The sequence below is a fragment of the Glycine soja genome, chromosome 12, assembly GCF_004193775.1.
Source record: "Glycine soja cultivar W05 chromosome 12, ASM419377v2, whole genome shotgun sequence".
Taxonomy (NCBI): Eukaryota; Viridiplantae; Streptophyta; class Magnoliopsida; order Fabales; family Fabaceae; genus Glycine; species Glycine soja.
In genome coordinates, this window is record NC_041013.1 from 11,941,502 (window position 1) to 12,013,590 (window position 72,089).

A 72,089-nucleotide genomic window follows, 5' to 3' on the forward strand; every position below is an offset into this window, starting at 1 on the left:
CTGATTGGTCTGCAACTCTCGCTTAGCGGGCCATGGACCGGCTTAGCGAATTAAATGCTTCCTAATGCGGTAGTGGGGCTCGCTTAGCGAGATGGTCTCGCTTAGCACAATTCCAAACCCGAGAGATTTGGGCTTAGCGGGCTGACTCGTTGGACCCAATTCACATTAAGGTCCAATAGAGAGGAAATTGCGCTTAGCGCAACTGGGGCACTTAGCAAGATGAAGCTATGCGCTTAGCGAGATGACTCACTTAGCCCAATTCCAAAAGATGAAATTCCAGAGAGGTTTTTGGGCTTAGTGCACAGGACTCGCTCAGCGAGGCCCCATCAGCCAATGAATAGGGGTTGATGCGCTTAGCGCGAGAGATGACTTGCTTAGCGCATGCACAATGATTCGCTTAGCGCACAGGGCGCGCTGAGCGAGTGGATGACTAAAAAATTTTCTAAGTTATTTTTCCATCCACAGCTTCAGAAAAAGCTTAATCAACCCCAATCAAAATGCAAAACATGTTGATCATTCAAGCAATCACAAACAAGTAATCCTAACTATAGGCAGTGAACATGAAATTAAAAAGGGCTGGGTTGCCTCCCAGTAAGCGCTCGTTTAACGTCATTAGCTTGACGCATCTTACTTAATGTGTCTTGAAAATACATGAGAGTGGTCATCCTCTCAATATTCCCTCCATGATACTGCTTTAATCTCTGACCATTTACTATCCATGTTCTGTCTAGAGTTTTTGATTGAGGATCAAATAATTCCACAGCCTCGTAAGGCTTGACATCTTTGATGATTAAAGGTCCAGACCATTTGGATTTCAGCTTGCCTGGAAATAATTTCAATCTTGAATTGAATAGCAACACTTGCTGTCCTAGCTTGAACTCCTTTTTGAGCAGCTTCTTATCATGATAAGCCTTCACTTTTTCTTTGTACAATTTTGAAGACTCATAGGCATTCATCCTCATTTCTTCTAGCTCCAAGAGTTGCAACTTCCTCTTTTCTCCTACTAAGGACTCATTAAAATTAAGGAATTTCAGAGCCCAACATGCTTTGTGTTCAAGTTCCACAGGTAGGTGGCAAGATTTTCCATAAACCATTTGGAATGGTGATAAGCCTATGGGTGTTTTGAATGTAGTCTTGTAAGCCCATAATGCATCATCTAGCTTGCTTGACCAATCTTTTCTCGAGGAAGCTACAGTTTTCTCCAAGATTTTCTTCAATTCCCTGTTAGAGACTTCAGCTTGGCCATTTGTTTGTGGGTGATAAGGTGAGGCTACTTTGTGTGTGACATGATAGTGGCCTAACACCTTCTGCAGCTGGCTGTTACAAAAATGAGAGCCCTCATCACTTATTAGGACTCAAGGCACTCCAAAGCGAGCAAAAATATTCTTCTTCAGAAACTTCACCACAGTTTTAGCATCATTCTTCGGAGCTGCCACTGCTTCAACCCACTTGGAGACGTAATCCACAACTACAAGAATGTATTCATTTCCAAAAGATGGAGGAAGAGGGCGTACGAAATCAATTCCCCAACAATAAAAAATTTCCACTTCCATGATGTTCTGCAAGGGCATTTCATTTCTCCTAGAAATTCCTCCCATCCTTTGACATTGATCACAGTGAATGACATGTTCATGAACATCTTTGAAAAGTGTTGGCCAGAAGAATCCTAATTGTAGAACTTTAGTTGTTGTCTTGTCTCCACTATAATGCCCTCCACATCGTGAGTTATGACAATGCCATAGTATGTCCTTGGCTTCTTCCCTTGTTACACATCTTCTCAAAAGGTTGCCAGCGCCAATCTTAAACAAATGTGGATAATCCCAGATATAGAAGCGAGCATCATGTAAGAATTTCTTCCTCTATTGCCAAGTCAAATCCTTGGGAATGATTCCAGCTGCCTTGAAGTTAGCCAAATCTGTAAACCATGGTCTCTCATTCACCATAAACAGTGATTCATCAGGGAATTCATCTCTTATTTCTAGCTCCTTTAGGGTTACTTCTTCATTGACTAATCTTGATAAGTGGTCAGCTACCAAATTTTCAGATCCTTTCTTGTCTTTGATAACTAGATCAAATTCTTGGAGTAACAAAATCCATTTGATCAACCGAGGCTTGGAATCAGATTTATTCAACAAATACTTGATGGCTTCATGATAAATGTAAATTATTACTTTTGACCCCACCAAGTATGACCTGAACTTTTCCAATGCATAAACAATTGCTAGCATTTCCTTCTCTGTGGTAGCATAATTAACCTGAGCATCATTTAGAACCTTGTTGGCATAGTAAATTGCATGGAATACTTTGCCTTTTCTTTGGCCCAAGACAGCTCCTACAACATAATCACTTGCATCACACATTAGTTCAAACTCTTGACCCCAATTTGGAGCTATAATCTCAGGAGCAGACACTAGGATGGTCTTTAGGGCATTGAATGCTTGCAAAAAGTCTTCATCAAATAAAAACACTGCGTCCTTGTTAAGCAAATTACTGAGTGGTTTGGAAATCTTTGAAAAGCTTCTCACTCCTTTGACATTAACAGGAGGGGGTAACTTCTCAATCACATCAATCTTAGCTTTATCAACTTCAATTCCTCTCGCAGAGATCTTGTGGCCTAACACAATACCTTCTTGTACCATGAAATGGCATTTTTCCCAATTAAGCACCAAATTGGTCTCTTCACATTGTTGCAACACTCTCTCTAAATTTGATAGACAACAATCAAAGGATGAACCAAAGACGGAGAAGTCATCCATGAACACCTTAATACATTTCTCCACCATGTCAGCAAAAATCGCCATCATACATCTTTGGAAAGTTACAAGAGCATTACAAAGACCGAATGGCATTTGCCTATAGGAAAACACACCAAAGGGACAAGTAAATGCTGTCTTTTCTTGGTCATTTGGATCTACAACAATTTGATTGTAGCTAGAATATCCATCTAAAAAGCAATAGAATGATTGTCCAGCAAGTCTTTCAAGCATCTAATCCATAAAGGGAAGTGGATAATAATCTTTTCTGGTGGCTTCATTCAGCTTTCTATAATCAATACACATCCTCCAGCCAGTGACAGTTCTTGTGGGAATTAAATCATTCTTCTCATTCCTTATCATTGTCATGCATCCTTTCTTGGGAACCACCTGCACAAGACTAACCCAAGCACTATCCGAAGTTGGATAGATGAGGCCTGCCTCCAGCAGTTTAAGCACCTCTTTTCTCACTTCCTCTTTCATAACCGGATGCAATCTTCTTTGTGGCTGTCTCATAGGCTTATAGTCAGGTTCCATATTGATCTTATGCATACAATAAGAAGGGTTGATTCCTTTCAAATCATAAATGTGCCATCCAATGGCTGCCTAATGTTTCTTCAATACCTTCACCAGTTGATCCTCCTCTTCCTTCCTCAAAGAACTGCTAATGATCACCGGATTGGCTTCATTTTCCCCCAAAAATACATACTTTTGATGTTCAAGAAGGGTCTTCAATTCTACTTTAGCTTTTTCTGCTGGCCTATTATTTTCCAATCCTTCAAATACCACATGCCCAGCAGGTTTTTCCTCTACATCATCTAATTCTTCAAGACAAGTCTGCACTTCTTTTTCTTCTTCCATGGTCAAACATTCTACAGTGTTATTCAGTGCTTTTTCTGGTGGAGACTGCAGTACCATGGCTCTAGCTACCATATCTATCTCGTTTTCCATCTTTTCTACTTTAAAACAGGCCTTATGATCATTTGGGTGCTTCATTGCCTCAAATAAGTCAAATGTAACTTTCTGGCCATCCACGCTCAATTCCAATTTACCTTTCCCCATGTCTACCACACAACTGGCTGTTAGCATGAAGGGACGTCCCAGGATCAAGGGAATTTCAATGTCCTCTTCAATATCCATCACTACAAAATCAGCGGGGAAAGTAAAATGCTTCACTCTAACCATAACATCTTCAATTACGCCATAAGGCCTAGTAATGGAGCGATCTGCTAACTGCAGTGTCATCCTCGTTGGCATAATCTCCAACTCTCCAAGTCTACTGCACATGGAGAATGGCATCAAGTTTATATTGGCCCCCAAATCAATGAGAGCTTTTCCAACAGACACAGAACCAATAGAGCAGGAAATTGTGACACTCCCAGGATCCTTGTGCTTCGGTGGAAGGATTCTTTGAATAACTGCACTGAAATTTCCTTCCACAACAATATTATCACTATGAATGTACTTGCTCTTCTTGGTTAACAGATCTATCAAAAAATTTGAATAGAGTGGCATCTGCTGCAAGGCTTCTCCAAAGGGAATTGTTATCTCCAATTTCTTGAAGATGTTAAGGAACCAAGCTAATTGTCGCTCCTTGTCTTTCTTTGAGGGTACCAAAGGATATGGCACCTTTTTCCCTGTACATGGAGTATCCTTTTTCTTCTTCTCACGTGCTAGCTCACTCTTGGTCTTTCTTACTCCTTCTTTTTCCTTCTCTTTTTCATTTTTTTTTCATTTTTTTCTTCTTTTTCTTTTTCTTTTTCTTTTCCTTCTCCATTTATTTCTTTCTCATTCTCATTTATTGATTTCTCCTTCAACTGGTCTTCTTCATCTTTTTCTCCTTCTTCAATCACTAGCTCTTGGTCATCAACTGTTCTTCCCTCATCCTCAACAATGGTTGCCTTTCTGCCTCTGGTCATAACAACTTTGCATTCTTCTTTTGGATTATTTTCAGTGTTTGCTCCAAAAGGCTAGAAGAATTTTCTGCTAACTGTTTTGCCAACTAACCCACTTGGATTTCAAGGTTTTTGATGGCAGACTCTGTGCTCTTGTGGTTGGACATTGTGACCTGTATAAACTGACCTAGGGTCTCCTCCAGCTTAGTGGTTTTGTCATATAGGCTAGGACCTTGTTGCTGAGGCCTATTAGATGGTCCACCCTGGTCCTTGTTGAATTGATTTCCTAGATAGGACCTCCATTGCCCTTGTTGTTGGTTATAATTTGAACCATGATGAAAACCTGAATATCCGCCTGCATTAAAATTCGGTCTGGGTTGATTCCCCATGTAATTTACCTCTTGAGTTGTGTCATCTATGGGAATACAGCATCTGGACTCATTGGCTCCCCCACATATGCTACAACCTCCAACCTGCAAAACAGCTGAACGTGAAGGTTGATTAACATGAAATTGATTTAGCAACTTACTTAATGTTTCAGTTAATGTCTCAAGCTGCTTGGACAACAACTTGTTTTGTGCCAATAATGCATCCTGAGATGAGAGCTCTAGCAAACTTTGTTTTGTGGGAATGTGAGTCGGATCACATAGTATGGCATGATCACTTGCAGCCATATTTTCAATTAGTTCCATGGCTTCTTTTGGAGTCTTCAATTTAATCTTTCCCCTTGCAGAAGCATCAAGCAGCTGCTTGGACTACGGCCTTAACCCGTCAATAAATATATTCAGCTGAATTGGCTCTGAAAATCCATTAGTCGGAGTTTTCCGCAGCAAGTCACAGAATCTTTCTTGAGCTTCACTCAAGGATTCATCTGGGAATTACTGGAAGGAAGAGATGGCTGCCTTTCCTTCTGCAGTCTTAAACTCGGGGAAATACTTCTTCAGAAATTTTTCTACCACTTCATCCCAAGTCTTAAGACTGTTCCCTTTAAACAAATGTAACCATCTCTTCACTTCTCCAGACAATGAAAAGGAGAACAAACTCAGCCTTACAGCATCTTCCGGCACACTTGCAATCTTGACTGTATTGCAGATTTCAATGTAAGTCACTAGGTGTGCATACGGGTCTTCATTCGGTAGGCCATGAAATAAATTGCCCTGTATTAGCTGAATCAAAGAATGAGGATAAGTAATATTATGTGCTTGAACCTCTAGTCGCGCTATACTGGTGAAGAATTGCGGCACAATAGAACTGGAGTAATCTTCAAGGGTAACTCTTCTAGGTTGATCTTCAGCCATTATGTTAGCCTCAGATGCCCTTGTATCAAATTCCCTTGTCTGTGGAAAGATAGAAGACGACTTAGATGATTGAGGTTCCTCTAGAATTGTTGGTGTTGTCCTGCCCTGCAGTATTTTTCTTCTTCTTTCTACGTTGTTTCTTCTACAAGTGGCTTCAATTTCCAAATCCAATGCAACTAAATCACCTATAGAAGATTTACCTCGCATACAAAGCACTAGTAAGAGCAGCAGTTAACCAATTCAAGAGAAAATAAATTCTGAACTAACTAACTATTCACACAAAAATTAATAAAAGAATAAAGAATCAATGCCTACAAATTGAACTAAACTTTCCTAAATGTCTGGTCCATCCACTGCTCATTCACATGCCACTTTTTGTGTTCTGCGTTATTTGAAGCAAGCACCCGGATCAGGACTCTTCTTTCCAGCCAATAGCTCCCTCCAATTAAAAGCTTTTAGTGACTCAGATTGGGCAGGATGTCTTGATACTCGCCGCTCTATCACAGGGTTTTCCATTTATCTTGGTGATTCTCTTGTCTCATGGCGTTCTAAGAAATAACCCACTATTTCTCGTAATTCATCAGAAGCTGAATATCGTGCTCTCGCCACAACAACTTGTGAGCTTCAATGGCTCACTTATCTCCTCAATGATATGTATGTTTCTACTAAATAACCAGCTCTCCTATACTGCAATAATCAATCCGCTTTGCAAATCGCAGCCAATCAAGTATTCCATGAACGTACAAAGCACATAGATATTGATTGCCATATAGTTAGAGAGAAAGTTCAATCTGGTATGATTAAATTACTTCCTGTTGCTTCTCCACAACAGCTTGTCGACATCTTCACCAAGTCTCTCTCACCTTCAATGTTCACAATCTTATGTTCTAAGTTGAGAATGTTGAATCTCTATTCCCAGCTTAAAGGGGGATCTCACGAATAATAGTATGTTAGAATAATAGTTTGTTATAACTATTTTTTTGAGTATCTTTCACTTTCTGTTATAAGTTTTCTTCTCTCTCCACGTTGTAATATATATACATTGTTTTTGGCATTTTATTGAATAACGAGTGTGCATTATGCAGAGTATATTTTTCCTTGCCATTCTTATTTCATTTCTCGTCACTATAGCCTACTAGCATTCTAAGGTTTTGTTTTGTTTGAAATTTCTTTTTCTTAAGAATTCCAGCAAGATGTGATTTTTATTTTCTCTTTTTCTCTTCTATTGTGATCCAAAGATCTTTCCTTTCATTCCTTTTTCCATTTTTATTAAAAATATATTGATATTTGACTTATAAGAAGACCAACTCTTTTTTCTTCGGTCATAAGACCAATTTTGTTTCGTAGTACTTTCTATGTTTGATAAACAAAATATTTAAAAAAAAAATAGTCTTGGATGAAAAGGAATATACTGTTACGTTTTATAAGAATATTTTGAAGTTGTATTTTGTATTAATTATTTTTATCAAAATATTTTTTAATAAATGTTGTGAATAAAAAAATATAAATGCATTCCTTTATGTTTTATAATTCTCATTTTTTAAAAAGTAACTAGTTTGGTCCTCTGTTAATTTGAAACTAATACGGGTAATTTTTTTTAAAAAAATTATGACCATTAAAAATGGTATCTTTAATAATTATTTTAGTATTTTTTTTAAATTAGTATAATTTTGAACTTATGATTGTTACACATGACCTTTAGTAGTAATTTTCTATTTAACATCCAGTAAAAATGTTACTAAAAACTTTTGATGATATTTAAAAATATCATCAATCATAAATAAATGTTACTAATATATTTTCATGATATTTTATCAAATATTATGTATATCTCATTTTATTCAAATTTTAGTGTTATGAACTATTAAGAGTGGTTTGATAAAATATCACAAAAATATATTAATAATATTTATTTATATTTGATAATATTTTTAAAATGTTACCAAAAGTTTTGAGGAATATTTTTATTAAATGTTAGAAAAAAAGTATTATTAAAAGTGAATAATAGACTACAACAATTTTAATTTATAAAGAAAAAGTCATAGCCCAAATTTCCAATTCTCAAAATTCAAATTCCTATCAAAGAAAGATTGCACAAAATTAAAGTTAAAACTGAAGCACTTGAATTCAAGCCCCAATCATAACCAATCAAGAACAACTGACTAAAAAATTTAGTTCACGACAAAAAATCACTACCCACCTCAACATCGTGTAGTGACAACACAGATGTTATTCATCTTTCTACAGGAAAAAGAAAACATCCAAATAACACCAGAGCACCACAGTGGTAGCAACATTTCATACATCATAACTTCAAAATTCAAACTAGAAACTAGAACAACATGCGGCCTAATATTTTTTAATCATCAACTCAAAAATAAATAAATCGAATAGAAGTAGGGACCTGGAGTTATAATCAACAAGTGTTGCCAATTCAATGAAGCAAGATCTTAGAGTTGTTGGTAACCATGCATTGCACAATGATGGAGGAGGAAGAAGGGTAGTGGAGACACAATGGGCAAAGTTTCAGGGTCTGTCGCCCACTGGGAAAAGTGAAACTGACGAGTGAGGAGGAAGAAAGGTATAGGGTAGGATTGATTGACCGAAAGAAAATGAAAAAAAAATGAATTAAAGTATAAAGAAAGAGGCATGGGATCCAGAGATGAAGCTAGGATTGAGTACTTGGAAGGCTAATTATGAACTTTGAGTTCATTCAGTTTACCAAAGAAAAAATTACTAGAAAGGAAATTAAAAGATCCTCAAATATTTTATATAAAAAGAGGAAACAGAAACATCTCTATAATACAAAATATAAAAAAATAGAATATTTTGTGATTTTTTTATGAAAAACAAATAACTAATTTATTAAGACTAACGAAGATAGTTAAAATAATTATTGTTAATTAATACTGTCATAAATTTTAGTTTATTTCAAAAAATATCTTTAACTTTTTTTTTTGGAAAGCAAATATAAGATATTATTAAGGAAAGAAGAGAATTAAAATGAGATCACAAAGCTGAAAGCTCAGTTCAAAGTACAGATATCGAAACCCGTGAAGATGGGTATACTAAACCCTTCTTTCCCCTTCCAAACCGGTTAAACTGATTCCAAAAACTCCCCAAAGCTCCAACCAAATAGGTCATCATATAAGTGTTTTAATGCACAACAAAGGTTGCATTTGCCACTCATAAAAGGGCGTTGCTAGGTGCACCCAGCAAAATTGCTGGTGTACCTAGCAATTCAATGAACTACCAACAATATCCTTCATTTAAAAAATAAAAGTTAATATATTTAAAAAAAAAATTCTTCTTCCGCGCCTGGTTTCTTTTTTGCTCGTGCACCCAACAATCTCCCAGCAAGCTTTCGTTCTTCTTCCTTCGTCTTCTTTCCTTCTTCCTCTGCGCCCTTCATTTGCTTCTCCATTTCAAATTTGGTTCCCTTCTTCTCCTTCGTGTAACAGGCTTTCGTTCTCCCCGGCTATTGGCATCCTTCATTGGCTTTCTTTGTTCGTTTCTTCCGCCATCCAGGTTAGTGTTCTAACCTCGTATCTCTTTAAATCGCGTAAATGGCCGTAGGATAGATGACATTAGTGACGTGTGGTGCTTGAGGTTGAAGACGAAGGTTCTTCCGCGAGAAGAACCTTCTTCCGCGCGTGTGAAAGTGGACATTGTGTATTGTAGCGGAAGACGGTGTTCTTCCGGGGGATCTTGCAGAAGAAAGGTGAAAAGGTTCTTCCGCGGGTTCCAGCGGAAGAAGGTGAAGAATGTTCTTTCGCGGGATGCAGTGGAAGAACGTTGTCTTCCGCGAATCCCGCGGAAGAACCTGTGGAACCTTCTTCCGCAGGCTACATGTTCTGCTCGTGGAAGAACCTGCGGAACCTTCTTCCGCAAGGTACATGTCCTTCTCGCAGAAGAACCTGCGGAACCTTCTTCCGCAGGCTACCTATCCTTCTCGCGGAAGAAACTGTGAAACTTTTTTCGCGGACCATGTTTTGCTGTATATTGGTTTTTTTTTTCTTGAAAATTATGTCTGAACCACCAATTTATTGATATTATTAGTTAGTTTTTTATTTTATTTTCTATTACAAAGTGTATATGGTATTTAACTTACACAAACTCCCTAATTTTGATGCATCACCGTACTACAGGTTTATTGTATTTTGCTTTTTTTTTTTTAATTATCCCTGAACCATGATTTTGTTCATATTATTAGTTAGTTTGTGTTATTTAGTTGCTATTAAAAATTGCATTTATATGTAAATTGAAATTATATTTGGTGTGATTTATATATGCATTAGGATGTCTAAATTGAATTGTTATTTGTTGTCATTTGGTTAGGATGTCTAGATGACTGTATGCACTACATAAATTATGTGGATTAGTTAGGATTCTTTTCCCCTGATGAATGAGACGGTTAAGAAAAAAACAAGCTAAGCTAGGATACTAATATGCACTAAACTCAAATGGGATTGAAGTTGTATTTAAATATTGTAATAGATACCTGTAGAACCAGAATGCAAGTGTTAGACTTGTAATTAAGAAAAAATATGAGACAAGAAAACAAAGTTCATGTCTTACTCTGTTTCTAAAATTATTTTGATATTGAAAAGAAATTTGTCTAATATAATCTAATAGCCTGTAACTTGTAAGCATGGGGATTCAAAGCTGATGCCATATGAGATAAGTAGAAACCTGTGAATCACAATTACAGCATCGCATCTCATCATCACACAATGTTACATTTAAGAATAGCAGGGCTTGAAAAATGAGTGAATCTCATTTGTGAAGGTAGACATATGGAGTAAACCAAAACATTTGGTTCCCAAACCAAACCAAACCAATTGATTGCATGCACATAATGTTGTCTTTTTATAGGATTTAAAATAAATTGGTCCAAAGAACTACTTTGCATATCCTTTTAACCTCTTTTTATGCATAGCAACCCGAGAACAGTGTCATATCACTTTTTTTAGTCGATAATTGAGATCATCACCTTTTTAAAAAAACATTGTGTAACATGATTAATAGAAATGAGGAGTAACTCACGGAAATCTAACTAATTGGTAAAGAATGAAAAATAAAAATAACTCAAATTACCTTGTAAAAGACTTTTTCTCTAAATTTAATAATTTTCTTTTAACCTTTTTGTCTCTTCACTCTCTATACTTGAAGAGGTGGTGGAAGAAATTCATTTTTGTGAACCTTGGCCCTTTTTGTAACCTTCAACCTTTAGGTAGGTCTCTCCCACTTTGGACAGAAATCTTAAAAAGAAAATTCATTTCTGGCTAATAGAATTCATAACAGAGAAAGACATAAAACGTTTCCCATCTAATATTATATTTTCTTTATGTGGGACAAAATACAAAGGGAAACTAATATGGCAAGGGGTTGATCTTATACACACATTCACATAGAGGTACCTCAAAGCTCCTAGATCATCCCTGTGATTATAATATTTGAAAATTGCATCAAAATGTGATGGATCATGATCTAGAAGACGACTGGGAACCTTATCTCTCAGATCATTGAAGCTCAGAAGACTGTAAGCTCTAAAACCTTGAAAATCTGGGAAAGCTTTAGGACTAATCATTTGATAAGCTAGCAAACTATTTAATTATTCAATTTCAGCTTTTAGGAGAATTTTGTCTCCTAAATTCTTTGTCTTATTTTCATAATACTAAACCAAAAAACAAAAAGAATAAACACACACAAACCAACTTCGTTAGGAAGAGAATGGCATGCCTTGATTCTACATGTCCCTCATAATCAAGCATAATGTCACACAAATTTGACATGCCAATGTCACACATATCATAAGTGACAATGTCACACATATCATGAGAACATCATGTCCAAGAAACATTGAAAACTTAATTTGACCAAATTAGTAAGAAACATACAAAACATGTGTTTGAACAAATTTGTAATGACAAAGCTTTTTTACCAATTATTTGAATATTTAATTTGACCGAAAAAAGTAAATGTTCTTCATGATTTCAGATCATGGTTAGAACACGAGGTTTTGGTCGTGCGTTAGGAGCTGGTAGAGGTAGAGCCATTAGTGAGGATGCACATCAAGCAGATGTTCCTCGGCATCGCAGGCCTACTGCTTCAGCACGTAGGCAACGAGTTCGTGTGCGTGAGGACGTTACAGAGAGACCTGAGGATGTGCCTCAGTTGCATGAGGATGTTCCTCATGTGTCTGATGCTACCCCAGAGATGACAGGCGCATCATGAGTAGGGATGCTGGGGCGTTCAAGTAAGTTTAAAATTGTTTTGGCGTGGCATGTTCCACCTTCCGTTGTAATACAGAACCGCATCATGAGTAGGGATGTTGGGGCGTTCAAGTAAGTTTAAAATTGCATTTGGTGTTCTACCAACGGTGCATAACAACTCAATCAGTCCAACACATGAAAATTGATCATTACACATTAACATGGTGTTCACATCCATGTCATGTTTCAATTGCATACATTGGAAGTGAATGTTGTTACTTGTATCTTCGAGCGGTCGCTGGTAATGAATTTCATCCACCACTTGATTGTTGTTTAGCTGAAGGGTGTTACGTATTATGCTTTTAAGAGTTGAAAAATCGCACATGTTTGGTACTCTCATGGGCACTGGAGTAGAACTTTGAAAATAAACCTCACACTCCTTGTGAATGACGGCTCTATTTGGAAAAATGAATGCCAACCTTGAGTTGACGATCGTCTGAGACGAAGTTTCTCCTAAGAATGCCATTGTTTATCAAAATTTCTTTTGACAGACTGTGAATACCACTTGTTGTTGAGTACCATGGACATGCCCATGTCTCATTTATATACACGGCCCAGGCAGGTGCATGGCTTCACTTTTAACAGACCCGTGACCATTTTTGTTTTTAAGTTTACAAGTAAAGCATTGTCGTGTCACGTCAGTAATTGTCGTGTCACGTCAATCAATGTCGACTCATGCCAGTAATTGTCCTATCACGTAATTGCTTTTAAATGGACAAGCTAGGCAATTTGTTCACGCAACAATTCATTAGTATTTCAATACTGATTAATTACATGAACAGAAATCCAATCGTAAATATAGATACATAAATATTACAAGTTCAGTGTCTGCTTAGGTCTACATGCGTTGTATTAATTGTCATTAGGCTTAAGTAGTGTTGCATTCTACCTACACCTACATATGCAGTTGACCACTGTTTTGCCTCCGGATACGAATTGCTTGACCACAACAACGCCATAGGCGATAAGGGACAACGATCTTTCAGATAAACCTGTTGTGATTGAAATTAAAATAATAACTTAAACAAACAAACCAACTCATTCAATAATTGAAATTATTTAAGTAAACGAATTTTCAATGGACTTGAACAAAATGACTGCCAAACACATGACCAACACATATCATGCGGTGTGTAGAAGAATCGGCCGGTGGTCGACTTCTAAGAGGAAAAAATGTGAAGCTCTGTTGTCGTGACAACGATACAAGGATTACATTATATCTTGACGCAATTACATATCCCATATCCGTTATATCCATCCATTTGTCCATACTAACCTAAATCACAAAAAAAATACACGTGTCACTCATGTAAACATTATTTATATAAATAAAAAGCATAAAAACACATACCTTGGATAACCCATCCACGTGTAGGGACAACCTCAGCTGTTCATATCTCTCCGTGCCACCAAAGATCTTTATGTAGTCTTGCGACCATTTGCCAAGTTCTTTAATCAATTCGTTACGCATCATGGCCCAACACTCTTCTCCCATACCTAACAAAGCGGAAACTGATCGATATCCACAATTACCATCCGCTTTTACATCAACAACGTCCTCAATGAAACCATGCATAAATGGCGCAAATTGATCCAACATCGGGATCATCCTTGCTGGCTTCGGTGGTTCAAAAGATGATGCATTGGGTCTGACTGAGGTGTTGCTGTTTTGAACCGAATGATAAGCATCAACATACTCCCAATAAGATGGATCACGCTTTGTCAATCTTTCGCTTCTTTTCATTTCTTTCTTCGGGGCACCTTTTGTCTTAACCTTTGTTGGAGAAGGACACATAGAGGTCTCATCGAGAAACGGGAATTCTCGGAGTTTACTCTTGAGAGTAACTTTCCCGCAAACATCAAGTTCCTTGAATCTTTTATATATTCTATCCATCTCTTCCTTGATGCTCACTTCGGCCTCACATAGCCCCTGGTCTGAAAAACTAAGTCTTCTCCAGTACATATGGACTGCATCCAATGGGATGTTGCCTCCATCATACCTTTGTAGCTCGCATGCACAAGGAAGACCTAGCGTGGTTCTCAAGACACAACCACAAGAAGACAGATTGTCTTTGAAATGACGTACGCGCTCAAACTCAATCGAAATTTCATTTAAAGCGTAACTTGACACCATTCCCAGAAGCCTCTTGTATAAGGTTTTCTTAAAAACATGACCAACGACATGCGTACTTGTTTCGAATGATGCTCTAATTTCAGTGTGTTGCAGTGTCATCATGTTGTTCATTGCATCCCAAACATTACAGAGGTCTCCAACGCTATTCTGTAATACCCTTTTCAAAGACCAATGAGCATATTCAACCCTACATTTAAAACACACAACAGACAACACAAATTAATAACAATCATTTATACTAAAACAATCATTTAAACAAACTTGACAAAAATAATAAAACATGTAAATACCTATTTGTTGTTGTGTTGCCTAGGTGCATCACCTTATTCGTCCAGACTGTGATAAACTTCTCCTTGTGTGGGACAATCCATGTCTCACATACGTAGTCAACGAACATTGGCCACGGGGAACACACTACTTGAAACCTTTGAAGTTGCTCAGGGAACTCCTGTTCCGAAGGACAATCTACCAAGTTACCCCAGCTATCCATTACGTAGTCTCAGGCATTCTTCTGACTAATTAGCAATTTGCACTTTGCCTTCACATTCTTGTCTATGTGAAACCTGCACAACAAATTAGTACACTCCGGAAACACAACTTTCACAGCATTCATCAGGACTAGGTCTCTATCTGTGACAATAACAACAGGAAAGCGATCGTTTCTTAAAAAAGGCCTCGAAACCATTCCAATGCCCATACAAGATTGTTCACGCGCTCACCCTCCGGATATGCAAACCCAGCAGAGAAAGTCATCCCGTTTGGTGTCACCCCCACAAAGTCAAGCAATGGGAGCCTGTACCTATTTGTTTTGTAGGTACTGTCTATCAAAAAAACAAGATGACATGTGTTACATAACTTAACTGCATCTGGGTGACACCAAAACAAATCACGCACCACATCTTGATCCTTCAATCTATGCCAATGAATGTATTGGTCACGTTCAAGGAGCCTCATTAGGTGTTGCATTTCAGTGTCATCTCCTCTGATTGAAGAATGATATGCACTTCTTGCATTGTAGATTTGTTTGATTGTGGTGCAACTGTTGGCGTTGTGCTCTTTCAACGTTAGCTGGATGTTTCTTGGTTTCACATTCGACTTCGTCATATCAGCAATGATATTCTTCTCATCATCTGTCAATCTCCCAGCATATGAATGTTCAACTAAGGTCTTTGCCAATTCATGGTTGTGAATCCCACATATCAGCTTCACCGTCCAACCTTCACCTCCATGCATTGGTTTTCCACGAATCTTAAAGGGACAACCACATTTTCTAGTGCCTGTGTCTCTTCTAACAAATTCTTTCTTCCTACACTTGTACTTACTGCTCCTTTCACACCCAATTAACACAAATGAAGTTCTTCCTCTGCTACCAGTATATGTATCAGACCTCATAATTACTGCAACAAAACTGTTTTCATGGGCAACCGTTCGAGTCCACTGCAAAACATCTTCTCGGGTTGCAAAGACCTAGGACACTACCACGACATATTAATTTTTACACAAATCATACATTAGACCAAACAACTCAAACTGATCGACATGATTAACTGAGAAGTATTAAAAGCGTCTGAACAATCAACATGTCCTTCATTCACACCACAATCTTGTTCATATTGAAAATCCATATCAACTTCTTCGGACATCGTACTGTAATATGCCCATTAATCTTCGTCCATCTTAATTCAAACTATAACTATCACCTAATTCAATATTCAACTAAATAATTTGAACAATACAGCAACCCAAAAAAATTTACAAACTATGAATATCGAACTAATTCAACATTTGACAACCTCACACAAATATTTAATCTACATATACATCAATATTTTAACAACAACCAAATTCAACTTTTAATTACATAATTTCAAAATTATAAACAACAAAGTTCATTTAACCAAAAAATACTTCAACCTAGGCAAAAAAATCAACACTTCAACCAAGAAATATATTTTTATGTTTCACATAAATTACAAATAGAATTAACCAAAATAACGTTCAAAATAATATTAAAACTAAAAATCATAAAACAAATTAATCCACGGAAGAAGGTTTCTTCCGCGATTGACATTACAACTGCGGAAGACAACTTCTTCCGTGGAGTCTCGCGGAAGATGTCTTCCGCGAGATTCCACGAAAGAAGATTTCTTCCGCTATTGACATTACAACTGCGGAAGACAGCTTCTTCCGCAGTAGTAATGTCAACAGCGGAAGAAAACTCTGTGGAATCTCGCGGAAAATGTTCTTCATTTGCTTCAAATCAGACACTTACATCATTCCACTACCCAAAATAAACAATGATACACAGAAAAACTATGTACCTTAGTTGACAAATATCACACCAAAGCAGAGCACAAGCACAACCAGCACGGAGAAATATCGCACAACACAAGCACCACAGAGAAACAAAGAAAGCAACGATGAAAAAAAAATAGCTTTTTATAAAAGAAAAATGTTCAGGGGTATTTTGGGGTTTTTGAAAAATTGTTGGGTGCACCAGCAATGTTGCTGGGTGCCCCTAACAATTCCCCTCATAAAAAGAGAAAGAGCACCGAGGAACCTTAGCCTGGATCCAACTCCATGATTTAATCTTCACCAAGTCCAACGCTTTATCCCCGTATGGTTGAACCCCATTGAAACACCTCTAAATTAATTGGATTAAATAGTAGTTTATTTTATTTTATGTGGAAGTAGTAGTTAATTTAATGACACTATACCTCTAATCATATACCTCTACCCATAGTGTCTTCTAGTGTTAATAGATCAATAAATACACGCGAAAATAAGTTAGTGTTCCATTAATAAATTTTATCAAATGAAGGATATAAAAGAAAAATTATAATTTATATCATACATTTTAAAATAGGTTTATATTTCTTATAATTAGGACAAAAAAATACTTATTTATTTCTTATATAAAGGATGAAATGAAACATTTTGTATATAAAAAATCTTAAATATTATCATTTGCATAGTCAAATCTCACACACACACATATATAAAGGAGGAATTAAATTACATTGATGTAACTTTGATAACTATTATATTATTCAATAACTTTCAATTGAATAATATTTTCTTAAAACTCACTGTTAGATTGAATTTTTTTTTCACATAGATCACATATGTAAAATTTTATATTAATCCAAAATAATTTGTTACTTCGTTTATATAAATTAAAATTAACGTAATATAAATATTTTAAAATATATTAAAATATGAACCATTTGTTTATCTTCTTCTTCTTGTTGTTGTTCAATTTTGACAAAATTTGATACATACAATCTTGATAATATGTAGATATAATTCAATGATTGAATTAATAAAAATTATATTCTAAATCAAATTATAAAAATGGTCTAATAGTTATTAAAGTTACATTGTTGTCAAAGTTACACCGGTGTAACTTTAATAACTACCACACCATTTTTTTCAACTTTTGACATTGTTTTTTTAGCCTTAATAATCAAAATTGTTAACGAACATGACTTGTTACTATCAAATATTTAGACTATATTTAGAGGTTTGTATAGGTTTTAAAAACAGAAGGGAGGTGTGTTTAATTTCCTTAAACCTTAGGATAAACATGTGTATGTTTCTCAAAAGATAGAAAGACATAAGTGATTTCTTTAAACCTCATGGAGTTATGTATGATTTACTTTTATCTTATACATTCATTATATATATATATATATATATATATATATATATATATATATATAATTATCTTAGATATAATATTTCTTAAGATTCTAATTGATTGACGATGTCAAAATTGACACTAACCAGTATAACCATTAACCTCTTTATTTTATTATCCCTAATCTTAAATTGATTAAAAAATTGTGGATTATAAATCTTTTATTTTCTAGTGGCAAATTGTGTTTATTTCATTTTCTCATGAATTTTCATAGTTAAATTGCCGATGACTTCAATCAACCTTCATTCATATATATTTCCCCCTCCTTTTATATAAAATATATCTAATATATATATATATATATATATATATATATATATATATAATTATCTTAAATATAATATCATTGAAGATTCTAATTATCTTTTATCTCAAATCGATGATCGTCAAAGGAGTCTAACTTGGTTAAACAAGAGTGTAAAAGTTGTTATAAATCTACTAACACTATCTTTGATTCTCACAGATGAAAATAAATCTATGATAATATCATGGATTATAAATCTTTTATTTTCCATTAGTAGACTATGTTTAATTGGTGACGACTTCAATCAATCTACATTCATATTTTTTTGTTCTCCTTTTTTAATATATATATATATATATATATATTAAAAAAGTCATGGGGATCAAGTCAAGGCCCCCCTCAAAGTAACATAAGTGCATTTGTCCTTGGTAGGAAGCACACTAAATAGTAAAATTTTCCTTTCAAATAATCTTTCCTTCTTAGCAACCAAATTATTCTAAGAGTGTCTTTGGATAGAAAATTTTAACTAAGTAAAGTAATTTATCAGAGAATTTGAATTTTTGTAATATAGAATTCATTGTTAGGATATTTTTTTGTGAAGAATTTAAAATTTTGGAATTTTAAAACAGAATTTTAAACAACTAAAAATCTGGAATTTCAATTTCCTTCTAAAATGTGAGAAATTGAAATTTTCTTCTTAGAGTTTTCTTTAAGAAATACCGTTTGAGCTCGTGCAACATCGATCCAGGAGCGTAGAGGAACACCTATAACTAACACACCAATCATATCTTATTTTTTTTCATTCATTTTTTTTCACCCTCATCATTTTAATTTTTTTTATCCAAAAATAAAATTTTGAAAATAAAAGAATTTGAATTGAAGTATTTGAAATTCTTAGAATTTAAAATTTCTCAGAATTTTTAAATTCCCCCTTGTAAATCCATTGACAATGTCTTTGATTCTCACAAACGAAAAAAAAAATATAATAAAATCATGGATTATAAATCTTTCATTTTCCACTAGTAAGTTGCATCTATTTCATTATCCCATGGATTTTCATTGTTAAATTATGGATGACTTCAATCAACCTATATTGTCTGTCCTTGGTAAGACCCATATTAAATAGTAAAAAATTTCTTTCAAATCACATTTTCTTCTTAACAACCAAATCATCTCTTGGAAAATTCAAAGATACAATATGGGTTTATAATTTTAAAGAAATTAATAAATTATGGCAATTAAAATTAATTATATTAAAATTTAAAACACTTATAATATTAGTGTGAGATTGGTGACAAACTAATCATTTTGAATAACATTACAAATTTAAAAAGACTAAAACATGATTTTAAAATGTAAAAGACCAAAGCAAGAATTACTAAACATAAGAACCAAAAGAATATTTTTAACTAATTATTTATAAGTGATTTTATATCTTTTAAATGTAGGGAGATTATCTTTGTGATAAGATATGAATTTGATAAACTTTTTTATCTTGTTTTTCATACACATTAGATGGCAAAACTAGATAGCATTATATTATGTTATAAGTGTTCGAGTAAGACCAAATTAATTAATTTATTCCAATAATCAATTATTTTTTTATAATCAATATTTCTCTCTCAAAATATTTTACACTACAAAATAAACTGTTGATTAAATATTTTTAACTAGAAATTTAATAAAATTCACTTGACAATTGAAGAAAAAAAATAAAAAATTATGATTTAAATCTTTTTTACCAACCAAAATTATTAAATAACTCCGTTCTAAAATAATAATCATCACAAATTATTCTACACAGATAAAACAAAATATTATAAGAAGTATTAACGAAAAAATGTAATTAAGATAATATTAAAAAATTAAAATAATAATTACTTTAAAATAATTTTTTTATTACACGACAAATTATAATGAAAGAGTAATAATAAATAATAATAACTAATATTTACGGAGAAAAAAATATATTTTAAACTAGATAACAGCTTACAATCAATCAATGATTTTCCAAAACATCCTAGAAGAAATAGAAAACCATCAACCGCAACCGTGTAAGTTTCTGGAACTTTCCACCATGATCGAGATCCTGCACCTGTAGAACACTAACTTCAATACCCGAATGATTTAAACACCGTATTCCTTCGACACCATTATCATCAACAACCTCAAATTCCAAGCACAAGTTCTCTGAGTTGTTTTGTGAGATAGCACATAGCATAGCAAGGAAGGAGTATTACAACCGAAACCCTGAAGAAAAAAAGAGTAGAGGAAGAAAAAACACCTGCACCACCAACGATGGGTGTGGATTACTACAAGATCTTGCAGGTTGATAGGAGCGCCAAAGACGACGACTTGAAGAAGGCTTATAGGAAACTTGCTATGAAATGGCACCCTGATAAGAACCCCAACAACAAGAAAGAAGCTGAAGCTAAGTTTAAGCAGATTTCCGAAGCATACGAGGTATGTTTTCATAAGCATGTTGCAATTTTTTTTTTTATCTTTTTGTGGAATTGGGAGTTAAATAGTGAAACTAGATCAAATATTTCATCTGGGTGTTGCTCACTTCTTCTTCTTCTATTGTGATTTCTGATGTTTTTCCATAGGGATGTTGCAATTTTGTAGCTTTTTCTGAAATTAGGAGTGAATTAATTCATCTGCTATTGTGATTTCTAATGTTTTTTTCATTAGGGTATGCAAAATTTTGAGTTTTTATTCTTCTGAAATTAGGAGTGAAACAGTGAAATCTAATAGAGAGGTTGGTCTGGGGGTGATTCTTACTCTTTTTTTTTTTTTTCCGTTGTGATTATTGAAGGTACTTAGTGATCCCCAAAAGAGAGCAATCTATGATCAATATGGAGAAGAGGGTCTGAAGGGTCAGGTTCCTCCTCCTGATGCTGGTGGTGCTGGAACTGGAACTACTTTCTTCTCCACAGGAGATATCCCGGGTTCGTTTCGGTTCAATCCGAGGAATGCCGATGACATTTTTGCAGAGTTCTTTGGTTTCTCAAGCCCATTTGGTGGAATGGGTGGGAGAGGTGGTGGCGGCAGTGGTGGTGGCATGAGATCAAGGTTCCCTGGTGGGATGTTTGGTGATGATATGTTTGCATCTTTTGGGGAAGGGGGAGGAGTACATATGAGTCAAGGTGCATCTCGGAAAGCTCCTCCCATTGAGAGTAAATTGCCCTGCACTCTTGAGGAGATATATAAAGGGACTACAAAGAAGATGAAGATCTCTAGAGAAATTGCAGATGCTAGTGGGTGAGTAGAAGTTATTGCCATGCTATTTCTTCTTCTATGTTTGAGAATCTTCTGGGTTTCTTAGTTTTTGTTGTTGTGTATGTGATATGATATCTAACATGTTAATTTTGTGCATGACTGAAAATGGTTGAACTTTCAATTGGTTGCAGAAAAAGTATAAATGGATTCACTAAGGAGAAACTAATTGATCCCAATTTTCATGACTGCAGTCTGCGATTTTCACTTATGTTGATTGCTTGGCCTGAAAAATTACACTTGAGAACATGCTCATCGGCTGTCCTTTGTGAATGCTATTTTAGCTATCCAGTGACTTGCTTTATTTTTTGGTGCATCTATTCCATCTTCTGTGTGCAATGTTCAAGCCTCCATTGATAGGTGTTTTAGTTTACACAATGGTTAATGCTTAAACGGTCTTTTTGTTAGTGTCGTTTGCTTTATTGTTTGAAGAAGAAAATTGCGTGCTACTTTCTAGTAATTATAATCAACAATGCTATTTGTATTTTGAAACATCCTGCAGTTTATCTTTTATACGCAGTAAAGTTTGTACACCCTCTCATCTTTGTGTTCAAGACATTCTTGAAGTTCTTACTATAGCTCCAAATTGAATTAAAACACTTTTAATTGCGATAGTTTTGCCTTGGGATTTTTAATATAGAAAATTTTCCAGGTTTTAACTTCTTATACAATAATTACTTCAGTTTGTCTGTGAGGCATTTGACGGATGGTGGTGGTGGATGTTCTGTTAGTGTTTTATTTCAATTTATTTTGGTACTTGTCATTCCCAGTAATGAATTTATGGAATTTAAGCTTGAAATAATAAGGGTTATTGATCTAACAAGTTAGTTAGTGCCTGACAAAGAACTTCTACTCTATAATCATTGTTTAGTTATGCTAACACGACAAAAATGCATTATTATAAACCCTTGTGCTGGAAAGTGTTCTTTTTTCTACGATCTTATGAGTAATGCCCCTTTAGGCGTGTATACACATAATCTTTTTGAATGAAATTGTGATGTTCAAGGATTATTTTAATGTGCATTCAGAGTGTACTTGCAGTTTCTTTTGATAATTACTTGTTAATTTTCATTCTGTCTCAAACCAATTATTGACGCATTCTCTTTCTTGTGGTGCAGAAAAACCATGCCAGTAGAGGAAATCTTGACCATTAATGTCAAGCCTGGCTGGAAGAAAGGAACAAAGATCACATTCCCTGAAAAGGGAAATGAACAGCCAAACGTGATGCCTGCAGACCTTGTTTTCATCATTGACGAAAAACCGCATGGCGTCTTCACTCGTGACGGAAATGACCTTGTTGTCACCCAGAAGATTTCTCTTGCAGAGGCATTAACTGGTTATACAGTGCACCTCACTACCCTAGATGGTAGAAACTTAACCATACCAATCAACAATGTTATTCATCCCAATTATGAAGAGGTTGTCCCAAGAGAAGGAATGCCACTTCCAAAAGATCCATCAAAGAAGGGGAATTTGAGGATAAAGTTTAACATCAAGTTCCCAACTAGGCTCACTGAAGAGCAAAAAGCAGGAATCAGAAAACTCTTAAATGCCTAAGCGTGAGATAGTATAGTATTTGTCAGATTCCCCCCTGGGAACTACTTTTTTTTTTTTTTGTGAAGATGTAAGATATACCAATATATTTTGGTTGATTCCCCCTGCGAAAAAATTTTGATTTGATTATTTTTGTGTGGTTTATCAGTTAATAATGTGCAAAGCTTTTAAATCCTTATAATATTATAGCAAGGGATCAACTATCGTTAGGATTACATGCTCAAAATGTTTGCTTCTCAAAAAACAAAAAAAATTGTTCAAAATGCTTAAATAAAAAGGAAATGTTTTTGGCACCATGTAGCTTTGCATATAGTTTATTCTTGTAAGGGAGCAATAGCAATCCAAATCAATGTAAATTTAACTCATAAAAGGTGCTATCTTAGATTGCTTTTACACCCTGACGGGGAGTCCAAATTTAGATTCGGTTCCTTTAATGTACATTGTTTCGTTAATGATGAGAAAATTAATTGAAGTGAATTGTTTAATTGTTGATAAGAGAATTAGTGATCGATACCCGTATATAGATCTACAAAGTTTTTCCTAACTTTGACTTGCATCATTACCAGAATTCATCCCTAACCTTGACTTGCGTCATTATCGGAATTGATAACAACAGCGTCACAGAAAGAGGGGAAATAATATTGAAATCAAGTTTAAAATAAGCTAACCAAATACCTTATCTAAAGTGGAGAAGGAAAAACCAAAAAACTTTCAAAATGGAGTACTTGTATTAAAAACCAAGCACTATTGCAGAAACCAGACACAGCAATGTAGAAGATAATAAACCAAAAAGTATTTCATACGTAGTCCATCATCAATTCTAACCTGTAAGCTTATAACTGTTATGCTAACAAGTGCAGCTAATTTTATAAAGGGCCGATTAACTATATATACGGTTTGTAAACTTAAAAATCAAATTACATAAACCTTCCTCAGATGTGTACTTATTACACATGTATCTAGAAGTGTCAAAATGGGTCTCAAGCCAACTCGGTTCACCAAGGTTCAGAATATGAATGAAAAATTGAAAAATTTTACAATATTTGTCAAATTGTAACCCGATTTACTTAATTTGTGAGTTAGGTGAGTTTGAGTTGGGTTGATCCACTTAGACTAAAAATTGATATTTTTAAATTTTAATTTTAAGATTTTAATATTGTTGAAATAGAATTAATGTTTGGACAATTGGATTTTATTTTAAGACTTTGATATCTTAAGACTTTTGAATGATATTTATGTATTTGAGAAATTTAAATTATTACTAGAATGATAATATTAGATACTTGAATGATTATTTCATACATTTGCATATTATTTCTGTTCGTGTTCATATTAGAATCATTTGAATTAATAAATATATTTGATGAAAAAAATATTTTTTAAAAAGAGAAAAAGGAAAAATATTTTGATTTTTTGTTTGGAATTTTTTATTTTTATACCGGATTGAGTTGGTATTTTCAAGGGCTCTTGCTATTTATACCTATGATTTTTTAAGTATACCCTCATACCCCCTTTCTACACCTCAATTATTCATTATATCCTTTTTTTCTTAAAGAAGTACATCCCTTTTGCTTTTGAAAAATGTATTTCCAAAATTACATATACCTATTCTGGAATGCATCTCTAGAACTTTGATTCATAGTTTTGAAGATATAATTTAAAAATAGGTATATATTTATCAATAAAATATTACTTAAGAATTAAGATGATTGAGGAGAAATAAAAAAGAAAAGATGATAAACGCTTATCTTATACTCATGTTTGTTAGTCTTATTTTCATCCTATCATTAGTGTTTTTTTAAATCCTATCTAAAATCTTATTTTCCTCTTATCTTTATTATTCTTAAACCCTAATTTTAAACTATTTTATATTTATTATATAATACCGCGTTTTCATCATTATTATACAATATTTTGTGTTTTCCTTCATGTGACAATGCATTTCAAGATAAGTTTAGCACTAACTTCATGTGACATTGAATTGTTGTCATAGACTTGGATTAGAAAATGAAAGGACACACTTGAAGGAAAGAAACCTCATCCAAAGCTTTGCTTTGTAATCAAGGTGTATAATATATGAACTTAGTGATGAACGTACCTTGAAACACAGTGTCATATGAAGGAAAACATAAAATATTGTATGATTTAAAGATTAGGGTTTAAAAATAATAAAAATAGGATAAAAATAAAATTTTAGATATGATTTAAAGAACACTAATAATTGGATGAAAATAAGACTAATAAACATGGATATAAGATAAGTGTTTATTATTATTATTTATTTCTTATCAACCATCTTAATTCTTAAGGAATATTTTATTGAAAATCATATACTTATTTTAGAGAAGTATATGAATCATAGTTATTGAGATGTATTTCTGGAGATAAATTTTTAGAATAGATATATGTGATTGAAATCGAAGGCACCATGGGGGCTACGACGGCACCGGTAGGAGCATCGTCAATGATCGGCGGCGACTTCTTCTTGCTGGAACGTAGCTGCCTCCTTTCCCCATCGTCGGCAACCAGTCGAATTGGGAATGTAGAAAGAGAATTTTGGGAACAGAGAGGGAATGGAAGCATCCAAGTAAGAAGAAGGATAATTCTGGGTTTCCAAAAAAATAAAATGGATAGGATATAAATGTAATTCACTTAAAATAGTTTAACAGAAGTAGTTAACATTGTTAATGAAGGGGTGCCAAAGAAATGGTCTCAAACAGAGGGGTACATGTGTAATTAGCACAAATCTTAAGGGGTGTTGTTGTAATTTGGTCAGAATTTAATTACATCTAACAAAAAAATTGTCTCTCAATCTTTAAAGTAATTACATAGCTAAGACTCAAAATTATAACTGCCATGCAAGATGCTTAAGAGTAGATAGAATGAATTTGATAATGCATAACTGTTTGCTGACTTTGATGCTGTTAGATAATTATTGTGTTGTTAAGTCATGCCTCGGTGAAAGGAGACCTACCCCAGAATATTTAAGTGTAAAAGTGTAATCTCTTGTCTTCTAGGTCTAATATGAGTGATATAACAATGTTGTATTTTGGGTCGAGCTGTTCCGCATTATACGCAGTCTCTCGATCTCAGGCATTGTGGTGCGAAGAGATTACATATGTTCAAAGACGATCAGGGTACCAAAAGGGTACAATAATGGTTAGGCCGTTGGTCCTCTTTTAACACCAAGTTACCTGTGAACTCCTCAGGATGAAGGGATGCATAAGGATCATGGCTAGTTGCGCCAAAACCTATCTAAGTCAAATCTTCCAAATGGACCTACCCTGCCTCTGGATTCTATACAGTTTGGCAATGACATCTCATCCTGTTGCACAACCTCTTTATTAGATTTCTTCAAATTAAGTCTATATTTCTGCCAATCACAGATAATGGAAATAATATTAATTGCCATGCATAAAAAAGGACAACATTACTGTTTAGAACCACAAACGCAAGTGGGGTTTGGATTGAAAACAACCATGGCACCTACGTTTCATGCTCAAATCTCTACATACCAGCTAAGCTCAAATCTTAATTAATTGAAATGGCAGTTTATACTGAATTATTCTAATTTTCAATATAGAAACCAACCTGTAAACGACTAGCTACATGCTCTTCTGTCAAACCAGGAATATTCATCACTTCAAGAGTTCTCTTTGGCTGTGCCTCTGAAAAATAATCAAGGGACAGATTATAAGTGTCATAAAATTATGCCTTATACATGTATTACAAGACCAGAAAACAAATTAATTGTATGAAAAGAGAAAAATAAACGTTGAAGAATTAATCATACTATCAAGCCCAACTTGCATCACATTCACAGCCTTGACAAATTGGTGATGATGCAATTCTCCTTGCCATACTAAACGAGACTTCTTTCCAGGGGGTGCATAACAAACATCAGGATCAGATTCTTGGGAATTAGAACTGTTCTTTTTTGGGTCCCTCACTGTTGTATCAAGAACATAAGAATCAAATTCAGAATCATCTTTTTATGGTTGCTTCTTTTCATTCAGGGCTTTCCTAGCAACATGCTGCCACATCCACATAATCTTGAATTGGTTCTGATGCAATGGTTTAATCCAATAATCACAAGCTCCATAAGCAATAGCCTTCATCACAGTACTTGTAGCATCATCAAGAGACATCACTGCATATATATTTCACTATGATAAGTAAAATAAGACCAGAACTTATTATAATAATTAATATATAGGATAAGTTTAATTACATTCTTATACAGGAACATGAATTTTTTTAGTGACATGCTGAAGAAATTCATAGCCATCCATATTTGACATGTGAGTTTCAATGAGTATCACATCAGTGCAATCTTTTTTCTTCTGACATAATTCAGAGCAAGTGGGGGCATTATATAAGATGTAGTAACTGCAACATAAAACAATAATCAACAAGGAAAGATCAAATCTTTCTATAAGAAATAGTAACAGTTAAATATGAGATAAATAACTAACCGCCATAATGGCATTGAAAACACTTTTTCTGAATGACTTCAATAAGGATAAATATCATTTTTGTCTATCTTTTATTAGTTTTTTTTTTTTTTACTTTTTATACATTAAGTTTTAAAATTTTTATTTTAGTCTTTTATATTAATGTTTCATTAATGTTTTAAATTTTGAAATAATTAATTATTTTAGTTATTATTATTTTAAATTAATTATTTTATTTATATTTAGTGTTCAGTCAAAATTTAAAACATTGATAAAACACTAATGTTTTTTTTAACGAAAAATAAACAAAATGATAAAAATGAAATTTTAATAAATATAAAAGACCATAATAAAACATCTAAAACTATATCAAAATGTAACTTTTGAAAATATAAAAAAAAAAATTTAAAACTTAATGTACTAAAATAAAAAATACTAAAATATAACGGACAAATTAACCTTTCTATAATATTGGCGTCATCATCAATCGCAAGGATCCTAAGATCTGCTGGGAATTGAAACGAAACCTCAGTGGGGCATTTAGCCATTGCTTACTATAGAATTGAGAAAGAATTTAGTACGTGTTGTGGTTTATTATGTACTGTCTATATACTTTATATAAAGATTTAGATCGGTAGACAGAAAGAAAAAGAATTGAGAAAAATGTGTAGACATAATAGGTTTTATAAGTTGACAAGAAAAGTGTAAAATAGGAAAAACAAAGAAATACAGATTTATAAGGGGAAAGTGAACGAAACACTAGAGACAGAATTTATCAGATAAAATATACAAAGAAGGAATAGAAATAATCAATGTTATAGAAAGAGAAAACATTAACTACGTATCAACAATAATTACCCATTAAGAAAATTTACTTGATTGATTGGTTTTAATGATATATTTGCATTGAAATTTTAAAGAGACCAAATCTTATAGATGCTGTTATCAATCAATTATATCACTAAACGTTTTAATTTCTTGGAGAATAGATTTGGTTGGGTATTAAATATATATCACTTAATTAGGGCAAGCTGGGAGACAGAACAACTTCCGACGGTAACATTAAGAACATACCTCATCTTCTCACGCCTCTGCTTCTTTCCTCACTCTCTTTCTAGCTTTGGCTTTGATCTCCTCTTTCACGTTCTCCTCTCTTTCTTCTTCCTTCTGCCAAGTAATTTAAAACTTGTTATTATTAAAATCTTGTGTTGTTACCAAGTTCTATATATAATATATCTTATTGACAATTTTTGTATGTATGTGATTGCTGTTTTGTAGAAAATTGGTCGTGCAAGCACTACTACAATTATAGCATTCTATGACAGCTATTTTAAGATGATTCTTTAGAACTATCTTAGAAAATAACACGGTGACATTTTTGTAATTATTGGCATTATAATTGTTATTTACGTCGCAGGTTCTAAGACGGTCATAATGAACCATCTTAGAAAGACACATGGTGGCATTTTTAAAAATACAATGAATGAAGACAACGACGGTCTTTGTCTATGACCATCTTTGTTCATTGTGTTAAAAATTAAAATACTAGGTCACCCGCGCACGTTGTCCACCTCCCCAAAAAGTTTACTTCTCTTGCGCCCTCCCTTCGTGCCTCTACATCCCTGTGCAGTCCGCCTAACGCTTGTCGTCTGCCGTGTCGCTTGCCATCTGTCGTTCATCCGTCGTCACCGTGGTCGGCTGCCTAGGTTTTTTGGTGCCTCTGTCGTCCCTCTGCCTGAGTTTGCTTGGTTCATCTCGGGCGTACAGCTGGTAAGGAAATCACTTATATTGCAAAAATGTGCTTCACTTGTTCCTGTGAATTAAAAATAGTTGCATTTTTACTGTCTTATGGTACCTTTAATTTTAGGGTCTGGGGTTTAGGCATATGCCTGGGTTTTCTGCAATTAATTATTTTAAACAAATTATAGGGACAAAATCATATATTTGAGGACCTTCATTGCAGTTGATAGTGATTCTGGAAGCTTCTTTTTCTTCTCACTCCTTGTTAATTGTTGCCTTTACAGGATATTCCACTTGATCCAACCGGTCAAGTTGACCAACTTGGAGCTTTCATTGAAGATAATATACATATCTGGGCTTATTGGCATTGTTAGGGTTGTGGTTCAGGTATGTTCATTATTGTTGTTGTTTTAGTTTGTTAGTATTTGGCCCTTTTATTCATGTTAATTTTTTAATCATGTAAACAATGTTATATGTGTCTTTTTTGTTTCAGTTATATGTGTATAAAAGGTGATAATCAACGTGTATATATAGGTATGTTTAAAAATCCATAATTGGTGAAAAAATTATTTATCATTGGCTGATTTTAATATATGAAAGGTTGAATACAAGAGCATAGGCTTTTGTTCTCTTAATTTAGTAATTACTAGTACCTGGGTTATTGTATCTTGTATGTGGTATCTCCATTTTCATTGTCAAGTTTCTTTCTGTAAGCCGCCCTTATATATATGGATATGCTTGTTGTCCTTGCCAAATGCATGCATGGTTAAGACTATTGAGGGGTGTCTTAGGTGTTGTGTGTTGTTGCTTTTGGTTCAGCAAATTGTGGTCCAGTATTTCGTTATGATATTTTTACCCTTTTCTGTAGAAGAAAGCTACCTACATTGTTGGCTGGCAATGCATTAGCACCATTGTGCATATTGAAGTATTGAGGCAGCAACTTGACCTTGCAAAAGAGTTAAAGAAACCAGCATCTATTGATTGTGTTCGTGCTTTTAGTGATGTTCTTCAGCTAATTAAGTTATAATATTAGGTAGGTTTTCCTTCTTTGTTGCTAATGAAATGGTAATTTTCTTTGGTTTTCTAATTTGATTTGTTACTGTTTGAATTTATTTGATATATATTTAATATGGACCACTACACCCAATGACAAGTATCAATCTGATATAGGGCAATGATCAAGAATGTATAATAGAATAAATTTCCTCTTTACACTCTAGCTATTCAATAGACCTGGAACTCTCCCTTCTATTGAATTCCCAAAATACAAGCTACTCCTCTCTTGGTACCCCCTTTTGACCAACTTCCCTTTTAGTTACCTAACTTACCTCAGTAAATGTGGTTAATTTCTGTTACATTGAATAACGCCATTGATTCTCTGCTGCCGAACCTATTCCTCCCATAGACCATATTTGTTGTAAGCCACTATCATACTCCAATTGAGATTTCCAATCCCTATGCAAATATTAGGGAATAGGAATGCGGGGTTGGAATCTCAGGTAAAACTATAACATATCACATTCATATGCACCAGTCCAGAAATAACAGCATGTTTCTGTAAGGCCTCACTTTATTGAGGCAAAACTCACACAGTGCTCGGCAAAACTAACAAACAGTATATGCCAGAACTACCACACAAGCAAATTCAACCACAATTAAGTTTCACTTATGGACACTTATTCCAACTAAACTAAATGATTGTTGTTATTTTTTACCTATGCTCCACCATATGAGGGGCATTAAAAATGGAATAATAGTGAAATACAACATTCCAATCAATAGAACTAAAATACATAAATAGCTAAGCAGGCTAAAATTCAATTTAGAAAAATATTCTCTGAAAAAATGTACAGGCAATTTCAACATTGTTATTAATAAAATTTAACAGAATAAATATAGAAAACCACCATTAAACCTCTCTCCATTTGACCATATTGTCTATGTCACATGAAGAGATTGTGTTCTGAACAATTCAAAAGTGAAGACACACGCTTACCAGTATTAGAATTACTGGCTTTAGTAATGTCATTCTTCTCCCTATCCAAGCAAGTGGTATTGACAGACTCAGATTCATTTGTCCACTCTTCAGAAGTATTCTCATCATCAGAGTCATTTTCAAAAGTATAAGCTTATAAAAGTTCAAATGGCATGCTTCTCAGTTATCTCACCTTTGTCATTTTTTCACTAGCCAAACTTGTGTCCACAACAGTAAATTTCATGACATATGTACTGTGGTTTGGAGTTTTTACCATGAGATAGCAGTGGCTTGGTTGATTTAAGGAATTTTCACAGTCCAGTTTTGTATCTTTTGTCCACCCATTTCCTTACTTGCTAGTGCAATCATTATCTGGTATCTTCTCTAGCTCAATTAGCTAAGAGTCAGAAGCAACCTTACAGAGGACATCACTATTTTGATTCTATTTTGTCCTCTATAAAAACAAAATAAACTACATCTAATTACAAATATTGGTCCCTAGATTTTTCATTGACATTTGTTGTGCCAAATGGTGTTGTACCTCGTTCACTTTGCATTGTTTTCCTAAGCCCAATTTCACCACTCCTTTTATTAGTTGGTAGTGCTCAGATTCTGTACCTATTTTTTTTTCTTTTGAGTGTCCTACACCTAACTCATTTTGGCTAAATTATCAACAACAAGCAAATATTTATGTACTGTAAAGGTCCACAAAGAGAAGAATTGATAACCCTACATTGAAGAATGATGTTAACCTTAGTGTGTGTCTCCAATGTATTGGGTTAAAGGAAACTATATGATATCAAAATTGACCAATGGTATGTGGATTTGAATATATATCTTGTTCAAGCTATTTGGAGGCACATAGGAAAAAAAGACAGCTAAGCTAGAATGGTAAACAAAATGTACATGATTTTAAAATGTAAAATAAGAGTAGACTGGGCTCAGTTTGGAGTGGTATGTTGCAAGTTGTTATACAATTGGTTGGTACGTAGAATTAAGAATCAAATTCAAAATAAAATCTAAACCAGAAATTGATTATGTTTGGAATTCCCTCCAACATCACTATGGGGAAAACCAATCCTTTACTCTGATAGTAAACAATAGTTTGCAGCACATTTTCTGATTCCAATAGAGTGAATTCTATTTGGATTATTAACATATATATTCTTTTGCCTTTTCTCTTTTCTTTTGAAATGTACTCCTTTTGAATTTGGATGTAAGCCTTTGGTGTTCTTGAGCTTGATGGAGAGGGTGGAAAAGCAAAAGTAGGAGAATATTTAAATTGGATTGCAAGTTATGTGATAGTTTGAGGAACAATTTCTGGCAAGAGATCTGGGCAATGAGCATGGTCAAAATTTGCACATACACTTTTCCTCATTTTTTGGCTTCTGACCCTTCTTCTTTATCTTCTTTCTATGCAAAGGTCAACAAGGTACCTACCTCTCTTCCCTAACACCAATTCAAACACAAATTATATAATAATACTGTCTCAAATAAAAAGATGCATTCAACTCAGTTTTTAGGATTATAGTGTTTGTCTAAAGTATGAGAATTTAAAATATGAGAACAAACATAAATTAACATGTTTTTTTTAAATTTATTCTAATTGCGTGATACTATTATTTTTCTAATGAAGTCAAAAAGAGATTAATGGGACAAAACTCATGCTCTATTCAAGGAGTGAGAACACGTTTAGTGGACTTAAGGCATTGATCTTATCTAATTTTATTATTAAAAAACCCTCAATTAGGTAAAAATAGTGGTGAAATGATAGGATATGAATCTTGGATTGTGTCAAATTCGTACAACAGGTCAATTGAAGCATATTTTCCTTTTTTAAGTATATTCTTAATGAATAAAGGAAGAAAGTTATAGATTAGATGTAAAAACTAACAAGTAATGAAAAATAAGGATAATGTTTTTGAGCTTTTGTAAAGAAATTGACTATGACCACAAAAAAAGGATTAGTTACTAGACTGTTAATATCTATATATGTATATATAGCAAATTATACATATATAGTTGCCATAATGTCTACAGGATACATAATGGCAATTTGATACTTGAATTTAGATGGGGCAACTGTATTGTACTGCTGTATTAGTTCTGTAATTGAGAGCATGACTTCAATTTACACCCCATTGCCATAAGCTCGTGCTTTTTTCCAAAATGATATCTTGTTTTATTTCAGATCATGTCATGCCTATGGACACGGTCATTGGGGGTGATGAGAGAGGCTCCTTTGACTTTGTACACAGAAGTGGGAATGATTCTAGAATCATATGTAGTAAAAAAGGAAACATAGAAGTTATTGCTCTGGTATTTGCTCGGGACAGAGACAGGTCTTTGGGTATGTCTTGTTATCTTTTTGGTAGCCCTTGCCACCTGATGCATGACATTCATGTAACTGCTACAATGCATACTATCCTATTTCATTGATGAGGAATGCATTCTCTTTTATTCCTTGAAGGATCTCGGGTGACAGCTGCTGTTTTTTCATGAATATATATAGTTTATGGTGGAGAAAAATGTATTGTAAATCAAATAAGTTTTAAGAAAAGACAAATGAGGATTCCCTTCAAGTTTGATTAGACATGCCTGTAAATATCCTTTATTTTGCTCTCTCAAAAGCATATAGAGGCTAATAATGCAATTGCTTTCATTGTTTGTTATCTATAAAAAATACAGTTTGGTGTTGTTATTATTTTTTTGTTTTTGGAGGGGGGGGGGGGGGAGAGAGAGAGATCCATGTCAATGTATTTTTAGGCATGGGTTTTGGTTGTTGCCCGCCACCAATGCTTTGTTGTTTATTTTCATCTTTTTGGGTATTATTATAATTTTCAAGTGTGCTTATGATGGTTGAGATAAGAGGTGTCCTATCTCATTGCCATTCCTTAGCTCACCTCCAAAAAAAAATATCAATATTGGATTCAAATATATCACCAATTTTAGAGTATCCATGCATCATAGGAGAGGTGCCACTAGTCTAAAAAGCTACTAGTCTATGACCCTGATTTTTTTTCATGCTTCCTTCTCTTCTGTGTGAACAAGTTGAATAATAGTCTGTCTTGTATATTATTTTACTATCCTGATTGTTTCCAGAGTTGCATGGCATGATATTACAATTACAAGTCTTTATATTTTTATTTATTTATTACAGTTTTTTACAAGTTACTCATCTCTGTTATGGACTCATTTTGTTACAGGAACTATTAGGTTTCATGTTGCATTGTCAAATGGTGTTTCAACTGTGGGTCCCATATACAAGACAACCTCAGTTAAATCAAACAATGCTGATTGTTCAACATGGCTAATTGCTAGGAGGGAAGGGCAATAGGAAAATCTTGATGGTCAGAGTATTCTACTTGATATCAACAATTTGGCAGCTCTTACCACAATCAAAGAAGGACTTGGCATTCATACCGGATCATTGTCATAGGAGATTGTTGGTATCACAGGATCACTATTTTGACTTGCGATCAGATTGTAATATCATTCCTACTAGATCTTCATAGCATGGCATGGGTTTTAGTTGTTGCGGCACTTCCATAGTCATTAGGACGACTTGACAAGCAACAGTCTTAAGTAAGACTTATGTTCATTGAATTGAATTGTTTTCAATTTAATATTATTGATAGCAAAACTTCTTACATACATGCATGAAGTTTAGAAATTCTATTGTATAATGATCCTATATATATATATATATATATATATATATATATATATATATATATATATATATTAATTTTTTCACACTTGTAATATGTAGTTAAATGATTTTATAATTGTTGAAAATGATGATAATACTTTTGGTTGGCATCAATGTGCATCTTATTTTTTTGAAATTGAATTTTATTTCTTTTCTATATATAGAATATACAATTCCTATATATAGAACATATATAATTCTTTTATTATTTAACCTTTTTTAGATAATAAGGTTAAAGAATAAAAGATACCAGAGATCAACACAAAAAAAACCCAAAAAACAAAAAACAGAAAAAAAATTAAGACATACTAAGACGGTTCTAGGAATAACCATCTTAGTATAATCTATATAATACGACGATTATGTCAATAACCGTCTTAGTATGTAGTATGTCTACATGTAAAACTACGACGATTATAAAACAACCGTCTTAGAAAGTCATCGCATACTAAGACAATCTCCAATGACCGTCGTAGTTTCTCATGTACACATACTACATACTAATACGGTTATTGAAATAATCGTCATAGTAAACCAAGAAAAATAATGCCTTTCTAAGATGATTATTACAATAACCGTCTTAGATTTTAAGTACATTCTATGACTAACCATCGTAAAAAGTTGAATATATAAAGACGGTTGTGACACCTGTTGATGTTTTTTTTTCCTTTTATGACGCCCAATTTTATGACGGTTTACAACCGTTGTAAAATGCTCATTTTAACCGACTTAGAATGCGCTATTTACATTAGTGAAGAATCACCTTGAAACATATCTCATATGTGAGATCTCGCAAGAGAGCTTTCATGCAGAGAAGGGAAGTACTTATAAAAAAAACCTCTAAATTTTCCAAGTTGTGTGGAGTTGAAGTTGAAGCCTGCTTGATTGTGTATGATGGTGGCAATGTTGAACTAGTGACTTGGCCCTAAGACCCCATAGTGGTACGCTCTAGCATAGAGAAGTATGAGCGTCAAAAGAATGAGACCTCCCAAAAAGTTTCGTATTCAAGACTTTGTATGTTGAGAATAAGAAGAATATTATTAAAGCTAACACTACTAGAAAGGCTCTTTTTTACGATGCAGTATCTACAACGATCGTTTAATAACCATTTTCGTTTGTATAATGGTGACAATTTTGTAAATATTATGAATATTTCAAAAACGGTTGTAGCGGACTCGTCTTTGAATGTTAGCAATTTTAATTTTATATATGGCTCGCGTCCATTCTTCTTCGTGTCCGTTTCTCTTTCTTCTTCTCTCCTCTTCCCTTTTCCATATCTCCACCTTCTCCCCGACGCCACCACCACCCCCAACTCCATATTCCTCCTCCGCCCCCATTCTCCTATCCTCTAGTGGAACCGTAAGAAATCCTAACCCCCAAAAAACCTAAACCCCTCATCGCTTGAGGTTCTCCGTCCCCTCATGGCCCAAACCCCAACTTCTCTCGATGCAGAGCACCCCATTGCTATCGACCAGCACGTGGGCTTTTTGGCCCGGAGCCTAAGCGAAGAGTCTTGGGCGGAGCGGGCATAGGCCCACTGGGCCAAGTTGGGCCGGCCCAGGTTCATAGTGGCCTTGATGGTCGACAACTCGAAGCTGTCATTTCGCATGTTGTGTCGCAAGTACGGTGCCCAGGGCACATACACGCCAATGCTCCATTCCCGCATTTTCACCGAGATCGAAAAATACAGAAATGAAGAATTCACCACTTGCAAGGTAGTGTATAACACACACACACACACACACATATTTATATGAACTAAGAAATCTTGTTCAGTTCTTAGAATCCTAACTATTTTATTTTTAAAAAATTACTTTCTACGATGGTTCTTGAAAAACTGTCTTAGAAAAGCTACACATTCTAAGACGATTCTAAGGAAAATAATCGTCTTAGAATGTGAAATTTTTCTAAGATGGTTTTTCAAGAACCATCATAGAAAGATTTGATTTTCTATGACGTTGACTACAGCGACAGTTCAAAACCGTCGTTAAAAGTGCTTTAGAATCGATGTAAAATCACCTTTTTGTAGTAGTGTAAGATTTCCAAAGTGCATAAACAAATAACCAACATCAAGTATCCAACTTGGGATCCAAGTATGGAAGAGGAGCAATGCTAAGATTTTCCAAAGTATTCATTGCTTAGGTGAATGTTAAGATTAGGACTTGTTATCATATGTTGAAAAGCAAGGATCAAAGTGCAAGCCAGCTTCTTGCAAAACATGGTTTGGGAAGTGCTTCCTCCTCCCATCCAAGCCAAATCATCCTTACTCCTATGGATCCACTTAATAATAATGGGAGGTTGGACATTACAAACTCAATAAATTAGGTTTATGAAGCTTGTAATCATTGTGGAATGAACATTCTGAGAAATGTGCAACAAGTTGATGCTCTCTTTAGTTACATTCCAGACATGGTTCAAGAAGGTGCTAATGCTACCTCCTCACATCAAGGCAACTCAATTGCTTGCAAAACATCTCTCAAAGCCAACCCATACTTAAAGCTTTAAAGCCACTTAATGTTAAGAATGAGGTGGTAGGTTTTAGTAATAGAGTTTATGTGCCACTAGATACAACTAATCAACTTGGTGGTATGTAAAGTTTAGTCAAGAATTATTTCTGTCAAGAATCGAACTTGGGAACTACTCAAACCATTTAATCTTAACTTTAACACATTAATCACTTGTACTCAATCACTTGGTTATTAGAAACTTAAGATACGAATCAAAGAAGTGGTCTCAAGAACCAAGAGAGGTTCTCTCACACAAAGTTTATAATTCTTTCAATAAAATGAGTCTTAGTCTTCTCAAAGTTAAAGATAGACTATTTATACCATGATCTAAAAAACTCTAAAAAGAGGCCCCAAAACTAATAATGTCAGCAAAGGCCCAAAAAATAGAATAAGCAATCTTAATCTATAAGTTGAATCAAATTTATGATCTTTAATTCTCCTCCATCATCCTTCTCCATAAATGAAGTCATCTTCAAAGTGACCTCTTAAAGCTTCCGTATCATTGATCTAGTAACAATTACTCTAAAGCTAAGGTTCTCATCCTTCTATAGTCCTTTATCATCCTTTCCTTCTTGAAAAGAATTTGCCACTAGATTTCAGACGTCAATTGTACCTACATGACAAAAAGATAAGTCACTAACATTGAAAGTGGTACTTACACCATAATTGAGATGCAAATCAATTTTATATGCATTATCATTTATGTGCTCCAAAACATGAAAAGGTCCATCTCTTTTGCTTGAAGTTTAGATTTCCTTTAAGAAAGAAACCTACCCTTCCTTAAATGCACCCACTCTTAGGTCTGGACAATCCACTAAATTGGACAACTTACCACACCTTAGATTTTGATGTTTAAAAAATTATAAATTATTGATAATCTAATGATTTGACATTAAGTGCTATATCAACATCTACAGTTCTAGTAAGTCACTTCCATGCTTAAAGTGGAAAACATTTTGTTAAGATATATCCAGTGTCCAACACGCTGTAAAATCAATCATGTCCACTTATTTTGAAAACCAATGTTTATACACTAAGTGCCTTTATTACTTGCGAAAAGGCAATGTTAGCCACTAAGGGAAGTGCACGATCTCTCTTTACGAAATTCAATCGTGTCTCTCTTTATTTGAATTGCTAACATTTGAATTTAAGGAAATGATGGAATAAAAGAGAATAAAAGGAATTTATAGAATATTCCTCCAGAGGTTGCTTTCAACGTGGAATAGGAGCACATGTTGTTGTCTGTACTATTATTCCTTTCCTCTCCAATCAGAGCATGCCAGGTTGCCTTGCCTCCACATGTGAGACAATGATCATATCAAGACTCAATGCTAATCCCATAACAGATTCTTCACTAAAGTCTATAAAACACAACCTCTACTCAAAAGCAAAGAAGTAGAAAAACCATAAAAGAAATGAGCAAAATCTCTGAAGTGAAACTATGCGAAATCATTGATTATATTGTCTATCCTTTCCTAAGCAAAGTTATTTGTATTCGAGCTTATATTTTTTATTCACGCTCTGAGTGTTGTTGAATCGTTGTATTCATTCAAACTATTGTTTGTGAAAGCCAGGAGTAACTTAGTGTTAAACAATACTTGGGTGCTCTTAGATTCATGGGAAGTCTAAGGGTGTATCAGAAGTGGCTAGAAGAATACTTGTATAGTTAGGAGTGACATAACAGAATACTTGTTTTGTAATTAAAGTTTTGATTCGTGGAACCCTTTATAGTTGTGTAAAGGAGAATTGGACATAGTTCTGTTTGAGTGAATGAACTAGTATAAACCAAGTGTTTCCATATCTCTCTTAAGCAGATTTATTAAGTATTCTCTTTGTTTACTTTGTCACTTCTTCTCACCAAGTGTTTATCTAAAAACCTTTTTGAAAATTTTTCTTTACATTTACTGGACAATCAACCTCTATTTTCATCAAACTTAGTTTTCCTTGTTGATGGATGACTCTGGTGCATATATCTTTAAGAACTTGTGATATAGCTATTTATTTACAAAAAGGTTTTAATCTTTGATTAACCCACTATTCAACCCCCCTTCTAGTGTGATTTGTGTTATATCACCCACACCCAATCATCGGGTTCAAACACCATCTTCCTTCCCTTTTTGGCATGTTTAGCATATTGTTCCATCTTCTTTTCAATTTGAGCCTTCATTTTCTCATGAAAGTTCCTAATAAAATAGGATTAGGAAAATCCATCTCTATTCAACATAGAATCAACATTAGACAAAGGAATCAAATCAAGAGGAGACAAAGGATTGAAATCATAAACAACTTCAAAAGGAGAATGAGAAATGGTAGAGTTGATTACCTTATTGTATGCAAATTCTACATGAGGTAAACAATCCTGCTAAGATTTCAAACTATTTCCTACCAAGCATCTAAGAAGTTGAGATAAATTTCTATTCACCACCTCAGTTTGCCTATCTGTTTAAGGAAAACCAGTAGAGAAAAAGAGCTTAGTGTCAAGCTTGCTCCACAAGTCTTCCAAAATTGGCTTAGGAACTTAGAATCTCTATTTGATACAATGCTTCTTGGTATTCCATGTAGGTGCACCACCTCTGTAGAGAGCGAGTCTACTATTGCACAAGCACCATCCACTTTATGGCAAGGAATAAAGTGAGCCAACTTTTAGAACCTATCAACCACAACCAAAATAGAGTCATTGCCTTTCTTTGACCTTGGAAGACTAAGTACAAAATCCATGGATATGTCGGTCCAAGGAGAGGTGGGAATAGGCAAAAAGGTATACAATCCATGATTTAAGACCTTAGATTTAGCTTTATGGCATACAATGCATTTGACATAATATTTGTTAATAACATGTTTCATTTTAGGGCAAAAGAAATGCTCTTGCAAAATGCCCAAAGTCTTGTCAACCCCAAAGTGATGCATCAACCCTCCCTCATGAGCTTCTCTAATCAACAACTTACACAAATAACTCTTAGGCACATACAACCTTTTATCTTTAAATAGAAAACCTTCATGCATAAATAATCCATTACGAGCAATTTTCTCAGATAATTAAAACAACCTAGAGAAGTCATCATCACAAGCATACAATCCCTTTACGTGATTAAACTCAGCAATTTAGTTTCAAGCAAGAAGACTAAAGAGCATCTCCTCGAAAGAAGATCAACTACCACATTGGCCTTACCTTGTTTATGCTTGATCACATATGCAAATTGTTCCAAAAATTCCACCCATTTGGCATGTTGCTTGCGAGAGTTTTGCATACTTGACAACATTATCTCTTGCCTAAGGAATTTGTGATACACAGTGATCATGAGTCTCTTCATATCATCAAGGGAAATGGAGCCAATAAGAGCCACAAAAGGAAATATTGATATCTTAGGATTTAGATTAGCAAACAAAAATTAAAAAATATAGACCTATTCTCCCTCTTAAAATCTCTGAATGGTGCCTCTACTAAATCCCTTTGTGCAACTAACTTATGCTTTGGTAAAACATTGGCTAAACTAATCACAATTTGAATGACTAACTTTGGTGGAACAATGTTTTATGCAATTGATAAACCTAAATTTGACGTTACTTTTGAGTTAGTTTTTATGCAAATTTAATGCATTTTGACATTTTTATCGGAAAAACTGCAGTTTGGTGCAAGTTTGTGAAAACCACATGCTTACGAGACTACATGAGCAAAAGAGCTAAAAATCATGCATTTTGAGAGTTATTAAGGCAATACTAAGATAAAAACAATCTTGGTAGATTTTGTAGGATTGTAGTAAAGCCATCATGGCTTGCAAATCAGCATCAACAAACCTTACCACGACCATGTTCAATGAACCATGACTATGGTTAATTTTATACAATCATGATAAATTTTGTACAATCTCAACTCTGGTTAAGGAACCATGGTCGTGATTGATAGCAAATTGAGGATAGAATATGATTATATTTTGCTCTTTTTACATTTTTTTAAGGTTATGTGAGAGGAAAATATATCGTGAGAGGATTTTGGCTGCAAAGGGACCTAGGTGGAATCATAAGGGTAGATTTTTTGTAACATTTCTTTCCTTTTGTAATTTTTATGTTCCTATTTGAGTTATCTAGTCTTATCATGACCATGAACAACTAGTTCTCTCTAGTCTGGGATTATGATGTAGTTGTACCATGTATCTTTTTTATTATTTTAATAAAATTTCTTGATGTTATTTAGTAAATTGAACTTCTTCTTTACCCTTAATGCCTTTTAGACTCAATCATTGATGTGTTATATTTTATTCCATGTTTTTCATATTTATTCATGTAGGGTTGCATTCATTAGTGTTAATTAGGACTAGTTGCATGTTTTGTTTTCTTTCATTTTCATCACCTAGAACTTTTGGAGGTTTGTTTTGTGTTTTTGGTCCTTAGAAAGGTGAATTACTTAAGGAGATTGCCATGGAAGCATGAGGTTATTTGCTTGGAGTGACTTTCATCTAGAGGAAGAGGACTTAGAATTATGTTGAAGCTTGGGTGAAGCAAAGGCAGGATCACAAGCAACTATGTTGGAAGATAAATGAAGAAAAGTGACCAATTCCTCAATTAGAACATATGACATATGTGCAATGTTTTGAGGATATCTTGAGTTGTAAACATTGAAACAACATGAGATCGGTACCTAAATTTCAAGGAAAAAATTATCTATAACTTTTGTGAAGACACCAAGTCAAGAATCTCACATACTCGATGTGATTTTTGCTATGCAAGTGACATATGATGCAATACTCTGTTTTACATTTTCTTATTTTGTATTTTATTGTAATGAGCTTGGCCCCTTTTAGGTTTTTAGGTTTAAATAAACCTTTTCGAGTTTGTTTTGGTAAGTTACCTACCAAGGAAAACCCTAGAGAGGAGAAACTACACAAGGATCGAGATAGAAGATGATTCATCTTTCTTCCTCTTTATCAGTTTGAATATTCTTGCTTCATCTTTGTGGTTTCTCTTTTAGTATGATAGAGTTCTTTATGTAGTTTTTGGGATTGAGCAATGCCATTGATAAATTAGTGATTTCAAATTGATTATTTTACCCCCTTTGTTATTGTCAGAATTCCTTTTGGTTTGATTCTTATTCAGTTTATTTGTGTGAATTTGGTAGTCACTTATTTGTACCTTTCAGATAATTAGGGAAGAATTGAAATGTGAACCATTTTTTTGGATAAGATTGAAAGGTGAACCTAATTTTTGGAACTATAGGAATCTGAATGTAAAATCCAAATCACAAAAGTAGTTTTAGGTTTTGCAAGGAACACCTATGAATTATTATGAACCTTAATGGATTTAATTGAACATAGCTACCATGGAAGTAGGGATCAGTTCAGCTAGGCACAATCTTTGTATCTTGAAAAAGAACCTAAACTAGATTGGAATAATTCACCTTCAAATAAATGTAATCTTTATATTTGAGTCATTAATTTGGATTCATTAGTTTTCATTACGGTAACCCTAATCCCTATAAATCGTTCTTGATATCTCCCAATCTTTATTATTGTAATCTTAGCTTGTGCTCTTTATCTTCATTTTTATCGTTATCTTTATCTTGTTTTTTTTTTTTCTCATTCTTATCAAATAAAATATATTATTTTATCTTTTTTAATCATGATAAATTTGTAATCATAAGACATAGGCCCTGTGGATTTGATATTTTATTACTTGATGGCACCCATGCACTTGTAGTTTTCTCATATCAATCACTCAAAATTTAGTTTAGTTTATTGCTTGTCAATGATCAAATTGCATGTAATTAACTAAACTAGGAAGCGATTGAGTTCATACAAATTGCGTGATCAAATCTTTTGTGGGAATTTTCAGCAGATTAGATTCTTTTAATCAACCTCTCTATGATTATTGTTTCCCCTAAATTAATTCGCCTATGACTAATTGGGAATTAAATTAGGGATATAACATTGTTAACCATGGCCAATTGTTAACAGAGAATTTATGAGGCATTGAACAATTGAAATAATTTGTGTAACTTTGTTGGGATTGGAATTGGAGTTGGGGGGAAATGATACACACGAGTGAGTCACAATCTTAGGTTGCTTCATACTATCTTCACACCAATTTTCTTGTGTTGATTCTTATTTTTGTAAAAGAACAATGGAACACAAAATCACTCTTATATGATTAAACTCTAATTGTTTAGTTTTCTACAAAATTAATTATTTGGAAACCCAACTAGTAATCAGGATTTGATATTTGAACTTATATTCCACTATTACTATTGCATAAGATACATTTGTCCTTGTACAAAATATTTTATCTATAGTTTATAATAATTTCAAATGATAATTTGTATGTAATAGTTATTTTACCTGAAAATTCATAAAATTATGGTACTAGAATGTGATGAAATAATATATAAAACATTATGATAATCAAGTAAAATAAATCCTTACAAAAAATATATTATAAAGATACGTACTTTTACTTCCTCTTACCCCCAACAAATAGTTTGAAAGAAAGCATAATAATTTCACATTTCTCACGTGAAATCCTTATTTACGGCAAACATTATATTGTTTCGTAAAGTATTAAATTAGTTTCTATAGATGATTTATTTATTTATTTATTTTTGAACCACTGAATTAGAAATTCAAAATCTTTAGAGACACAATTCAATTTAGAATAATAAGTATTATTTAGTTGTAGTTTTTGATAATTTATTCAAAATAGAGCTAAACACATAAAAATACCCAAAATATCCTTATAATTAATAGATAATTTTTTTATTACATCCAACAACTTATGACTAATATTTTTAATTATTAAATATTTTCATAATTTTTATTTTTTATTTTTAGTTATTATCATGACTAACATTGTCTTTATACTTGTTATAATAATGGTGTTTGTTAACTATCATCCGGTCACTATTTGTTTTAAAAGTCTCGTCACATTATACATAATATAATATATCATTACACTTTAGAAAAACACTTACAAGTTTTACTTACAGGTTAACAGAAAAAGAAAAGATTGGTGATGAAAAGAAAACCTTTCAAATTTCAAATCGTAATCCTTCTTTTTTTGTAATTGTTTTACTTTAAATATTTTTATTTTCAAACACATTATTTATATATATATATATAATAAATTTAAATCATAAATGGAGTAAATTTCTTCTGTACAGCTAAGCTAATCCTGTGTATTACATAATTTTTTTTTTGGTATTAATCTTTCAATTCATCAAGTAAAATTTTACTAATCCAAAGTTTGATTTAGAGGTAAGCAAGATTTGACTAAAAATTATTTCCGCCAAAAATTGATCTCAAATATCATCTAAATAATTCAATCTTAACTTCAATTTTTTTCATCAAACTGACTCCCCCAAAACAATTGAGGAGCCTAGACTAAATTTTTTAAATAATTTTTTATGGTTTAAAAACACTAAATATACACCTTCATAGTTTTAAGAAAATTTCGGTCCCTTCCAGTTTTTATGTATTTTTTTTTTACAAATTTTGGAAAGTGTCTCAATTCTTTTATATTTTCCTTAAATATTTACTGCATTAATTGCTTTTATTTTTACAAAAAACATCTTTTAGTAAAGATGTAATAATCAACTAAAAAGAATGAAATGTTGTTAATTTTAAGGATAATTCTAAAATATATAAATTATTGATAAATTTAATACCAATTATTATTTACAGGAATAGAATCTCTCTTTTTTAAATGATATAGACTAGGCTAGCTTTTTCTGTGTTAATGTTTTTCCTTGGCATAAAAAGAAAACGACCTACAGATTAATAGTTAATAATTTAACTAGTGGAATGCAACCTACTGCTGAGAGAACGATGTAGGAAGATAAGATACCAAAGTAGTAATATATGTCGATTGATGATGGATGTTCTCTTTCAAAATAAGAGAAACAAATTTCCTTTCATAATTTTGCAATCTACAAATTCTATCACAAATACATTATGATCGGCGGCCTATGCCTACTACAAACTCTTGTGGAGTCACATTCCCTGTCTGGTACTGCTTTTAATCACTATAGTATGATGATGTAGAACCAACTCCATCCGGATCAATGTTTTGTTCTGCATTTTCTTCTTTCTTGTCCCTTGCATCTGAGTCGCCCCCAATTGTGTAATCATTGACAACAAGATCAATTTGCCTGTCGTCATCATCATTGTAGTCAACTTTGTCATCAATATCCATATCTTCCTCACCACTCACATTATAGTGGTTTCCATCTAATAAGTTCTCAGATTTCCCACTAAATCCTCCCTGATATCCATCATTATTGTTCACCAGATAATCATACTCATCACCTATTGCTTGATAAGCATCATCTTCATAGCTTGATCTCTCTGAACTACTAGCATTTAGTTCAATGGCTTCTATTTCACCTTCATTGATCTCCTCTCTGAGAAATATACCAGCTGCTTTATCCATGGCATCTTTCGGGGTATCCCTCTCACCAGTGATCGCATCCACCTTGGCTTCTGAATTCTGCCAGCTTCTAATGCTCTGAAGACAACAGACATTTCCTCCTTGTCTGCATGGCAAACCTACTGAAATTCAGATTCCTCTCCCTCCGCTAGTCCCTGTTCTAAAAAAAGAATGATATAACACCCTACATTCTTTATTTTGCTAAATTGAACATTGTCCTACAATAATTTCACAGAATATTTGATGGGACTGCATCCGCTGATATCGGCCCAAATGAGTTACTAATTCAACAAAGGCCCAAGCCTCTAGTGTGGAGGATATATGAAAGGAAAAACAGAAATGGTGCCAACGTGCCAGAGAGTGAGTAATAGAAAAAGGGGAATTCTGTTATATAGTAGGATGAGGGGAAAGAGAGGGAGGGGGGGGGGGGGAGAGTATTGGTTGGTTATGGCAGATTGCTTTTTGAGCATCTGAAGGAGCCTAGCTCTGGGCAGGGGGTCTTGTATTTTCCTTTTGAGTTTTCCTTTACGTAATCCAATAATATTCTCCCGAATTCATAAACAATTACTGCATATTTGTTTCTGTTGCTGTTTCTGAGTTCCAAGTTTCCATAAATTGGTCCAACCTGTCGGATTCCCATAGAGGCGAATCTTTTTATTGTTTATTTTTGGCGAAGAGAAAGCCGAGTGAAGGAGAAAGTTAATGCCACCTAAAAAAAGGGAAGCCACAGTAGCAGCCCTAGAGCAAGAAGTAGCGAACCTCAAAGTAACGCTAGCGGAGATGCAAACGAAGGCAGAGGAGAATCAAGAGAAGTTGGTCTCGTTACTCACCAACAAAGAGGCTGAGAGTCCTAGGAAGTCTAACATATCAACCTTGCAGAACAGGGGATCTGTCACGGGCGGAAACCCGGGGTCTCATGTTCTCCATGAAAACTCCCTGGAGGATTTTCGTCAACCAACGAAGAAAGTGGAGGTTTCCATGTTTTCCGACAAGGATCCGGTGGCTGGATTACACGCACTGAAGTGTACTTTCAGGTAATGAAGAAGGTGAGTTTGGCACAACTGTGTATGGAGGGGTCGACCATACATTTCTTCAAATCCTTACTTGACGAGGAGAGTGAATTGACATGGGACCAGTTGAAGGAGGAGTTGTTGGAGCGTTAGGGTCAAATAGGGGATGGCAATGTCTTGGAGCAACTTTCAGCTCTCCAACAACAAGGAAGTGTGGATGATTACATCCGCGAATTTAAACGACTCACGGTGGAGGTGCCGCGTCTTCCAGATGAACAATATCTTGGGTATATTTCATCCATGGACTCCAATCGAATATCCGAGGAAGGGTGAGAAGCATGAGGGTGTTGGGTCCTCTTTCTCGTTCCAGATTGTTGAATCTGACACGAGTCGTATAAAGGGAGGTGCAAGAACAAAGACAAGTCTGGAATAGGCCGAGAGTTCTAACGAGCAAGGACCATTATAGTATTGGGCCTAGTTATCGGTCTGGATTGGGTCACATGCTTGGATACGGGAATATGGGTTGACCCAAAAATGAATGGGTCTTCATTAAAGGAGGAAAGGAGGTGCATGATAGAAATGTGCATGGGCCGAGCCCAAAGATGGAGTCCACTGGAGCTGGCGCAAACCCTCGAACCGAGATAGAGGGACACGACATTTGTCATTTCAGGAACTCACCGAAAGGAGGTAGAAAGGTTTGTGCTTTCATTGTGGTGGGTTGTTTCACCCTCGCCATCAGTGTCCTGAACGACAACTACAAATAATGATGCGAGACGACGAAGAGGACGACGAGGGGGAGGTTTGAGGTGGTAGATGAGGGGGAAGACAAGGAAATGGAGGCCAAAGGGAAATGCAGTGAGATGCATCTGGGAGTGCTAGCTTGAGAGGATGGAAGGCAATTTCGCACCATGAAATCACAAGGGAAAATTAGGGGAGTTCCTGTGTTATTGCTTGTTGATAGCGGTGCAACCCATAATTTTGTGTTCGCACAGCTTGCGGAGACGATGGGGTGGCCCATTACTGAGACCAAACCCATGCGAATCAAACTCGGGGATGGTTACAGGGCTATGTCACGAGGGAGGAACACTGGGGTAAAACTGGAGTTGGGTGCATCCACTATAGAATTAGATGCGCTTCTGTTTGATTTGGAGGGGATTGATGTGATACTCTGGATGGCTTGGCTGGCCTCACTTGGAGGCATGTGGGTTGATTAGGCAAAACAAATTATGCGGTTTCAGCTTAAGGGGTAGTGGCAAGAGTTACATGGAGCCACAGAGAGTAGCCCAAAGCAGGTGGCCTTACAAAGTTTCATAGGGATGCCTTTAAGGTGTGTTGAAGACATTATTTTCTCCATGGAGTTGCAAACCCAAAACAGGGGACCAGGGGCCGTAAATCAGAGTGGTTTGAGTACCCTACAGCAGCATGCACTCGAGGAGTTGTTGACTAAGTACAACAGGGTTTTCCAAGAATCAAAGGGGCTACCTCCAATTCGACAAGAAGAGCATTTGATTGGGTTGCAGGAAGGTCATAGGCCAATGAACGTGAGGCCATACTGCTACCCCTACCACCACAAGAACGAGATTGAGAAGCAAGTTTGTGAAATGTTAAATTCAGGGATGATCCGTCCTAGCTAGAGTGCTTACTCAAGTTCGGTCATTCTGGTCAAAAAGAAGGATGAGTCCTGGAGGCTGTGTAGATTATCGAGCCTTAAACAAAGCCATAGTACCCAACAAATTTCTGATCCCAGTTATTGATGAGTTGTTGGATGAGCTTCATAGGGCGTGATTCTTTTCTATGCTTGACCTGAAGTACCATCAAGTTTGCGTTGCTGAGAAGGGCGTCCATAAGACGACAATCAGAACTCACGAGGGGCATTATTAATACCCAGTAATGCCTTTCAGACTGATGAATGCTCTGGCCATGTTTCAGGCTCTCATGAATACAATTTTCGGGGATGTGATGAGGAAATTCATATTGGTGTTTTTCGACAACATCCTGGTTTATAGCCCAGATTGGGAGTCGCATATGAGGCACTTAACCATGGTGTTAGAGCTGTTGCAGACTCACCAGGTGGCTAATAGAAAAAGATCTTCATTTGGTCAGATTTTGGTTGAATATTTGGGACACATAATCTCCCTCGAGGGTGTGGCGATGGATCCCAGCAAAGTTCAAAGTGTGCTTCAATGCCTGGTCCCAAAGAATGCAAAAAGTGTGAGAGGGTTCCTAGGACTTACATGGTATTACTACTAGTTCATCCACGACAATGGCAAGATTGCCAAGCCACTAACTACCCTTACTAAGAAAGAGGGTTTCCATTGGGATAACCATGCTCAAGAAGCTTTTGATAAACTCAAACAGAAGCTAACTACAGGTCCCACTCAGGCCCTCCCGGATTTCAGCAAGGACTTAGTAATCGAATGAAACACTTCAAGATGAGGTTTGGGTGTGATTTTGACTTAGGGTGGCAGACATGTGGATTATAGCATGGCATTGGCCGATAGGGACTTGGCCAAGTCAGCTTATGAGAAAGAGTTGATAACAGTTGTCTTGTAGATTTAGCATTGGCGCCCCTATTTGTTGGGTTGTCAGTTTACTGTCTGCACAGACCAGAAGAGCCTCTGCCAACTGCTCCTTGAGTAGAAAACCACAGTTGACCAGCAGAATTGGGCCACCAAACTGTTGGGCTATCAGTTTGACATTGTGTACAAACCTGGTCTGGAATATAAAGGAGTCGATGCCCTCTCACGGGTGCATGGTGAAGCTGAATTACAACCTATGATCCACTACCCTCATTGGCCCAAGGGGCAGGAAGTGATTGAGGAAGCCCATCGTGATGCAGAATTAAAAGAAATTATCCACGCCTTTCGCAATAATCAACCCACCAAAACCGGTTTCTCCTATCAGAGGGGGGTTTTGCTCTACAAGGGGCATCTAGTGCTCGCTAGAGCTTCTCCATGGATACAGCAGCTACTTCAAGAGTTTCATGCGACTCCACTAGGGGGCCATCTAGGTTTCTACCGAACTTATCATCACGTGGCTGCAAATCTGTTCTGGTTTGGTATGAAACGTGTTTTGTTCAGGAGTGTGACATGTCAACATCAGAAATACATCGCAGCTGCACCTGGAGGTCTCCTCCCACCTCTCTGTATTCCAGAGTTGACATGGGAGGAGATATCCATGGATTTCATCAAGGGACTCCCTAAATCCAAAGGCTTCGAAGCAATTCTGGTTGTAGTGGATCGGCTCTCCCAGTATAGCCACTTTATCGCTTTCAAACATCCTTATACTGCCAAGATAGTTGTGGAGGTGTTCACCAAGTAGGTTGTGAATCTCCATGGCATTCCAGCTTCGATTTTGAGTGACCATGACCCAATTTTTGTAAGCATCTTTTGGCGGGAGCTCTTTAAATTGCAAGGAACTAAACTCAAGATGAGCACTGCTTACCACCCTCAAACGGATGGGCAGACCGAGGTGGTGAACCGCTGTTTGGAAACATTTCTTCGATGCTTTATGGCTGGCTGACCAGCCAAAGTCATGGTCACAATGGGTAGCTTGAGCCAAGTTCTGGTATAACACCACATTCCACGGTTCCAGAGGTACTACTCCTTTTGAGGCTGATTATGGGTGGCCTCCTCCAATGGTGAATTGTTTCCTCCCAGGAGAGACAAGGATGGAAGCGGTTCATTGGGAACTCATTGACCGAGATGAAGCTTTACATCAGTTAAAATAACATTTGGCATAGGCTCAACACGAAATGAAGTTTCATGCAGATAAGAAGTGAACTGAGTGCCAATTTGAGGTGGGTGAGATGATGTTTCTCAAACTAAGGCTGCACAGGCAGCAATCCTTGGGTGCTTGAATCTGCCCCAAACTCTCTCCAAGGTATTACATCCCATTTCAGACTTTGGAGAAAATTGGTGCGGTGGCTTACAAGCTGCAAGTGCCTGAAGGGAGTCGCATTCATCCCATTTTTCATGTATCGTTGCTAAAAAAAAGCTGTTGGGAAGTACACTGTCAAGGGAACTCTTCCCGAGTTGGAGAGTGACACCACGAATCCCATCACACTGGTGGCCGTCCTCATTACCCATGTCATTACAAAGGGATGTGACTCACTAAAACAGTTTTTGGTGCAGTGGAAAGATAAGCCAATCGAAGAGGCTTCTTGGGAGGAGGAATTCAATTTCCGAAGTCAATTTCCATCTTTCAGACTTGAGGACAAGTCTGTGATTCAAGGAGGGGAGACTATGACGGGACTGCATCCGCTGATAGCGGCCCAAATGAGTTACTAATCCAACAAAGGCCCAAGCCTCTAGTTTGGAGGGTATACGAAAGGAGAAACAGAGATGGTGCCAACGTGGCAGAGAGGGAGTAATAGAAAAAGGGGAATTCTATTATATAGTAGGACGAGGGGAGAGTATTGGTTAGTTATGGCAGATTGCTTTTTGAGCATCTGAAGTAGCCTAGCTCTGGGCAGGGGGTATTGTATTTTCCTGATTTTTCCTTTAAGCAATCCAATAATATTCTCCCTAATTCATAAACAATTACTGCATATTAGTTTCTGTTGTTGTTTCAGTTCCAGATTTCCATCAATATTACAAAAGTCCCATCAAGTGTACAGATAATAAGTTTCAAGGAGTCCAATCTTGGAGCACCAATGAACAATTGCTTATTGGCAAAGTCTATGAATACATTAAAGGTGTCTAGCCTACTGTTAGTTGGTGTTCTGTTATATGGAACCCAGTAATCTCCCCTAAGATGTCTTTCATTCTATGGCTTGCTATAAGGAACCGGCTGCTTACTCTTGACAAAGTTGCTTTTTTGAACAAGGGTTCCCTCAGCCCTTTATGTTCAAATGAGGCTGAGTCAAATGCTCATTTGTTCTTTTCTTGCAAGAAATCTCTCCAAGTTTGGGCTCACATTCGTGATTTGGCTCCTTTCCGCAGGCGTTTCACTTCTTTACAGCGCATTACTGACTCTTTAATTAGGGGCAGATTCACATCAGGTGTTCAAGGAAAATTACGTTGTCTGGCTATAGCAATTACAGTCTACTGCATCTAGTTGTCTAGGAACAAGCTGATTTTCGAAGATTATCAATTTTCTGTAATAGAGGTTATTAGCAAGATTAAATTTCTTATGTATAGACAAGCGCACCTGTTGCATTTGTTTTAGCATCTTGATATAGGTCTTCTTGTATTAGGGAGGCTTTTGATTTTCTCTAGCTGCGGGGTATGCCCCGTTTATTGTTGTATCATTTTGGGTTTAATATAATTTACATTTTTCCCAAAAAAAATAAGTTTCAAGGAGTTGTCTTTTCTTTTGAATCAATTTTTCGATACCACATTCAGTTCTTTTTCCTCCATTCACCAACCATGTTCCCCTTTCCATAATTTTAAATAGGCATATTTCAATAAACTCAAATGAAGATAGCCACTCAAATGAAATCATAAATTATAGTATGATTACAAAATTGTATAACAAGAAAAAAAATCAATTGATAGAATGAAAGTGTGGAGGGTGGTTACATGAATTTGTAACCACCCTCCAAATGTATAACAAACACAGAGAGCATGTGCACACACATACATGTCAATATTTATACAATTGTACAGAATCCAGATCTTGGGTCAAGCTGGTCCTAATTCTTAAACTGGCCATATTATTAGTTGGGTAAAGATCAAATTGTGTAGTGTCAAAGTCAAAAAGATTGGACTGCACAAAAATGAATTTCCAAACCTAACACATTAGTAGTAATACCCTTCTGAAAGGAGTGCAACATTCTTAGTCATTTTCTTTAACCTCACACCCTCACCTAAGGGCTTTTGGCAGCCTTTTCATTTTAAATTTAAATTAAGTATGAACACTGCAACGCTATATTTGTTTATTTTCCTCAAACCTTTTTAACATTTTCACAACAGTTCACAATCAAAGTAGGAAAAGGATACTCACCATCACAATTCCAATTTTCTTATCCTTCTCAGACTCCAGCTTCTGCTGTGAGGTGTAAAAGATACATGCATCAAGTTGAAAGAGCCTTAGAGCTACAGTAGCTGATGTATATGGAACCCACGGAAGTACATGCATCCTTTCACCATCAATGGAATCATTAGTGTGACATCCAGAAGCACTAAACAAACCCAACAACTCACAAGTAGTTTCATAGTTTGAATCCAAATACTCCCTCTTTATAGCACCTTCCAATGCAGTCAATAAGAAATGATATCTTTCACATCAGTAACAGGGTAGACAAATAAAAGAAAAAGCTCAAGATAAACTATGCATATTCCATTCATGGTAGAACCGAAGGAGTAAAAAAGAAAACACACTACAATGAACAAAAAACACCTAAAATGTTCAGCAATAAGGTATGAAACAATCTGTGTTGAGAAAAGAAGCACTACTAAGCATCAATATTAAATTTTAAAATGTTTAGACTAACACAATAACTAGTCAACTAGGCATATCATCAACTGGACTGCACCAGCTGGCTATAGAACAGTCCAGAATGTGATCTGGCTATCCAGTTCAACCACAAAATCAAACAGTTGAATAAATTAAATCATGACCCAGAGGTCACACCAGTTCAATCCCATCCTTAGTTTTTAAAACATTGAATATGGTTAAAGAACACTATTGAAATAACTTCTATTCCTTAGAAGTCCAATTGCTAAGACTTGAAGGTAAGACTATTATCCACAATTACCACCAGCATTGTCCTTCCTCATTATCAGTTTTATCATATGACAATGTAATTTTTCAACCAGAACAATGACCCTAAATTTTTCTTATTCTTAATTATCTAAATATTTTCCAGCTCCATATTGAATTATTAGCACTACCCCACTATTGGAAACAGGGAAATAATCCGGCATTAGTTAGTCTTTCTGTCTGCAACAGACATGGGAAGATCAAAGATGAACTTAACTTGAGACCATTAGCAACAAACTGGAAGTTCCAAAGGATGATTTATCAAGATGCACCAGATTACAACCTGAAGAAGGTCTTCACTTGATGAGGAAGCATCCAGCTTTGTACTCCAAGGTTTCCTGTAGTTGTCTCTCCAAAGAGGTTGCAGAGCTTATTGGGGAAGGGTTACCTACCACCCATAACCAAACACCATTAGCTCCAGTGAACTCGAACAAACAATAAACAGAGACCTTATCTAAATTCTAAAGAACTATTAAAAAAAATAGTTATACCTAACTTATCCACAAATCATAGTCAAGAAAAAAAATAATATGGGTTGTCACCTCAACAATTGACAATAAGATTTTGAGCAATCTCATCCTCAAAGACAATGAGGATGAAGCATGAAAACAATCCACCCAAATAAAATGACTACAATGTGAAGTTATTTAATGAAAAGTGAGATAGTCATTGATTTAGGCAAATACAATATTTGTCCACGTGAGTTATTTCATTAATCCATCATATATACAATGAGTATTTAAAATTGTAACTTTTCTAGCTATAAATAAGGATCTATATTGCATCCACTAATGGAGTCACATTCCTGTACTAATATTTTTAATTAGAAAGATAATTAAACCCATAGACTATATAGTCTTTTATTTAGCCAGATTTAATTTTTTTTTAGTTGCAATTGGATGTTGAATCACTCTATCATTCAATCAATAGTTCTTGTTCCTTTCAAAATTCAAAAGCCAACATAAAAAATCATAAATTATAGTAATAGGAAGAATAATTTTCCTCACTGCACATTTATAATATAATTAGCATATAGAAATATGAAGTATTAGCCATGCCCAAAAATTTGATGTACGTGGTCTTTAAGGCAATGCCTGAGAATATTAATTAAAAATATATTTATTGCAACTTTGCAAAATTGAATTAGTTCAGTTGGTCCACAGTCATGTACACCATGAAACAATCCAAAATCAAGGTAATAATTAGTTTCACCGGCAAAATTTGAAAACTACATAACCAATTAACCACATTTAATTAGTGAATACCCCTTTTCTTACCATGGCTCTGTTGACTTCCCTCCCAAAATGTAACATCCCATTTTTTTTTTATATAAAATTTTAGAGAATAATGATGTTTTATAATTAAATAAATAAAGAAAAATAGTTATAATAAAATAATGGTTTGAGAGAAAATAAGAAGGGTATTTTATTATTCATTTGATGAAGAATAAAATAGAGTTTCTTTTTTTTATAAAATAATAAAAATAAATAAATAAAGTAAATAATAGGTCGTGAATACCCCTAGTTATAAATAGTGACATGCTAGGTCATTTTTCAGACTTCTTAGCCTCCTCCACCTACCAATTTCATTTTTTCTCTCTTCCTCTCCCAAAACTCTCTCTTTTTCCGTAGGCCACCAAACCTGTCTCAGAAAAATGACGATCTCGGACTCATTTACCGTTGGATCATCGTGAAATTTAAACAGCATGTTCACAACTCATTTCCTGGCATTCTCACCGTTGGGAATTTTGATATCACGTCTGAGCTAAGATAAATATTCCTCGCATTGTAGCAGTTTTCTTTCCCGCAGAAACCCAGAGCCGTCTTGGTAAAACTACGATCCCGGTTTCGTTAACCGTTGGATTGTCGTAAAATTTGGATATGTTGTTCAAAATTCAGTTGCGCACGCTTTGACCGTTGAGATTTGCGAGATAATGTTCGTGGAGGGAGAAAAAGGAATCGCATAAAGATAGTCCAAATGGTGGCTTTAATCCTTTCTCTGTTTCTCTGATGTTTGGGAACTCTATCGGAGCAGTCGGAGGAAAAATTGGAAGAATCTTAGGGAACCTTTAGAGATGAAGCTATCGCTATGAGAAGACACGTGAGTCCGCTTAGAGGTAAGGGATGAGTTATTCACAGTTGGGGATTAGTGGGAACATGTGTACAGATCCTTAGAGGATTAAATTGGGATTTTATTTTTGGATGTTTGTTAAATTGCAATTTTTCCTTTATGATTATAAATAAAATATTGATGTCCTAATGAAAATTGCTTGATAAATTGTGCTCTTGATATTTGTATATTTCGACCTATGATTTTGATATAATTGTATAATATTATTTGAGGGGTTTTAGTCATCATGTTGTGATAGTCTTTTATATAAATTGTTATATTTGAGGATATGAAATAATGATTCAAATTGTGAGTATGTGATGAATTGTAGAATAACATGTTGCTTTGAGATTATAATATTGTTATTGAGATTGAGTATAAGTGTAAAGTTGAACATGTGTTAATTTGTGAGATACGTGTAAACATATGATGGTGGATTGTGACACTATGAGATGTGAAATTGTGAATGAGTTCTAGTTGTGGATAAGTGTGTAGTTAACACTTGAGGTGAAATTACTTGTGTTGTAAGCTATGAATTGTACAATAACTCGACCAGCGTTATCTTGAGAAATGCGTTGATGCGCAGTGTTAAAGAGAAAATGTAAGTTTCCTATTTAGGAACCAGTGTTAAATCGTAGCGCAATTGTCACTACTAAAAAAAGGTTTTTTACGACGGTTAATAAATGCATTTAACGACGATTATCAACCGTCATTGTTTAAAACGTTGTTAAAACAAAATCAGTTTTTACGACAATTATTATAATAACCGCCTTTAAATGTAGGAACCTTTCAAAAACGGTTATTAACTAATAACCGTCTTTGTATGCTATGTCAGAGTTTACATTCAAAGACGGTTATTTGCTAATAACCGTCTTTGAACTGTGTGTCAGAATAGGCATTCAAAGATGGTTATTAGTTAATAACCGTCTTTGTATGTTGTATCAGAGTTTACATTCAAAGACGGCTATTTGTTAATAACCGTCTTTGAACTGTGTGTCAGAATAGGCATTCAAAGACGGTTATTAGCTAATAATCGTCTTTGAAAGGTATGTCAGACTTTACAATCAAAGACGGTTATTAACAAATAACCGTCTTTGAAAGCTGTGTCAAAATAGACATTTAAAGACGGTTATTTGTTAATAACCGTCTTTAAATGTTGTGTCTTTCAAAGACGATTAATTGTTATTAACCGTCTTTGAATGTTGTACCAAATTTTAGATGAAGCAGTACAATAAACAGGTTTACCACAAATAACCATATATGCTGAATCATTGTCAACCAGTTTCAACTACTAGTATGTGTTTAATAATCATAATTATCTTAAAAATTCATATGAACTGAATCAAGGGACTGAACATGGAAAGCAGTGGACTCTGATAATAACTCAGTTTTAACCATAACATCCAAAAAGGGTTCAGTTTCAAAAATCTAATCATAGCAACCTACAAAAAGCTAAAAATACAGCTACAGATGCTAATTGCATTGAAATGTTGTGTATATTTATATTTATATGTTTAATTAGCATAAAATATTTGATGTTGCTTAGTACAGTGTGATTTCCAAGGAAAACATTGTAGGTTATTGCAAGATTATGTCCATTTACTAGTGCAGGCGCCTCCAACCCCATCACAACACTTGCATACAACTCCAAGCGTTGCAAAAATCTTTGAATACCCTACAATTACATCACATATATAAATCAATAAACAGCCAAAAAAGAATTTAACTAGAATGAACTAATAAAATCATAAATTGTTATATATAGTAATAACTTTTTTATATGAAAAAATCTGTTGGAGATATTAAAAAATCTAACTGATCATATTAAAAAATCAGTGCTAGTTGGTATACATAATAAGAGTATATTAATTTTTATGATAATTATTTTAAAAATTATATCTAAGAGAAATTCTAATTAGTTAATGGTATAATTATCTTTGTATTAAAAATTGGACACCGCAACAAAATCAACTAGCACTGATTTTGTTAACCTGCATGTGCAAATCCTCTGATTTTGTTAACTTGTTAAACATTCTTTAATTTTTATTATTTCTATTGTTTTCTAGTACACCAGTACACCCGTTTCTCCTTCACGAGGATTGAAAATATTATTTATCTTAAATATTAATATAGATTTATGTTTTATGTTAACAAAATAAAAGCAAAACTCATTATGCACTGAGTTTTAAAGAATGAGAAATTAACTTGTTAAGATTCTTTTCTAAAATGTTTTTTATTTCTCCCATTTATTGTATTTTAAAAACTATATTTTACCATATACTTTAATAAATTATATATCTATAATTGACAACAATAATTAATGATTAAAAATATTATACTTTACAATCAATAATTAAAAAATTAATTATAAATAATTCCTGCTATAAATTTAAAAAATATTTATATATTTAAAATATTCATGAATACTATTTACTTGTGTATAACACGAATCAATTAGAGTTGCTAACTAGTGATATAAAATTATTATCATTAGTTATGAAAAATAATTAACTCATTTGAATCTATCTAATATATCTATCTATGTAAAGGAAGTTTGAATTTATATGAATCGTTAGATCAAAATTTTTAAATTAATTTAAAGTTACTTTTAAATTGAAAACACTGTGTTCTTGCGTCTTGAGATTTGACAAGTCACTATAAAAATTCAGAAATTGTGAAAATTCAGAAATGTATTATGAAAATTCAGAAATTGTAACATATCCAGCAGAAAAGATGTTTATTTATAGTCGAGAACATAAGATAGAAAAGATATTTTCTTAAAAGCAAGTAGATGCATCATATAAAAAAGTATCCAATAACTCTAGTTATGCATGGAATCTGATATTTTTTTTTGGCTTCCTAAGCACTCTAATATGACTGAAATCTTCAAAAGTTCAAACTGATCAATCCTCACACTTCCACTTGGTAGATATACCACTCAATTATTAGTAGATACTTATTGTTCTATTATTTCTAAATCTTCAGGAATACTAAAGGGTGATCAAGAAAGGACTCTCACAAGGCCCTCTTACCTCTGTGATTACGTCTAAGGCAGCATCTTGAGGAGGAAGCTAACCTGAATAGCCAAATTGCACCAAATTGCTATCCGCATTTGAGACTGGAAAAGTCAAGCTTTTTTGTAAAACAAAACTTCAAGCGGAAATTTAAGATGGTACAAGTATATATAGAAGTGGATGGATTATGAAGGTAGCTGAATCAAATGCTTTAGCTCTATCAATTTTTGTAAAGGAAAGTGAGCATTGGCTAAAAGGGAAAGACTAGAGAGCAAAGAAGGATCAGGAAGGCTCCTTATAGGGATAGCTTCATTTTATTTTAATGGTTATCAGATCCAGAGTTGTAGTTGCACTCACTATATGCTATGGGAACTAAAATCAATATATAAGAAACCATATAGAGCACTAAGTCACAGCTAGATTCCATCTATATTGTCCAAATATCTATCAATTTTGTACCTCAAGTTTATAAACATTAGATTCATTTGTCTTTATTTTATAGAAATTAATTAAGCAATTAGTATAAAAATTATTAATCTTCATTAAAATAGAATTATCATAAACAATATGATGCATTAGTAACATATACCTCAATTTTCCATGTTAATAAATTTGTATGTTAACGCCATATATTATACTTTTATCATAAATTTATAATTTATAATAATATATATACAATAACAGAAACGCACCTAACAACTCATCATTAAGTTTATGATTTTTTTTAGGTGAGCCATTCAAGCAACCAACATATATCTTAATGTCCAAAACAAAAAGAAGTTACCTGTTTTCCATGTGAAGACAAACTTTTATGCAGTTCCTCTAGAGCAGTGATTCCAGCGGTGTCAATGTTCACCAAATCTATCGGAAGAAAAGCCTCATGAATCAAATAATAATACACATACACTTTGTTATTTTAAACACCATATTAATATTTCTTATTTCTTTTTCTCTTTCTTTTCATCACATCACAAAATCTATCAAATCTATATACTTTTTTCTTTTTCTAGGTGCTCAATGGGTATTAACTAGAGTAGTTCATGTATCATTTTTCTTTTAATAATAATAAAAAAAAACAGCAGCTGATCGAAATTGTAAAATTTTTAACCACATTGCTTTCTCACCAATGGTCTTATGTATAATATTCTAAGATGTATATATGTGTACTTTTTTCGAACTTTACGTAATCAGTTATTATAGGTACTTTAGTAAAAGTAAAAGGTGCAAAATATGCTGTTAATTTCATTTTCTTTTCCTTTTTGTGGAAAGATCAATATCCTCCTATATTTAATAACGAGAGTCAGAAAGTCTTACTTGAGGTGTCAAGCCGTACTGGAGGTGTCAAGAATTAAAAGTGAAAAGCCTTACTGACATCTCTTCCGTTTTCTTTTCTTTAAAAACTACAAGATATAATATGTTTTTCATATACTAATAGATTTCATTTTCAGTATATTACCTAATTTTTTTATTATATCTAACATTTTCAAAATTTTATTTTTGGTGCTTTCTATTATTTTTTATTTATCAATTAAATGAATACGTGACAAATTATCATAATATCAATTATCAAATAAATAATGATATGATAAACTAATACAACATCACATTAGCATAATGATATTAAAAATAAAAGAAAGCCAACCTGCATGTGCAAATCCTCTGATTTGCAGGTTTCCATAACTGAAGAAGCCATGTTGAAGTGTTTGGGAGAACTTTGTCTCGTGAAAAACTGACCAACTACATTCTCATGTGATGTGACTTACCTGTGAATTGCAAAGCTATGAAGTTGAAAGACTTGGGGTTAGAAAGCACCTTAAATAACGCAACAAAAGGCCTTGCTTCATTTTCACACCAAATATATATAAAAAAAAAATAGATACATATATATATATATATATAAAAGAGATATGAACTAAAGGATTCGGGACCTTATAAGTCCAATCAGCTGAGCCCACTGAGCATCAACAGTACTCCATTGATCCCCCTCAATAACCAAAACAATATGAAATACGGCATGTGAGAATAGGGTCAGAGAGGATAACATTAGCACAGACCATGATATCAAAGATGGTTGACAGACACAAAATCTTGTTTGCAAAACAAGAAAAAAGATTCACTACATAAATAAAAGACATAACTAGTTATATTAGCATCTAAAATACTAGAAAAAAGAAGTGCCAAGTGATGAAATGATAGAAAAGAATAATAAAATCATATATATCCAAACAAACTTATATCACCAAATGCCTCCTAAAGGACCTGTAGATGAACCTTCCTCTGCACCTTCTTGTCTCAAACAATGGGGAGTACTCAACCCTCCCCATAATAACTATGCTAATTATGTGTGTCTTGTTCTACACAATTTGGTTTTTTTGCTATTAGTTGCATTGGTATTTGTAGCCAATACTAAGGCATTATTGCCATTTGAAAGTTTGTATTTAATTGACTTATTTTCCATTGAGTTAGCGTGCCTTTTTTTAAAAGGATATTGCTGCATAATTTGGTGGTAATAGAATATAATAAGAGTTCCATTATAATAGAATATAATAAGGCAAGGAAAGCCAATGATACACCTGCTACCTGCTGGTAATAGAATATAATACCATCATTATTGTTTAATAAGAGTTCCATTAAGAATATTTAAATCATTCCCCACCTAACCCCATTTAATTTTATATTGATATTGAATTGATTGAAATTAAGCTTATAAGTTACGAACTATTTTTCACTTATCCTAGAAAGTTTATTTAAACTTAATTAAATTGAAAATAAATTATAAACAAATATTAAAGTAACTATTTTAATAAGTTCTCTATCAAACACCTGCCAAATATACTTATATATCTCATAAGATAACTCTAAAAAATTATGATTACATTAAAAAATCTATTTTTCTTTAAAAAAAATATTTTATACATACGAATGTAGTGTGTGACTGTAAATTAAAGATATGCAAGTTTTATTTCTTTTTATCATCAAATATTAATTTCTTAATTTGGTTAAAAATTACTATTGATATACATTAAAATTAATCTATAAATTTTTGGCATGTCTAAAAATTAAAATTTTTAAATACGTGTACTTTAATTATCATTAAAATTAATCTATAAATTTATTTTACACATTTTTTATAACTATTATATTTTCATTATATGAGATAACTAATACCAAATAAAATTAATATTTTTTTAAGAAATGATCAAACAAATTAGTTATAATACATCTTTATTCCATAAAAAAATGTTATTAACTACAACAGTTTTTTTTATGGAAAATAATATTTGTTGTGCAGCTGATGGTGATATTAGTTCCGTCAAGATGACCAGGACATGCGTACTTGAGATAATGCCATTCAAATACATATAATAAATAATTTTTCAATAAGTGAACCTTATTTTTTTATTTAGTAGTACTCTTATTATCAATGCAGTAAAATTCAATTTCAACCAATAATAAAAACAGTTGGAAAAAAATATAAACATGTTAATAGCATTAATCCTCAAGATCACAGAAAGTGAATATGGATCTTGATTAGTAATGTAGATAAACAAATGACTTGTGTCTGGATCCTAAAACAGAATGTTAAGAATGATTTAGTCAAGTTAAAACTACCAACCAAGTAAGGCTAGCTCTACCTGGAATTGGCACATACCATAAAGATTAAAGAGTGCAAATTAATACAATATAGGATTACTAGTGCCAAATCAATATGTGCATCCCAAATCCAAACCAATATAGGATTACTGCTCATAGACAGATTTGTCATCCCATTCCCGAAACACAATACAATAAAAAAGAATAGCAAAACAAAAGAAAAATAAAAGTTTAACATGAAGAAAAGGTGTTAAAGAAAAAATTTACCTTAGTTTGTCATCTACAAAATCCATTTTAGTTCCAATGACATTCATAAGGGCCTTTGGATCAATCAATATATTAACACCCTTATCCTCAAGCAACTCATCAAACTTCCCTTTTTCACCTGTCAAAGCAACAAGAATCTAAGATCAAAAAGTCATAACTCATAATGCAATCACACATCCATCTCGAGCTCACCGCAATTGAAAGGAATAATCAGTACAGAAAAATAGTAAATTCCCAACAGGATTAAACTCTAAAGGTCAATGAGATTTTTATATGAGAATAGATTAGCACCAAAGGTCAATTTTGAGGTATGCCTATTTACAACCAAGCCACTACACCCTTTTCTAACAAAGCTGAATCCCACTCCCTACTCAACCTCCTATTTAAGCTATACCCGTCTTTCCATACTCTCTAACTAGTAACTAACTGCTAATATTTGGGAATCTCTAGGAGCCAAAATATGTAATATTTTGCCATTGAGCATAAGTTGTACTGTGTTGAATAATTTTACAGTTTACAATATATAATTGCGACACAAATCTCACTCATTTTAACCATATTTCCAGCTAAGATATCAAGAAATAAAAATATGGGTACAATGAAAGCATTTTATTGGAGAGCTTATTAAAACAAATCCCAATCTCTATCCACCCCTTCATTATAAAATATAAATCTACGTAGTCATTCTTAGGTGAGATGAATTCTAAGACCTACAGTCTTTCTCAATAAGCCCCAAGTGGCTTCTCCTACGTTATGTATTTCACATTTTATTTCTAAATTTTATTTCTTTCATATATTATTGCTTAAATTTAGTCAAATCGAAATTTTACTCCAAGTTTAGATTTTGGCATCAAATTAGAAGACATTGAGACGGTATTTCTTGATTCAAACAATTTACTTCCAAATTTTCGTCTTTAATTTTAAAAATGTTATGTCTTTAATTTGTTAGTTGTTTCTTTCAAATTTGAGAAAAGGAATAATCTTGTGAGCCTCTATCCTCTTATAATGATAATTCCATGTCAACGTAAGTAAATTATCATCTGTAGTGATGTAATATATATAAAAACATCATAAAACCTACCTATTTGTAGTGATGAAAGTTTAGAATTGAAGTCTTCAGTTACAGCTGGTGCAGATGGTGTGATGGTAAAGAAGATGATGATTAGCCATTCAAAAATAATTTCTTGAAGCATTGGAACTAAATCAAGCTGTATTTTGTTTATATCATCATGTAACAAGTGGACCCGCATGAAAAAAATTCCACAGCATCTGTGTCATACATACAAGATATTATTAATCTACATCTACAAAAAGGTAATAACATTTTGCTAACAAATACAACTGCCTATATGCTTTGAGAACTTGATCTACAGGAAAGGTCAACATGGTACCAAATCATGGCTGACCAAGTACTTATAGAATACAATCCTTGAACTCAATCCTATAACTTACCATACAGACAAGGCATCGACAGCAATAGTGGCATTCTTCAACTGGCTAGTCATAAGTACCAATATCCTGTAGTACTAGCTCTCTAAGCTGCATCAACATTTAAGATTCACGTGTCACCAACCAAGTACCCAAATGTTCTTCTCATTAAATGCACCAATTATACATAATTGATTGTCTAGTTTCATTCTCATTCGAGATTAGAATTTTGTTAATAAATAAAAATGATTTCAACTGTTAAGACAAAATACAAGGCCAATGAAAAACTGAAAGACATCATATAAGTCCAGCAAGAATTCAAAGACTTCACTAGATATGCCAGAAATACTAATATACGAATTCAAAGACTCTGTTGCGGCGCCTTTGTGTTTGCCGCAGACACAAACAAGTGCTGCTATGCATCTCTAACCAAATAAGTGCTGCAGACACAGCACAAACAAGTTTTTATATACAAAATTTAAGATCTTTACTCTTGTTTTCAAATAGCATATGCACAGGGTAGCTAGCCTGATTGCTCATTTAAAGCAAAAAGAGGAACATATAATTAATCTAACCTTACGCTCACGAACAACCTTGGCGGCCTTGTCCATTCCTTCCTTAAGGAGCCTGAGATCTTCCATGCCCAGCTCATTCAGACAATCTCCCATTCTCTACCTAAGCCATGAACAAACACCAGCAGTAAACAAATTAAATAAAACATGTGCATGTGCATGCATATATATATATATATATATATCAAGAATAAAACATTACCAAAGAGATTGATCGAAGTGATGAAAGATATATATACCTAAACTCCTTACGAAGATTCCTATTCACCTCTTTCAATTTCTTCAATTTCTCTTGCATATTCTGGGGGACAAATCAACCAATTAAAATAAAATATATTATCAATTACAACTTCCAAAGCAGCAGGCAGAAGTAAATCTGAAGAAAAGAAAAGAGAGAACCTCGTAATGAGAGTTCCAAATATCAACTCCCAGAGTCATCTGGTATTGATCGAAGAACTGCTTTGTTCTTGAAAAAAGAAAAAGACATAAGAGAGAAGATAGGTAGGTAGGGTTTGTTGGACGAGATAGAGAATAAAAAAAATGTATGATTGCTCGATCTTGTGGAGTTTTCCAGTGCTGGAGAACATAATAATAGAAACCTTGGCATCACAGAGAACGGTGAGCTCGTTGGCCTTCTTGGTGGTGTTCTCTATCCTCTTGATCTGGATCTTTCCTCTAGCCATAGCTAATAGCTAGCAGCTTCTTCACTTGCTCGATCTGGGGCAGCGATTTCAATTAATGAGGGAAAGAGGAGGTGCGTTTGCATTGCCGCAAATGGGAGGCCTCTTTGCCAAATTAGTGAAAGCTATTGCACGCTTTTTCATAAACGTCTTGTGTTCTTTCTCGTTTCATCGTCAACACTAGCTCCCATGTGCACTATGGGGACCCTTACGAGAAAGAGAAGAGAGAGTATGAGAGTGAGAGTATGAGAGGGTCAGCTGAGTGGAGGCAGGAAGGTTCAAGAATTAGGGTTCGCGAAAGGAGAAGGAGGAGGACGCATTTTGCTTTTTTTTGTTTCTCAATTACGATGGGTTTTTATTAAGACCCGCAGTGAATTTAATTACATATAACATTCTAAGGCGGTTTTCAATGACCGTCTTAGAATGTGTGTCGTAAAATACTCTAAAACTAACAATAATTACAAAAATGCCACCGTACTATTTTTTAAGGCAGTTTCTGTACAACCATCGTAGGATACGTGTTGTGAAAAGCTATTTTTACAGTAGTGTGTGTTGAACGTGTTTAAAACACGAGTGTAAGGTCGTGGGTATTGTATAATTCATGAGCAGTGTCTGCATGCAAAAATTATTTTAGAGGTTGGACCTGAATCAGGAGGGAGAGGCCCTGACGGACTCTTCGGAGTGTAGGCCTTGGGGGTCACCAGGTTTGAGTGCTCCTTTAAGCCTATGCTGATCCCATATGGTTGGAGCATTCTCGCAAAACATCGTGACCCTGACTGGTCTCCCTATGATCTTACTTAGTGAGAGTGACCTGACAAACCCATGGTGTGGTGTCTCTTGTTATGTACTCCTAAGCGCCCCAGGGTGGTTTTTCACTGACATGGTACCACATTGCATATAGGATTGAGTCTTAGCATAACTGTTGCATATGCTTGCTAATTGATGTGTTATTATATCTTGATCGAAGTGTGGGATTCTTGTGTAATGTGATTGATGATTGAAAAATGAATTTTGAATGACAAAGTGGTGGAATTACGTGAATTACGTGTATGTAAGTTTTATTTGGTTTATATGATATGTATATCTAGTTGTCTTGTTTCTCTATTAGTTAGGAATGTGATAACTCACTCCCAGTTTGCTGTTTATGTTTGGATCCTGTGATAATCTTGAACTTTGTGTTCGGGGGAGCAGATGACTAGGTGAACTGCTTTAAGGAATATTGTGCTGAAGGACGTCGGGACACAACGCTCTGATAAGATGTGACATTGAGATATAAGTTTTTATGTTAATTTTATGATGTTAGTCTATTTTATTTCACCTCACTGATTTAACAAAATATTTTTGTAAATTTTGACGGCCTTATTTTGAGCCGAATATATTTTTAATAAGTTTATTTGGTAATTGAAGTGAATGTGAACCTTTTACCCATGTGATTTTGTTTACCAATATATTTTATTTATTTATATATATGTCGGGGTAGAGGGTGTCACACAAAACATTGAGAAGTACAAAACAAATTTAACAAGAAAATGAGAAGGAATACTTTCAAGGTGCAGACTAAAATGAAATATCTAAACTTAAATTGAGAAATATTAAAGATAATTTTGCACTTCGGGCAAAGAAAGTTTTTTTGTTCAATGAGAATTACCTGTGTAATACTCTTTGATCCAACAAATGCTTCAATCTTTTTCCCATCATGGTCAAACCTGAAAATAGAAATGAAGGAACAAAACAATGTGAGGATAGTGGCAAATGGAAACCCCAAGATCAAGAAAGGGGAGAAACAAACACTAGCTTTAATTTGAAACACCAAATTCCTTGTAAGGGATATGAATTAAGTCTTGAGTCTTGACCTTTCAATGAAGCTCTCCACCATAATAATGCAATGATTTACAACATTCTCAAGTTATTACCAAAATTTAAAATAAAAAGCATGATGATTTGAAGAGTATTTTGGTTAAAGAAAAATGCCTACATTTCCAAGGGTGTCTTTCAACCTTTAAATTTTTTGTTGTAATTTTTTTTATGGTTTCTCTCTGGTGACCTAATAGATGTTTCAAGGGAAGTTCTATTATGAAAAGCAAAAAGCTTACATAGTTTTGCATTTTTACTCACTCTGGCTCACTAGCTCCTTCTCCTTTTTTTATATATATAAAAAAGTGGAGTTCTTGTCTCTCACCTGGATATATTTTCTATTTCTACTTACTATAATATTTTCTTCTACCAAGAGAGGTAATAACTTTCCTCTTATGAACATATAAAATTAAACTAAGAGGAATCTACACTAACCTTGCTTTAGGTCATTTTGTATCGTATGATGACTATGTTACAACAATCCCTAGGAGAGAAACATATTGTCAAAATACATGCATTATTGGTGTAGGAAATCTTCTTAACATACTAAATGCTTTTTAGATTAATTAGTACAATAATTGTTTTCTTTGTGATCTAGGTTAATATCAAAGTACTAAACATTGCCATGAATCATCTTTTCTAACCACATAAACTTGTGGTACAAACCCAAAAACAGTTGGAGTGGAGTTCACCTGTAGTCCCTGGCAGCAGAAATCACTAAGATCTAATTCCTTCCAATTAGTGATAACAAGGTGTCTTACAAAATCTGGGCAAACAACCACAAACCCTGGCTATTAGCATGAATTTATAAAAGAATCCAAATGGGTATACATAAATCTATTAGCACAAAGTTACTAATGGTAGAATCTATAAAATATAATTAAGGGAATCAACTGAAGAAAGTTTCAGATAAGCCATAGATATTTCCATCTTTAAACCAATATCATTAGATCACATTAACCTTTTCCTATTCTTAGAATATTAAGAATATGAGTTTAAGCCTAACTCAACCCCAAAAGCTAGCTCAAGGGGTTAGGGTTGCCACTCATTTATATATTCTAGTGACCCTTTTTTTAGATGTGAAACTTGGGTTTTCCCCAACACTTCTTGGGCTAGTGCGTGAATAACAAAAGGTGGGTAACCCTTTGAATTAATCTTGAGGGTTGCCCCTCATTTATATATTCTAATTTGGTTTTATTTTTAAGTCCAACACTTCTTGGGTTTAGTGCGTGAATAACAAATGGTGGGTGGCCCTTTGAATTAGCTCTGATACCATATTAGAATATTAAGAATATGAGTTTAAGCCTAACTTAACCCCATAAGCTAGCTCAAGGGGTGAGGGTTGCCCCTCATTTATATATTCTAATTTTTCTTTATTTTTAACCGATGTGGGACTTGGGTTTTTCCCAACACCTACCAATATACAAGATTGACAACAATGGAGTGAATAATCCTTGCACATAAGTGAGAGCCAGAGAGTGGGCATAATATGAAAACATAACAAAAGACAGGGATGGTAGATAGAAATAGTAGCTCTAGAACTCATTTAAATATCGCATCTCAACTTGAAACATTTTTTGTATTGGCCTCAAGACTAGAATAATAGTTCATATAAATAACAAGATCAATTTATATATATGATGAAGATTTAAAACAAGACTATAAAGTTACATATGGTCAATGTTTCAAGACAAGATTTAAAACAGTTACATTCTCATAAATTTGAATAAGATTTGTAAAAGTTTTTTCAAACACTTCTTTAGAGAATACTACTCTATAATAATTTTTAGTTAGTATTTTCTTGTATTTTTCAGCTCTTTAATTAAGATGTGGTAGCTTGGCTAATTATGAGCTTTCATGTAATCAGAAAAATCACATTAAAAACTATGCTGGAGTGCTATAAATAACATTGCAAAGATACATTTTCTTTATAGAGTAATATTATTTATGTATTAAATCATTTCTTTATCTTTTCATATCACATTAACTCAATTTAATTATCTAATAGTTCTCTCTTTCTTCTTTGGCTATTCTCTCTCAGTTTTAATTTCTCATTTTCTTTGAAAAGGGTTCATATAGGTTCTCAATGTCATTCGCACAAGTTGTAGCCTTTATATATATGAAATTATAAAATGCTTTTGGAGTGATATGCGATATAATATAATAGAATATGCACAGTCCATAGCATGCTAACATACAAAGTGGTTGAACGAAGGAGATATTGGCCACGCCTCTCACCAAAGTTCTACAATGTAGCTCATGAGTCATCACAGATCAAAACCTCTCAAAGAAATTGATTGGATATGGATACTACTAGCATGCAATGAGCAGGAGAAACACTACAAAAAGGGTATTTTTGATAGCACAAATTCGTCAGTAATCCCAAAAATTCATTGATAATTCAATATTTCCGATGGACCAAAATCTGTCGATAAAATGATCGTAGGAAATTTTAACCAACATAATTTTGTTGTCCGTTGGTAATTTCAGATGAAAATATCCGTCGGTATTTTTTTCATGAATTCTTTATTTCATTAATTTAGGAATATATATTTTTTCATTTATATTATTTAATGTCAATATTTAAATTAACACATACATGTAATTAACGAAAATTTCAAATTCATAAATCCAAAACAAATTCATTTAAATTCAAAATAAATCTAAAATAGAAGCACAAAGTCTAATATGTCAATAGTAATTTTGTGTTACTAAATCAGTAATCAAAATATTCATTGGTAGAGTTCCTTTGCTGGTCATCATGTTGTTGTTGTTCATCTGGTTGTTGTTGCTGGTCGTTTGGTTGATCATTGTCTTGTTGTTGCTGGTGGTTAGGTTGTTAATGTTGATGAATAATATTTCGTGCTTCAAAAGGTAGGAACTGAAGTACAATTGATTGAAATATACGCATCTCTTCTTTTGATTGATGAAGCTCCTCCCTTAGTTGATTAATCTCTGCTGAATCTTGAGCGAGACTAGAAGATCCTTGCATATGCTGCATGAAGCTGTAATCTCCACATTTATAAGTGTGAGTAAGATCTCCAATACTGTAAAGGCGTCCCTTACACTTTGGTTCTACAGCTGCAACCCAACATCGAGTCTTAAGTCTTTGTTCTTCAACAGGGGCTAAAAGAGTAATTTATGATTCACCAACACTTGATACAACATCAGACCTAGCTTGAGATAGTCTAGCCTCAAAAATTTTCTGTCATTCATAAACAATCATTATTTCATAAATATAATAACCATTTTAAAAAAATAAAAGAACATGCAAGATAATGGTCTCACATGAGTCTTTCTATATCTTTCATCCACAAATTGACTAGTATCCTTTCGTAAATGAGTTTGCTAAAAGACCTCATCTACATTTTTGATCGACGAAGCTCCTTTGACTATTTACAAACTGTCGCAACATGCCCTTTTGCGGGCGAGCGAGGCGAGGCTCACGGGTGCGCTTTCCAAAGGAGGAAAGATGCGCGGAGTCGCCACCAACGTTTATTTGTGGAAAACGTCGGAAAAACCGAAGAAAACCGGTCAAAACGAAAATTCTAAGTTCGGGAGTTGTATTTACGTTTGAGGAAGGTATTAGCACCTTTCACGTTTGTCTCAAAGGACAACAGCCTATTTTTAGAATTGTGAAATTGTGTTATTTTACCTTTTATTTCTTTTTATTTTTTGAGATCGACAAAAGCGGGGCTTTTGCTCCTACGTACCCTCCATCGAAGAGGAAATTAGACCTACGTAGTTCTTTCTTAAGCATGAATCAAGCGATTCTTTTTACTTGAAAGGTGATCATTTTAAGGCGTTGGACCTTAAAAAATGATCCATTTACTTGATAAGGAAAACTGAGATGATAAACTTTCAAACCATTTTTTAGTGACTTTTTTGTGGACGAGCTTGACTAGGCGAATTGATTTTAGCCTTAATTTCACTTTGGTTATTAGTCAATTCATTCAAGGAAACTTCCAAAGAAAAAACGTCCGATTGATTTTTTTATTATTTTATTTGAAGATATTTTGATTATTTTATTATTATTTTTCAGGATATTTTGATTATTTTATTATTATTTTGCCTTTTTTTGGTTTAACCATGGTTACAACGTGAACGATCGGTTAGATTTTGTTTTAACAGTGATTAAACGAGATTACAACACAAATGATCGGTTGAAATTCATTTTATCATTTATTAGGTGAGAAAACGGCTTAAATAAACGGTTAAAGCACGTTAAAAGCGGAATAAAAGAAAACTAAAAGTAAATGAAATTAAAGTGAAATTACACAAAACAAGAAATGAATTGAAAGTCTCGGATTCGAAAACTTACCCATTGAAGAATGAAGAACGAACGAAGAACATTGAAGAACGACGAAGAACGATGAAGAATTTCCACAGAATCGCTTACGGAAACGTTATGGAAGTACTTCGACTCGATTTTTCTTCACGAAAACATGTTTTTTTGCCCAAAATAGCCGAAATGCATAGCCAAGGGTCTTGAACATTTTGAAACAGCTCCCCCCTCCCCTATTTATAGAAAAAAAAGGAGGTGCTTGCTGCCCAGAGACTTAATGAAGAAGATTTCTAAGCACACGCAAATTAATAAGTTTACCCCCCTTTTCGTATTTTACGGAAAATTTACGAAAGCCTTACGGAAGTGTTTTCGAATTTGATTTTCATCTTTTTTCCCTTCCCTTTCACCAATGTTAAGTGGAATATGCTTACCCAAGGTTTTCGGAAATTTTACGGAAGCCAGGGAAGCCTCGGAAACCATTTTTCAAAAACGTGGAGGAGCTTGCCGCCCAGTTGCTTCCTCCTTAAGCAACATATCTTCCAAAATGTTCCAGAAGGCCCTAGACTCGAATTGCTATTTACACCCCTATCTTGATAAGTTCACCCCGCCTTCTTTCATAATTTACGGAAAAGTTACAGAAGC

General features: G+C 34.2%; 3 protein-coding genes, 1 long non-coding RNA gene and 1 pseudogene across 5 annotated transcripts; 1 reads left to right on the forward strand and 4 right to left on the reverse strand.

The window, feature by feature from the left end:
• Positions 1 to 3,359: 3,359 nt before the first annotated feature.
• Positions 3,360 to 4,268, reverse strand: LOC114378723. The gene has a single exon (XM_028337358.1). It carries the CDS (start codon positions 4,266 to 4,268, stop codon positions 3,360 to 3,362), a length of 909 nt encoding a protein of 302 aa, XP_028193159.1.
• A 10,586-nt stretch (positions 4,269 to 14,854) lies between these two features.
• Positions 14,855 to 15,588, reverse strand: LOC114378724. Its single transcript, XM_028337359.1, has 3 exons — positions 15,294 to 15,588; positions 15,038 to 15,176; positions 14,855 to 14,918 (listed from the first exon to the last, which is right to left on the reverse strand). The coding sequence occupies exons 1-3, from the start codon at positions 15,586 to 15,588 to the stop codon at positions 14,855 to 14,857; spliced, it is 498 nt and encodes a 165-aa protein (XP_028193160.1).
• Positions 15,589 to 20,295: 4,707 nt separating this feature from the next.
• On the forward strand, positions 20,296 to 23,307 carry LOC114380418 (dnaJ homolog subfamily B member 1-like). The gene is made up of 3 exons (XM_028339460.1): positions 20,296 to 20,762; positions 21,115 to 21,560; positions 22,694 to 23,307. The coding sequence occupies exons 1-3, from the start codon at positions 20,598 to 20,600 to the stop codon at positions 23,130 to 23,132; spliced, it is 1,050 nt and encodes a 349-aa protein (XP_028195261.1). The 5' UTR covers positions 20,296 to 20,597; the 3' UTR covers positions 23,133 to 23,307.
• A 33,820-nt stretch (positions 23,308 to 57,127) lies between these two features.
• On the reverse strand, positions 57,128 to 61,191 carry LOC114379517. Of its 2 annotated transcripts, none has more exons than XR_003659510.1 (4): positions 60,696 to 61,191; positions 60,410 to 60,530; positions 59,552 to 59,628; positions 57,128 to 57,428 (listed from the first exon to the last, which is right to left on the reverse strand). It is a non-coding gene; the product is annotated as an uncharacterized LOC114379517 (long non-coding RNA). The 2 variants fall into 2 exon arrangements; XR_003659509.1 differs by having other exon boundaries at positions 60,410 to 60,545.
• A 3,401-nt stretch (positions 61,192 to 64,592) lies between these two features.
• Positions 64,593 to 65,444, reverse strand: LOC114378726 (annotated as a pseudogene).
• Between the last annotated feature and the right edge of the window lie 6,645 nt (positions 65,445 to 72,089).

What these genes read in the sequence shown, in the direction of transcription:
- LOC114378723 (XM_028337358.1), bottom strand. Translation starts at nt 4,268, where the DNA reads ATGCCACTCTATTCAAATTTTTTGATAGATCTGTTAACCAAGAAGAGC.
- LOC114378724 (XM_028337359.1), bottom strand. Translation starts at nt 15,588, where the DNA reads ATGCATGGAGGTGAAGGTTGGACGGTGAAGCTGATATGTGGGATTCAC. An exon ending in CCTAATGAGGCTCCTTGAAC is followed by an intron (nt 15,177 to 15,293) that starts GTGACCAATACA and finishes TTTTTTTGATAG; the next exon opens with ACAGTACCTACAAAACAAAT. An exon ending in CTTGTATGGGCATTGGAATG is followed by an intron (nt 14,919 to 15,037) that starts GTTTCGAGGCCT and finishes TTTGTTGTGCAG; the next exon opens with GTTTCACATAGACAAGAATG.
- LOC114380418 (XM_028339460.1), top strand. Translation starts at nt 20,598, where the DNA reads ATGGGTGTGGATTACTACAAGATCTTGCAGGTTGATAGGAGCGCCAAA. An exon ending in AGATTTCCGAAGCATACGAG is followed by an intron (nt 20,763 to 21,114) that starts GTATGTTTTCAT and finishes TGATTATTGAAG; the next exon opens with GTACTTAGTGATCCCCAAAA. An exon ending in GAAATTGCAGATGCTAGTGG is followed by an intron (nt 21,561 to 22,693) that starts GTGAGTAGAAGT and finishes CTTGTGGTGCAG; the next exon opens with AAAAACCATGCCAGTAGAGG.